The 50,869-nt window shown below is 35.4% G+C and overlaps 5 protein-coding genes and 1 non-coding gene across 16 annotated transcripts; 3 read left to right on the forward strand and 3 right to left on the reverse strand.

The window, feature by feature from the left end:
• Positions 1-5,493: 5,493 nt before the first annotated feature.
• LOC136777341 (actin maturation protease) lies at positions 5,494-9,811 on the forward strand. Of its 6 annotated transcripts, XM_066733526.1 has the most exons (5): positions 5,681-5,820; positions 5,904-6,063; positions 6,703-7,118; positions 7,183-7,515; positions 7,609-9,811. In XM_066733526.1, the coding sequence occupies exons 3-5, from the start codon at positions 6,904-6,906 to the stop codon at positions 7,808-7,810; spliced, it is 750 nt and encodes a 249-aa protein (XP_066589623.1). In that variant the 5' UTR covers positions 5,681-5,820; positions 5,904-6,063; positions 6,703-6,903; the 3' UTR covers positions 7,811-9,811. The 6 variants fall into 6 exon arrangements, with proteins under 6 accessions (XP_066589624.1, XP_066589628.1, XP_066589623.1 ...); XM_066733527.1 differs by lacking the exons at positions 5,681-5,820; positions 5,904-6,063 and adding an exon at positions 5,494-5,618; XM_066733531.1 differs by lacking the exons at positions 5,681-5,820; positions 5,904-6,063 and adding an exon at positions 5,497-5,515.
• A 991-nt stretch (positions 9,812-10,802) lies between these two features.
• On the reverse strand, positions 10,803-31,700 carry KrT95D (phosphofurin acidic cluster sorting protein KrT95D). Its single transcript, XM_066733524.1, has 11 exons — positions 31,192-31,700; positions 19,848-20,151; positions 19,436-19,723; positions 19,026-19,125; positions 18,782-18,937; positions 17,805-17,909; positions 15,749-16,017; positions 15,087-15,640; positions 14,609-15,009; positions 14,416-14,532; positions 10,803-14,289 (listed from the first exon to the last, which is right to left on the reverse strand). The coding sequence occupies exons 1-11, from the start codon at positions 31,293-31,295 to the stop codon at positions 14,156-14,158; spliced, it is 2,532 nt and encodes an 843-aa protein (XP_066589621.1). The 5' UTR covers positions 31,296-31,700; the 3' UTR covers positions 10,803-14,155.
• Positions 31,701-31,967: 267 nt separating this feature from the next.
• On the reverse strand, positions 31,968-34,141 carry Yif1 (Yip1d-interacting factor 1). The gene is made up of 4 exons (XM_066733757.1): positions 33,818-34,141; positions 33,349-33,449; positions 32,955-33,287; positions 31,968-32,866 (listed from the first exon to the last, which is right to left on the reverse strand). Exons 1-4 carry the CDS (start codon positions 33,846-33,848, stop codon positions 32,336-32,338), a joined length of 996 nt encoding a protein of 331 aa, XP_066589854.1. The 5' UTR covers positions 33,849-34,141; the 3' UTR covers positions 31,968-32,335.
• A 611-nt stretch (positions 34,142-34,752) lies between these two features.
• TRNAC-GCA (transfer RNA cysteine (anticodon GCA)) lies at positions 34,753-34,824 on the reverse strand. The gene has a single exon. It is a non-coding gene; the product is annotated as a tRNA-Cys (tRNA).
• A 404-nt stretch (positions 34,825-35,228) lies between these two features.
• LOC136777357 (uncharacterized) lies at positions 35,229-44,686 on the forward strand. 4 transcript variants are annotated; one of them, XM_066733578.1, is made up of 14 exons: positions 35,229-35,441; positions 37,810-38,126; positions 38,351-38,685; positions 39,163-39,439; positions 39,667-39,915; positions 40,219-40,643; positions 40,700-40,931; positions 40,993-41,828; positions 41,887-42,741; positions 42,844-43,613; positions 43,713-43,789; positions 43,853-44,010; positions 44,122-44,192; positions 44,281-44,686. In XM_066733578.1, exons 2-14 carry the CDS (start codon positions 37,936-37,938, stop codon positions 44,452-44,454), a joined length of 4,650 nt encoding a protein of 1,549 aa, XP_066589675.1. In that variant the 5' UTR covers positions 35,229-35,441; positions 37,810-37,935; the 3' UTR covers positions 44,455-44,686. The 4 variants fall into 4 exon arrangements, with proteins under 4 accessions (XP_066589675.1, XP_066589677.1, XP_066589678.1 ...); XM_066733580.1 differs by having other exon boundaries at positions 44,109-44,192; positions 44,281-44,421; XM_066733579.1 differs by lacking the exon at positions 35,229-35,441 and having other exon boundaries at positions 37,484-38,126.
• Positions 44,687-44,975: 289 nt separating this feature from the next.
• On the forward strand, positions 44,976-50,498 carry LOC136777405 (cyclin-dependent kinase-like 4). 3 transcript variants are annotated; one of them, XM_066733662.1, is made up of 6 exons: positions 44,976-45,146; positions 48,042-48,231; positions 49,105-49,452; positions 49,763-50,029; positions 50,126-50,284; positions 50,349-50,498. In XM_066733662.1, the coding sequence occupies exons 1-6, from the start codon at positions 45,079-45,081 to the stop codon at positions 50,496-50,498; spliced, it is 1,182 nt and encodes a 393-aa protein (XP_066589759.1). In that variant the 5' UTR covers positions 44,976-45,078. The 3 variants fall into 3 exon arrangements, with proteins under 3 accessions (XP_066589759.1, XP_066589761.1, XP_066589760.1); XM_066733664.1 differs by lacking the exon at positions 44,976-45,146 and adding an exon at positions 45,905-45,960; XM_066733663.1 differs by lacking the exon at positions 44,976-45,146 and adding an exon at positions 47,549-47,606.
• Positions 50,499-50,869: the final 371 nt, after the last annotated feature.

Raw genomic sequence — 50,869 nt, forward strand, 5'->3', positions numbered from 1 at the left:
AAGTAAGGGTAATTAGTCACTGAGGAGAGTATCTGTCATGATCTGGTTGACCTTTGTGTGAATTAACATTCACGCTCGAGAGGAGGAAGCTTTTCAATTAACCGCTGGAAAGAAGTAACAATTTCGTTAGCTTCTGTTTTCATTCACTTTTTGTAGCATGCTTTATTAATTTATATCTTTGTCTGTCTTTGAAATTCCTAATTAGAATCTGAAATGTGGGAATATTTTCCTTGAAAATCCTTCCACATTTCGGGTTGAATTCTCGTTTTTTTCCAAATTTATTCTAATTTTTTTGTTTGTTTCAGGTCGAGCGCTAGAGGACCATGGATAGTGACCCCGTATCCAATAACGACATAAACCCTATAACGAATCGACACCAATCATGCGCCATTACCATCCTGGGTTGGAGTGAGTCAAACCATCATTCGGAATCGAGCCGTCGTTGGAGGAAGACGTACAGGCAAATACATTCTTTTCTTATTTCTCATACTTGTTTAATTTATTTTATGTTTTAGGAAGGACGCTTATAGGACAAGGCTACCAAGGAGTAGGAAGTAAACACTATCCGTTTACTTAAGTCCACATTTATTTAAATAATTTCAAGGATAGATAAATTTAATCTTATTATTTTCATTCATTGTTAATTCAAGTACAGGTGTTTATTGAGAAGTGGACTCTCGAGTGTCAACTGGCTCGGGCTGATCCTCCTTCAGTGACTATCAACTCTTACTTACTTTGTCCTTGTGGACTCTCGATGTTGGCTCATTAAGTTCACCTAATAGGGGTCCATCTTTATTGATGTGTAAATCGTTTCCTCGACGTAGTAGTTCTTCGTGTGACAACTCGGATCCACACCAAGGGACAAAGAAAGTAAGGGTTATTAGTTACTGAGGAGAGTATCAGCCGTGATCTGGTCGACCTTTGTGTGAATTAACATTCACGCTCGAGAGGAGGAAGCTTCTCAACTAACCGCTGGAAAGATGTAACAATTTCGTTAGCTTCTCTGTTCATTCACTTTTTGTAGCATGCTTCATTAATTTATATCTTTGTCTGTCCTTGAAATTGCCAATTAGAATCTGAAATGTGGAAATATTTTCCTTGAAAATCCTTCCACATTTCGGGTTGAATACTCGTTTTTTCAATTTTATTTTTGTTTTCTTTCTGTTTCAGTTGGAGCGGGAGAGAGCCATGGATAGTGACCGCATTTTCCCAATATCGACATAAATCCAACACTAATCATGCGCCATTGCCATCCTGGGTTGGACCAAGTCAAACCCTCACTTGGAATCGGGACATCATCGGGAGAGGACGTACTGGCAAATAATTTATTTTTTTATTTCTCATACTTGTTTAATTTATTTTATGTTTTAGGAAGGACTCTTGTAGGACAAGGCTGTCAACGAGTAGGGCTTAATTACCAGTCCGTTTACTTAAGTCCACATTTATTTAAATAATTTCAAGGATAGATAAATTTAATCTTATTATTTTCATTCATTGTTAATTCAAGTACAGGTGTTTATTGAGAAGTGGACTCTCGAGTGTCAACTGGCTCGGGCTGATCCTCCTTCAGCGACTATCAACCCTTACTTACTTTGTCCTTGTGGACTCTCGACGTTGGCTCATTAAGTTCACCTAATAGGGGTCCATCTTTATTGATGTGTAAATCGTTTCCTCGACGTAGTAGTTCTTCGTGTGACAACTCGGATCCACACCAAGGGACAAAGAAAGTAAGGGTAATTAGTCACTGAGGAGAGTATCAGTCATGATCTGGTTGACCTTTGTGTGAATTAACATTCACGCTCGAGAGGAGGAAGCTTTTCAATTAACCGCTGGAAAGAAGTAACAATTTCGTTAGCTTCTGTTTTCATTCACTTTTTGTAGCATGCTTTATTAATTTATATCTTTGTCTGTCTTTGAAATTCCTAATTAGAATCTGAAATGTGGGAATATTTTCCTTGAAAATACTTCCACATTTCGGGTTGAATTCTCGTTTTTTTCCAAATTTATTCTAATTTTGTTGTTTGTTTCAGGTCGAGCGCTAGAGGACCATGGATAGTGACCCCGTATCCAATAACGATATAAACCCTATAACGAATCGACACCAATCATGCGCCATTGCCATCCTTGGTTGGAGTGAGTCAAACCATCATTCGGAATCGAGCCGTTGTTGGAGGAAGACGTACAGGCAAATACATTCTTTTCTTATTTCTCATACTTGTTTAATTTATTTTATGTTTTAGGAAGGACGCTTATAGGACAAGGCTACCAAGGAGTAGGAAGTAAACACTCTCCGTTTACTTAAGTCCACATTTATTTAAATAATTTCAAGGATAGATAAATTTAATCTTATTATTTTCATTCATTGTTAATTCAAGTACAGGTGTTTATTGAGAAGTGGACTCTCGAGTGTCAACTGGCTCGGGCTGATCCTCCTTCAGTGACTATCAACTCTTACTTACTTTGTCCTTGTGGACTCTCGATGTTGGCTCATTAAGTTCACCTAATAGGGGTCCATCTTTATTGATGTGTAAATCGTTTCCTCGACGTAGTAGTTCTTCGTGTGACAACTCGGATCCACACCAAGGGACAAAGAAAGTAAGGGTTATTAGTCACTGAGGAGAGTATCAGCCGTGATCTGGTCGACCTTTGTGTGAATTAACATTCACGCTCGAGAGGAGGAAGCTTCTCAACTAACCGCTGGAAAGACGTAACAATTTCGTTAGCTTCTCTGTTCATTCACTTTTTGTAGCATGCTTCATTAATTTATATCTTTGTCTGTCCTTGAAATTCCCAATTAGAATCTGAAATGTGGAAATATTTTCCTTGAAAATCCTTCCACATTTCGGGTTGAATACTCGTTTTTTCAATTTTATTTTTGTTTTCTTTCTGTTTCAGTTGGAGCGGGAGAGAACCATGGATAGTGACCGCATTTTCCCAATATCGACATAAATCCAACACTAATCATGCGCCATTGCCATCCTGGGTTGGACCAAGTCAAACCCTCACTTGGAATCGGGACATCATCGGGAGAGGACGTACTGGCAAATAATTTATTTTTTTATTTCTCATACTTGTTTAATTTATTTTATGTTTTAGGAAGGACTCTTGTAGGACAAGGCTGTCAACGAGTAGGGCTTAATTACCAGTCCGTTTACTTAAGTCCACATTTATTTAAATAATTTCAAGGATAGATAAATTTAATCTTATTATTTTCATTCATTGTTAATTCAAGTACAGGTGTTTATTGAGAAGTGGACTCTCGAGTGTCAACTGGCTCGGGCTGATCCTCCTTCAGCGACTATCAACCCTTACTTACTTTGTCCTTGTGGACTCTCGACGTTGGCTCATTAAGTTCACCTAATAGGGGTCCATCTTTATTGATGTGTAAATCGTTTCCTCGACGTAGTAGTTCTTCGTGTGACAACTCGGATCCACACCAAGGGACAAAGAATGTAAGGGTAATTAGTCACTGAGGAGAGTATCAGTCAAGATCTGGTTGACCTTTGTGTGAATTAACATTCACGCTCGAGAGGAGGAAGCTTCTCAACTAACCGCTGGAAAGAAGTAACAATTTAGTTAGTTTCTCTATTCATTCACTTTTTTTAGCATGCTTTATTAATTTATATCTTTGTCTGTCTTTGAAATTCCTAATTAGAATCTGAAATGTGGAAATATTTTCTTTGAAAATCCTTCCACATTTCGGGTTGAATACTCGTTTTTTCAAGTATATTTTTGTTTTCTTTTTGTTTCAGGTGAGGCGGCGCCGCCTCCCTCCCCGACGGTGTGCCACCTTGTCGTGGTGGGGGGGCTCACTTCTACAAGATCCCTTCCGATTAGTAAATGATTCGAATTAATTTTCTGATCTTTGGGAATCTTGTAGAAGTGCCAAGAGCACACCGCACCTTAACGGGAATCCATATACCAACATTACAGGGCGAAAACTATTTCGCATGCAGCGTCGTCATTTGTTGACGGATTGTAAAGTTATTACAGGTTTTTGGAAATGCCAGAAGCTTATCTACTAAGTTACGTTAGGAAAATTAACAAAAAATGAAAAAAATTTTTTGTTTAAATAAATATATTAACATTATTGAGAAACAACATTTAAATCGCAAAATCCCCCAACGTACTTTACTAGATAATGTTCATACGTTTCCAAAAAGTCCACAAAAATTCAAATCTGTTAAGAAAAGACGATGCTGCATGCGAAATAAATAATAGAAGAATTTCGTGTTGACTACTTCCCAAACACGAAATTCTTCTATTATTTATTTCGCATGCAGCATCGTCATTTCTTGACAGATTTGAATTTTTGTGGACTTTTTGGAAACGTATGAACATTATCTAGTAAAGTACGTTGGGGGATTTTGCGATTTAAATGTTGTTTCTCAATAATGTTAATATATTTATTTAAACAAAAATTTTTTTTCAGTTTTTGTTAATTTTCCTAACGTAACTTAGTAGATAAGCTTCTGGCATTCCCAAAAACCTGTAATAACTTTACAATCCGTCAACAAATGACGACGCTGCATGCGAAATAGTTTTCGCCCTGTAATGTCGGTATATGGATTCCCGTTAATTATACTATAGTTTTCTTTCCCGGGTTGAATTATATTATTTAATTCATTACTACACTATCTGATGCCTGAGCTACATATGATTTAATTTCCCATTGTGTATTGGGATCTGACATAGTTGAAGCGCTCCAAGCGGTAAAAAATGAAAGCAGAGGAAGCCCGGGTTTTACATTGATTCTTATGGATATTTTTCAATAAATTGCAATTTATTATTGAAAACCTTAAAACTTTTGAATTTGGGAGAAAAGTTTGTACAGATATTTTCCATCGAAATCATTATAACCCTCCTGTAATTTCAATAGACATTTAGACACTTAGGCACTTCTGCGCCATATTGAATTTTCTATATATCTATATATATTGACTCCGCCCACGTGTCAGATCCCAATATACGAGATAAGCGAGGATGAGTTATACATAGGCGCGCGTATTAGTACTACATAGTAAGAGCGCTGGTGTCTTTTTAAAGCAGTTCCTAAATGCATCGAAACATTAGAAAAAGCCATACCTGGCATTGGTTGTATCCCGCAAGGACAGAAACTGTAGCGTAGGATCCCGCAGTGAACAGAAACTATAGCGTAGGATCCCGCAGGGAACAGAAACTGTAGCGTAGTATCCTAAGGATACTAGGCTATAGGAAAATTATACTACACTTGGCAACGCTGGTCAGATCACTCAGATCCCAATACTACGGTTGGCAATGCTGCGTGATCCTTATTCCTTACTAGTCCTTAAGAAAAATTAACGATAGTCAGCGCTCAGCGCTGTTAATATGCGTACACATACACACTTGATACTGCCATGGTCTAGTATGGGTATGTGCGAGGCTTCGATGTATATGTATATGTCGATCTATACCCTACCTACCAAGTACTACCAACCACTACCAACCTACCTAAAACAGTACTCTGTAACTTTAACGAACAATTTCAGTATCGGTAAGGACCTAAAGCAATATGTAAAGATATACATTTATCATTACACATATATACGTACTGATATTTGTCGTTAACGTTGAGTTAACGATAGCGAAATTTATTGGTAAGAGTTACAGAATTGGTCTATTATCTCTACTGATACATACATAATACATAATAAAGTACACAGTACACACTGTCACAGTGGCACACGGCACATACACTCAACACTGCATACTGCAGAGAGAGAGAGAGAAGCAGCCGCACCGCAGAGCGCAGAGTGCATTGCAGCGCAATGCGTTGTCATCGTTGTCATATTCTCTGAAGTATTCAGAAAATTTAAGCAATATTAAATTAATTTAATAAATATTTTTTGTATAACGTCCAGTATCGCTATACATATTTTTAGATGATCAAGATATACACATTATTGTTCGGTAGCAATTAATTAGCTGTTCTGGAGAATTATATAATATATGTGGATGAGTCACGGGTCTGAGTGAACAAGGGGAACTTGTAAACGTCAAAAGTGTAAAACCAAAGAGAGAAGAGGATACACATTATTCAATGTACGCATATTTTCTACTGCTTCTCTTCTAGTTAATATTACTATTTCTATCGCTATTCACAGCTGTTTACTGTTCTCATACAGTGTTTTATAATCCACTTCTTTTTTATTCTATCCGATTAAACATAGTCGTGATCAGTTCTTTCAGATCTTGACATACATATATTTATAAAAGTGTGATTCGTATTTTACTTTACTTTTAACGTTGATCGTATGTGCTGTGCTGCCATTAAATAGCTCGGGTTCCAGTACGGCTACGTCTATTACATGTTCGTTCGAATTATATTAAAATTGCTAGGAGAATGGTATATTGTTTATAAATTTTTGAAGTTGCTCAAGTAATCATATATTGTCTGAATAGGACTAATTTTGTCTATAAAATATTACTCTTCTTTTTCATGGTTTTCATTTTATGTTTCTATCGAGGCTAATACGCTTATTCATAGATAGTTATCCTTCAAGGTTAAATATGCAATTTAATGTATTTAGTCATTGATATAACTTTACTCTTTTTTATAGATAATTAGTATTATCAAAAAAATAAAATTGCTTTAATGTCAAATTAAGTATATTCATATATTGATATGCATAATTTGTAATATATGCTTGTTATAATATATGTATTATTTTATTTTTTCAGCCAAGTGTATTCAAAATGAATGCAAAGTACTGCAGTTGCAAATACGTAATAATAATTGTCTGAAGTCATGGAGTTTAAAAAGGAATAAACTATGAAAGGAAATAATATTTTTTAGATTTTTTAGCATCATTTTAAGCTAATTACTGCTAACAAACTAAGTTTTTATTGAACTCTAATTTATTTAAATATAATCTGTAAGACATGCCTGCTCCACCTCCACCTCTATCCAATTTATCAGAAACACCTGTGTGTGAAAAAACAGAAGCTAATGATGCTGATTCCTTACCACCATGGGCTAAAATTACTCTTACCTCCGCTGAAGCAGAAATAGAAAAATTAATTTCTAGAAACGAATTAAAAGATGCAGAAGTAACCTATTTTTGTCAAGTAGAACCAATCCTACAAGATGGTCCACAGTAAGTTGATTTTAATGTTGAAGATGATTATGCAAAGTTCTATAATTTGTAATTCTTTTAACAGATGTGGCTTGGTAGCTCTTGCAATGGCATCGCAGGAATATACAAAACCAGTGTCTGTATCTCAATTATTGGCAGAAGCTCGTGTTAGAGGATTTACTCAGCATGGAGAAGTGTACAGCGTTGATTTTATGGGTACACTTGCAGCAGAATATTTACCTGACCACAGACCAGATATTTTAGTAGAATTACAGCAATGTCCTGATACATTGACACATGCTTTAGCCCATGGTGCAATGGTTCTAATACCGTATGACTCTGATTTTAATCATGCTCCATGCTTAAAAAGGGGTCATAAATCTCATTGGGCTCTGCTCGTAGGTTTAATATCATCCAGGTAATGATAATTATTATAAAAAGTATGTGATGCTTTATAAATTATTTGAATTATTGCTGTAACTAATTAATATTTTATATTCTCTTATTTTAGACAAGGATATCATGTTCTTGCTCGTCATGGTAAGTCTCGACTTCTTGCCTGTTGGCCCCTTCGAGATTTGATTGAAAGTAATGGTAATTTAGAGGAAGAAGGTACTGCAAAGCATGCAGGGGGATATGTTATACCAAAAGGAGGTGTTGGTGGACAAAGAGGTCTACGTGGTAGAGCTTTAGCATTACATCCATACATATAAAATTATACAAAATATATTTATATAGGAAAGAGGTATTGCAGCGATAAATGGAAATTAATTGTACAACATCGTTAGTTGCATGGCTGCCACAGAACTGATAATAACTATTCTTGAAATTGTATGCTTTAATAATATGTACTTTTGCAATAGTATTCAGTTTCTAGAATATCAATAAGGCATACAAAGCTTTTACGTTTTGCGCCAAAAGCAAACTGTAATTATTAGTCTTTCTGTTTACTTTGATCTAATTTGTAAAATGTAAATATTTGGATTGTGCTTGTCCTACACATCTAAAATCTGGTAAGAGATTTTCTTCCTTGATAAAATTAAGCTCTCACTGTGACTGTGACAAGTAATGTGTGTAAATGTATATCATTTAAATTAAAGAAACAATTTATTATCATAATGAAATCAGGGGAGATAAGTGTCCATATATAAAGTAAAATATTTAAATGTTGTAGGCAAATATCCCTATCAAAGTCATAATTAGTCACAAGAAAGATTTACCTATATTTATTTAGAAAAAAATTTTAGAATACTAACGCTATTGCTGTTGTTTTTGTTCTATTTTGGTTTAATATATATATATGTCAGTTAAATGAACAAATCTTTTTAATATCTTTATGGTGAGAATAATTTATAAATTAATTAATGAATTACATTAAGCACATTGCTTTACAATTTATATAAAAGAATATAGATTGGATCTTTTAAACTACTTCAAAAATTCAATTCTTAAATGTAATTATTGCCTAATACTCAGTATTATAATCAAATTTTTAAGCAATGTGCTTTGTTGAAAACCTTAAATAGAATATTGTTACTTATATTAATTTAATATTTATTTATTTCAATGTAAATTATATATGCTTAGTCTTTTTGATATAAAATAAAGTCTTATTGTACCAGTGGCTGACTACTTTTTTCAGTCACACATTTATCTCAAAATGTCAGAATTATTGTAAATATACAATATTATTGCAGGCAAATTCGTAAAAATAGAAATACTAAGAAATTTCATTGATATATGTTTAAATTTATTAGGTCTATTTCACTTAAAATAGGTGGACATAAGTGCCATTATGCATGAAAGTCGTCTACCTGAAAATTAGAACATAGAAATTTGTCAAGTTAGTTTGTCGTTAAATTATTTCTAAAAAAAATAAATGTGTATATGTAAGTAATATTCTTACTACAATCAAAAAATAGTAGGAAGCAAATAAACGATTATTTTTATTTAATATCAATAAATATATTAACAGAATACATATGAATATAAGCAAATAAAGTCTTCCCTCAGAATAATAACACAGCTACGAGCTGCAAAATCGATTGAATATATATCAAATCAGAGGCAGATATTTACCTTTTTATATTAACTTCCTAAAAGTTTTAATTGTTTCTTAAAATAACAAAGTTAATTCCAAACTATATATAAATAATCCCGTGTAAGCTTCTTATTATGTTTTTAAACTAGTTAGAATTAACTAAAATATTATTAAGGAAATTAAGATTTTTGTATCAGTTACAGACACATATGGGTTCGATTGGTCGTTAAATCTCAATAATTCAAAGTAATTAGTAAACCAAATTTTGTAACTAGCCTGTGTTAATAATTAGTGTTATGTAAGACCAATGGAAATGATGTGCCAATTATATATGATTATTACCGTTTTATCAACACGAAAAATCTTTAAAAGTAACTTGTTCAAAATAAAAAATTTTAAAGCTACAACTGAAATACAAATTTTCGAATAAGGACTAAATAATGTAGCAAAGTAATTAAAAATGTGTTACATTTATATTTTAAGTTTACAAACATCAACAATACATTCTCTTATCTTATTGATCAACTGTATTTCTTTTGCTGCTTGATAAATTTTTTAAATATATAGAGTTACCAGGGAGTCTCCACCATTTTCTAATAAATACTTATTAAAACAAGAATGTATCTTGAGCCTCGGAATTATTGTAAAAATAAATAAATCTAGTGAAATATCATTTTCTCCAATACCATTATTATATCTACTTTTTTATTTTAATAAACAAATTGCAAAAAATAGTTGGTACCTGTAAAAACTTTCTAGAGAGGATCGTAATAGTGAATTTTGGTAATATATAAGGATACAAGAAACATATCTATTATCAAGGCTCAAGGCACGACTGATTTAATCTTGCAGAATAATAACCGGTAACAATTTTGTGGATATCTGAATATTCAGTTTTATTGTATCACATACAAATATTAAATATTATTTAGTGTGACAAAATGGGAAAATTCAATTAGAAAAGGCTTACGTTTAGTTGTATGCATTTATTTCACTATCTTTTTTTTAATTAAAATTCGATGTTTTAATAATTCAAAGGCTCAGAAGTTGTAATCTCATGGCTCTAAAATTAATCTCACGGTGCACGTATATTATACACTTTAATTCGTAAGCACATGCTAGCATACATTCATCACAATGTCTGTTTGTTTGGATTAGAACAAAAAATGTTTCGTAAAGTTTCTCTTGAGAAATGTAGAAAGCATTTTTATGAAAATTGATTAATACACTGTACATTGTAAGAAATTATATCACGTGAAAAAAACAATTTTCGTGCAATAAACCGAAACTCCCTCGAAGACATATCCATACTTATTAATAATATTGGCATTGATAAAAAAGGCATATGTCAAGTACAATCTGCATAAATGTAATGTACATAAATATTTGCAATTATTGCACCTAATTAATGCGCAAATTAAATGTAATATATATATATATATAATTATTAAATGAAAAAAACCTTTGGTCAGAGATAACATACCTATTCTATGAATTTATTTAAACTATAGGACTCTTTGAATGAGAAGTATGTATGTATAGTCCTTTTAATTAATCTTTCTAATGTATCACTGATTAAGTAACAAATTATATTATATACACATATTAAACTATAAGTTGACGACGCGTCTCTCTTTGTAAATACTGCAATAAAGACGTCGATACTTATTAAATATAATAGCTAATACTACTCTTTCTTTTTCTTATTAAATATATTTCAAATTTGAAATTTTATTCATTTAATTATTGTAAGCTTTTTGAGCTTGAGTTTCTTTATCGATATTATAAAACATGTTATATGACAAAGCAAAATTTAACCCTTGGTTTGAAAGGTTTTCTTCGCACGTATCGCCTGTAAACCTGGATCTTTCGACTACCTTTCACATGCAAAAATAAAGTCAATAAGTTTAGAATATATTAAATGCTAATTAATGGTCCTATAATTTTCAAATAATTTACATCAACTATAAACTAATTAAAAAACTCTATTTTCACATAATATTGATGAAATACATGAAACAACCCAATATAAGAAAGCATATAGATTAGATCATTTTAGCCTCGGGAGAAAAGGTCCACATTTACAAACAAAGAATTAAAAATTATAGTAATTTTAATTACGCGCAAATTATTCATCTAAAAACATCAAACCAATGCTTACCCCTTATTTTCAAAAGATATTTAAAGATTATATTACTTAGAATACATGTTACAAAACCAAATAAAAAAATAATCGAAAAAATTATTCGCTTACTGATATTATTCAATAATTTCTTTTAACATTACTTATTTTTTCGCTTGAATAGATGTGTATCGTTTCGAATGAACAATACTACATCATTATATAAAGAGCTTTAGTATTTTTGACTAGAATCAAAGCTTCTATCGCATCTGTTTATGTAAAAATTAAATATTAAAAAACAGAAGCGGAGATAAAGGCAATTACTGTTTATATTTTTCAGTGATTACACTGTATATATAAGGAAAATTATATCGTATTATTATAATGTAAAATTTAATTCAAATATTTTTCAAAGCATCTTTTTTGTTAAAGAAAGACCAACTATCATTCCAACAAAACATAAAAAAGCAAAGAAAGTAAAAATAAAATTTATAATAATGTATTATACAGAACGTATCGTTAGGTAATCACGTGAAAAGAAAAATTGAAACACTCACTAAATGTTCCTAGGATCATTGCAACTGTTTAAATCAGTTGCATTAAATGCAACAAACTTTATCATTATATATATATATATGTATAATTAACATTTAGTGGAAAAGTGTATACAGATAGAGACGCGGCACAAAGTCAAATATCAAACGTCTTTTCTGTGTATACTGACAAATCAAATAATAAGAATATCATTTGTATGAAACATTGAAGTAGCGCATAGAAAAAAGAACAATATTGTATCCAAATTACAAAACAGTTTGATTCGTAGCAGATTCTCGGTCTTCTTGAATATTTATCATAAAATAATAAAATTATACAAACATTAAAATATGTGCCTTCATGCACGCAGACATTAAACAACACTCAATGAACTAAACTAACAGGATGCATTCGATATAAACAACTAATAATTTCGGCCATACAAATTTTGGTTTTCTCTATAAGAATAAATGTAATAATTGTAGATACCGAAAACAAGGTTACAAGATGAATCTTCATTGTTGCTACTGATGTTTCTACTTAATTATTGTACTGAATACTAAATGTATATATATATATATAGATTATTTCAATTGGAGAGAAGCCGCGCACAGGCTTATTGAATTTGGCATTAGGCAGTCAAAGCGACATCTATATCGCTGCAAAAAAAACTAATTTTTTCCTTTATACGAATTTTTTTTAAAAAGGAAGAAATAGATCAACTTAATTCTTGTTACGGTTATGATATATGTAAGCTTAGATCCATACAAATACATTTTGTAAGTCCCGCAGAAATATTCACGTGTTCGCTAAACGGAAACCTTTCTGAAGGGTTTGAAAAACGTACGTGTGTCGTCCTAAACTCAATGTCGAATGCTACTAGTTATTCATGACACGTTAATTGTCATATGATATGATTTTTATAATAAGAATAATTATGATATTGAAAGGTTCAAATAAAAATCGCACTGCGTGCATAATTTGAATCGTTCAATCATTTCACAACGCCGCATATAAACTGTCAATTCAAATTACTGACAAAATTTCTTCAAATAATATATAAGTCATTTAATTATAAGAAATTAATTTAAAATAATAAAATTCAAAAATAGAGTTTCACTCTACACATAAAGGCTCATAGTGTAGTAATGTATAAAGCTGGACACGAAAAAAGTATTAAACATTAATAAAAATGAGTATAATAAAAATAATAATAACAATAAAATATTTCTAAAGCATTCTTCGCTTAAATATTCCGCGTTTTAATTCATTAATAGCTTTGGGAGAGATTTTATATTTATCTTAAGTGTAAAGAGAAATATTTGACCTTACCATATTTATAAAATTAAAAGGTCTATTTCTACAATTAAATTAATTACAACATTCTCATAAATATTCTATGACACAGTCAAAAATTTATCTTATTGCTTTAGTCTAATCGTAGAAATAGTCTTATTTTCTACTAAAATTCCTACAGATTATAATTTATATATGTACAGCAATATTTTATAAAATTATTTTTAGTATATATTTATATATATACACGTATATATATATATAAATATACTATTCACACACAAATTCAAGGTGACCCGCGGGAAAAGCAACAAAGGTATTTTCAGCAATCAGACAATTTTGTGGAAAATATCAGTTGTCAAGCATTCCAATTAATTTTTGGAGAGAAAAAGATTTATCGACTACTGCTGATCTCGTCTCATTAACATTTGATGAGAATAAAACAATCGCTATTAAAGTTTCCCTTTCTAAATATCAGCCAATATATCAAAGCTTTTCTCTAATAAAAAAAAATTGATTCTTGAAATTTTGTTACTTTTTGGATAAGTCACGCTTTAAATGCATACACTTATATGTTCTTCCTAAAAGTAAATATGAACTATTAAAAATTCCTATAACCAACAGAGTTTGATGTTAAATGGGATATTATTTTGTATGATATGTCAGTGAGCAAACATATGAAAATTAACTTACACCCATATGATATTTACAATTTTCATTAATAAAAGTTTGTAGAAAAATATGTATAAATATAATAACTTATCACATGTGAATGAAAATAAAAAGAGATGTGAAGGAGAGAAAAAAGCAAGAAAAGTCTCACTGAATCAAATACTTGCGTTAATGATTCACCATTAAAAATATTACATTTTATTCGAATAATATATTATCTATTTAATTTAATTAAACGCAATAGTCAAAACACTATAAAAATAATTAGACTATTGCTAATGAAGTATTTATTACATGGCTTTTCTAATGGTTCTGGTTGAAGATAAATAAATATGAATTACATATTTTCATAAACATGGTTAAACCAGGAATTTTTATCGAGGAAGAAGTCACTTAAGTCATATTTGGAGCTTGTTGTTGAGGGTTATACTCCAACATAGCTATCGGAAATGTCTTGATATGAGTTTGCCATTGCGCCGAGAGTTGGAAGAATTTGACGCCGTACCACTCGGTACCATCGATGCTCACTACGTAATGCAGATAGGAAATTTTTAAATATCTAAGTAACGTACGTCACATATATACGATAACAGGAGAATCAAGCTTATATTTTCTCGTTTAAGCATTGCTACTAAAATTATTAGAGATATTACCTCTTAATGGAATGTTGTGCGTTTTTGCGGAGCAAATAAGTCGTGTCACGCCTTCGACAGTTTGACTCTTCGGTTCATTTTCTTTCTCCTTTTCCTTCTTTTTGCCCAGTCTCATTACTGAAAGAGGCAGTGAAATAATAATCAAATGCGAATACAATTTTACTTTTAATAAGTATTTACTCATTGAAATTACTTTTTTGTTTCTTTTCCTTGGTTGTATAATTCATGGAAAGATGATGTCCAGGTGATTCGCCGAATGGTGGGAGCCTTTGAACATGAAGCGCCCTGAACGCTTGCCTTAATGTACTCTTGCCCTTTTCTCCTTGCTGTATTTGCTTGCTCCAATAATCTAGCTGCAACTCGACTGGCTCCCAACCTTCCCTAGAAGGCTGGCCCACATTTGGACTGCTAGGAGGAGTTAATCTACCTGGTGGTGGAATAGATGCTCCAGGAGCTGGTAGCGAGGGTGGTGACCCGGAAGTAGCTATGTTACTTTCCTCGAGATCGACAGATGCAGACGTACTGCTCTCGGGACATCCGACTCTCACATCATTCACAAATGGTATAAATATTTGACTACTATCATCGGTTTCTCTAAAAAATTGGAGCTTTATGATTATCGATTCAATGGCCAATGAACAAGGAATAATATAAGGCAAAACACAGCTTACCTATAGGTAACCATGGCTTCAGCAATGGGTAATGGCAACATTGTAGCCGACGAGGATAAATAGTCAGAAACTCTAGCAGCGCATTCCGCTGCGCCACCACCTTCTGTCTCTAGCAATTCTCTCCATTCGTCACCGAACAGCAACGAGTACCTGGTGTCTATCGAGCAAAGGTATTTCGACAAAGTATTTGAGCCTAAAGGTATCACTAAAAATCTTAAATAATTCTGCCAATCCGGGGGCCTGAAGCTTAACAAATCCACGTAATGTCGGAGAACTGAATTGACAAAGCTATCCCCACCAGCAATAACTACTTTAATAGGGGCTGGCGGTTTTGCCGAGCTATTGCAAAATTTTTGTATCCGCGTGACTAAACAAGTAAACGTTGCCCTTATGTCAGCAGGTGAGGCTGTCGTTAGAACTCGTTGATTCCTCTCTTGAAGTCTTGCAGCTAATACAGCACCGCTTGGATCAGCCAAAGAAACTAAAGATACTGAATCTGGCAGATAGTCATCAGGCAAAACTTTGCCCAGTTGTTCCACTAATGCTTTTCTAGGCTGCAAATACATATACGCATATAACTTAAAATTTTTATATCTAACAATTATCTTACTTAAATTTACTGCGTACAGCAGAATAACAAGGGAGACAACAAAGATAATCACCTCTGAATTGATCGCATCGGAGGAGGGTTTAAGGTCAACGCTCAGACTGTGTTTCTTGGACTTGTTACTGCCTGGGGTAGTTCTGTCCCTTGCAAAGAGTTTGCTGCGCCTATCAGAATTCTCGGTCTTATTGGTCTGCTCGAATTTCGGCGGGGAGCCCGTTGGGAAGCTAGGCGGATCGTTAGCCTCGTGATCGGTCCAATTATCTTGATGAGAGTCACTATCCGCTCTTCTTGAGCTATCATCGCTCTGTCTGTCCACACCACGTTCTGCAAATCAATTTATACATTAATCCAATATACTAAAACATTTACATCTTTTTTATATTTTAATTTCTTTAGCTTGAATTCAAAGCACGCTACAGAAAGACTAGCTTCGTTAAGGAAGGGTGAAAGATCCTACGTGATTATTGTGCCAGTGTATTTTATTTATGGAGATTTTCCAGGAGATTGTATGCATTTTTAGTGCGAGCAATAATCAAAAGTTCTAATTGAAAGGCTCATGTATATTACATGGTTCTTTCGTCCTAGAGTCACACTACTTTTTTCAATTATATATTGACTAAACAAATACTCTCTCGTGATGCTCTATCACTTACACGATAGCGCATACGCTCACCCATGCTCTTCTTCCAACCTAACTCCCATTATCTAATACAGTAAAATATTGAATGGTATTCTCATGGTGCTTGTACAAAAATGTAGCTAAAGAGTTAGAAAAACTTGATAATTGAGAAATACGTACGTACATGAGTAGAGAGACAGATAGAGACCAGTGGACAAGGATGAAGTAATAAGAGCTACGCAGAGAAGGCGTAAAGAAAGAAAGAAAGAAAAATAGTAATACATGCACCTACATTTGCACACAGAAACAGGAATGCTCTACATGGATAGCACTATGAGAATGAAAAGAAAGCACTTACAATAAATCATTTCCTAACACATTCTCTGCTTTTACATTATAGTGTACCATATATGTATATTGTATACATATAAAAATACATACACTTTGCATAGAGAGAAAGAGGGAGATACGAGACATTTTGCTGATTACAGAAATTTATTCTCAACTGCAGTTTACAAAATTTGTACATCTTACTTTCATGACAGATTAAAAATGTGATTGAATAAAGAATGCGAGAACAAAGAGAGCTCAATCGATCCTTTTTACAAGCTGATGTAACAAAACACATAAATTAACAAATAGTTAATATTAACAGATTGTTGAGGAAAGTGTAGAATCTCTGTTTATTTTGAATATTTTTCAAAAAACAAGGATCAACACTTTAAAGCATATAAAAAAATTACATTTACATAATTACAAAGAATAAGAATAAAGACTTGATCGAATTACCTTGGTTGTTCTTGCATTTTGTTATAAGCCACTTTTTGTAGCATCAATGAAGTAATTGTTTTACTTACAAATGAAACGCGAATCCGAATTAAAAAGTTTCTCAGTTAATGCACGTCTAATGGTACAATTGTCAAAATCCTAAGGCATCTAATTACCAAATCTGACTGAAATACCAAAGCTTCTGTCGTTTAGTTAGGTCACTCAGTAAGCACTTGAGTTTCTTCTCCAATCTACACAAAATTTGTTTTTGCTGAATTTCTCTCTGAAATCTCTTATTTCTTCGAGAATAATCTTTAATAACCAAGAATGTATGGGGGTTTCCAAGATAGGTGTTTAAAGCATTTGATATTTAGCTTGTACAAATAAAAAGGATTAATAAAAGCAGAAATATTTGAAATATTAATCGACAGATGGCAAGAAGATTGCATCTCATCTTATAAAGATACAATATATACAATACAAATTTAAAATCTATTATAACATATATATATATATATATATATATATATATATATATATATATATATATATCTATAGTATAAAAGTACATGCAATCAAAGGTCGACGACGCAATCATGTCGTATTATAGAAAAGTTATGAAAAGATAAAGGGAGAGGGGGAGAAAAAGTAAAAAGAAAAACTGCGATACTTAATAAAGTGATAGAGTCTAATGCTTGGATTAATTGAAATGATCGATGCATACCTGGCGTAGTGTGTCCGACACGTTGTTTTTCTTTAGTAGGCTGACCTGAGGCTTGCTGACTTATACTCGTAGTTGCATTGGTCCCAGATTCCGCGCTGGTTACTACTACCGAATCGCAACATGCAACAGTGCAAAGCCAACCCACCAGTTTCTCACTTAGTTATAAAGATACGAACTCGTATCCGTGCTACGATCATCAAGTTCCTACTTTTCAAGTTTTATATATCGATTAAACAAGCTTCAAAACAAACGCTTTATTTTAGTTTTCTTTCTATTAAGTTGAATTTCCTCTCACATGGAAATACTTAACTTCGATAACGACTATCGAGCTTTTAATTGCTAAAACGACAAATAGCATTACTTAACGTGAATAAAATAGCATAAGCCAGCTGATGAAAAAAGAATGTTACTTGTCAAATCGATGATCAAAAAGGCAGATGTTTCTTAAATTTCAATTTTAACGCGTCTAGATACAATAATCTAGACGATACGATACGATATTTGTAACAAATAAATAAATTCAATATGATGAGTAACAAACTTTTTCCATAAATCAGATTTGTTTTTTTGTAATTTAAGTATCACACGAACTTGGGAAATAAGCGGGATAAGTTTTGTATAAAGTACAGCTTGAATAACAAGAACTCCTCTTGCAATAAAAAAAACATCTGCATGATAAAGGGCAAATTCTTTGCTGACTCTTAATATGCTTTAAAGACTAATTTACGTAAGAAAGAGATATAGTATATGTAAAATACACGAATACAATAATACTACAAAAATGCAATTACTGTATCTGAAAGAGCCGTTAAAAAGCTGTTTCAATTATTAAACATTGTGTGTATGTTTGAGTTTGAAGTAGTATTGTTACTGTTGTTATCACATTTGTAGTGTCACAGTAATAGTATCCACTTGATTTGAGCTATAATCATGATATGCAATAATTAGAGTCGATGCTGTCGTGTAAGTCTACTTACCGGCATTAGCTGGCGCTAGCAACGATCGGCTAGAGCTGAAAAATGGTCTTAAAGAAGGTTTTGGAGTACTGCTAACAGAAACAGTGTCTAACTCTGGTCCACTATCCGACAAGTCTTCCAATTCGTCAAATAACTCCTCGATTCCCATGTCTCCTCCTGTTTAAAAATACCACCGATCAATATACATTTATAGTCGATATTATTTTACGCGCTGTACGTATGCACTTATTCCCTTTAGAAATACCTGAAAGCTTTTGTCCAATTTCTTCCTGATCGTTTTCCAGCTCTTCCGAGACTCTAAACCGTTTGAGCAAGGCTATAAATTTTTGCTTTAAGTTCCTTTGCTAAAATTGAAGAATCCAGAGTGTTAATAAGATATTGCTAAGTTTCTAATGAATTAACATACAAGTAGCTCCCAATTCTCAATGAAACATATTTTATTTAGAAAAATGAGAAAGAATAATACGACTCTGATCCTTGGTTATTGGCAATTGGGATCGAACTATCCCATAAAATAAGTTTACTGATGTTATCTATATGCTTTTACGATTTGTCTCGACGTATACAGAGCAAATGAAGAGAAACAAGAGTGTGAAAAGTACCTTCATCAATGAAATCTAATAATATGATACGATGGTTAACGTTAAAACGAACCCTGGCATTGCTTGGATTTTTTCCTCGACTTTTACGACGATGAACTTCCAGAGTGGGTTCGCTATCGCTACCCTCTGCCTCAGCTTCCGAGCTAAATTCTTCCTCCTCGTCGCTGAACTCTGGACAGAGTCGTTCATTAGGATCGTTCATCAGTCTTTTATCGTGATCCACCGGCTGTGAGCTCAAAGCTACCACGCTCACTCGAGCCAATGCAACGGAATGACCTCCATATTTCTCTGCTTTGTCCGACACCAATTCCAACTCGAGATCCATTTGTTTTTGCAGTACCTACGACAAATTAAATTTTTATTAAAACTATTCATTAAAGTATCTTAAGGCTGCAGTTTACTAATTCAGCAATCAAATTGCTTTATTTTAAAAAATGATTAATTATAGTACTTGAAGAACTCACTTGGGCCATGTTAATAACACCTTCCGCCAGAGTCTTGTAGCCCAACATGGTACGATTTTTATATCGTTTTCTTCTTTGGAGCAGGACCAACAGTTTATTGCCATCCCTTTTGAGGAAGTGGGGGTATTGCAGAGCAAATTGTAATTCGAGCTCCGTGTCGAGTATACCTCCAGTCGGAATAGCCATCTCGTTTGAGCGTAGAGTTCGTTTGGAACTTTGCATTTTTACAGCGATACTGATGGAGGTCAAATCGGATCCTAGTGGACGTAGTATCACCAGTCGTGTCAGAGTCAACGAGCAAAGTCTGCAAATAACAAATTCACTTTAGTACACACCCAATAATTACACAGCTTCGTGTATTATTAATGTAAACATAAACAAAATGCAATTTCAATATTGGCAAACAAACAAATAGTGGTTTTGAAGAATAAAAATTCAAATCAACAAAATAAATGAATAAAACAGAATCGAATGAATCTGTTTTACTGAATATTTTTATGATTGAACTGAAAAGGAAGCAGGGAAAAGCAAATTGGTAGAGGGGAGTGGAGTAAAGAGTAATTTGATGAACAACACGACACGACACGAGTGAAAGACACGCAATGCTAAAGGTGAACTGAACGTGCTAGGGTGTTACAAGACTTGGGTCGAAGAAAGCTACAGAATTTTAATCGTGGAAAAGACTCCTACCTGGGGTAGAACATTTTACACAACTATCATTCTTGTCTACAGGGACTTATGGTACAATAATGTAAGCCCTGAATGAGAAACATGACAAATTCTACGACACAATTATAGGTTTAAAAAAAAAACGCCAACTAAAAATCGATTACTCCGAAATCACTTTTATCACGTATGATTAATTGAAAGAAAATCGAACCGTGTACAGTAATTAAAAATAGAACGAGCATCGCGTTAATTCCTTGAATTATGACGAGGGATAATTTTGTTCACACAACTACGCGTTCTTTCGTATTAAATCATGCACCGTTAGGTTGCTATAGATATTGATAGTGCAATATATATATCGCACGTGCCACGATTGCTGGCAGAATCGAAATAGCATTTGCTCGCTGGGAATTAGTCAATAGTGAAAGCTCGAAATTACAGAGCATCCACTGTAAGAATACTAATCGTACTCATGGATGTTTTAGAGGCTCTTTTATGCAAACTGAAATCTTTTCGCGAAAAATTGTCGAGATTCTTGGAAAGCTTATCTTCAAACGGCAACGGGCCGCTATGTCCACGAATACTGCGAAAGTTGTTTATCTTATGCACTTGTTAAATATAGAGCACGCTTCGACAGACCATAAGGGTACGAGGGTGTCAGTCGATGACATTGGATCAATACGCAGCGAGACTCGCTCGACTCTCTCGGAATTCTCATCGTTTTTTTTGCATCTCCGCCGTGCGTCTTCCAGCAATTTTTTTCCATGAATTCTCGCGAAGTCAATTCTTCGCCTCTTCTCACAAATGACAAACATTTATTTTCAAACGAACTTACTATATACGAGACTCGAGAGTTTTGCGTAACATTGCTACATTTTTGTAGAAAAATAATATCTGAAGAAGAAAATGAAACGAGTCGAACACGAGTGCTTAATATCGAGAAAGTTTCAAGTGATCCTTTTCATCGGTTTCTGGAACGATATAATAACAAAACGCTCGACTTCTACGAATTTTTTCCACGATTTCTCGTAAAATCGAGTCTTTGCCTCTTCTAAAATACTAAAGATTTTTTTTAAATACGTACACGTTCTACGATGAATCGTCATAATAATTTTTCAACATTTTCGCCTCGATCGTTCAGGGGGGGGGGGGGGGGGGATAGGAAGTAATACTAGAAAAATTCACGAGGGGGAAGATAATAATGGACGAATTCGAGAAGAGAAAAAACAACGAGTTGCGAACACGAGAGTTTAATATCGACAGAGTTTCAAGAAATCCTTTTGATCAGCTTCTGGAATGATTATAATAAAATGCTCGGCGTCTTCTTCTCGAGAGAAATTTATCGTATATCTATTTTTATCCAACGCGGCTTATCACCGCGTATAGATGTAGTGGTGCGTTGAATAGAAAAAAAGCAGGCCTATTCGATAAACGATTTGTGACAGTCGTATGATTAAAATTCATCGTAAACTGTCGCAATTACTGAGCGCGTTGTAACTTGCCCTCGCGTAATTGACGAGCGGTAATATCTTTCCTGGAATTTTTTTTATTTTATTATCTCCGATACTCTTTTGATTGGATTCTGCCAAACCGAAAAATTAACGAAGCTATTTTGTAATTAGCCGAGTAATTGGATTATTGATCCTAGAACGGTCTCCTTGAATCAGGATATTCTTTATTAAAAGCGTTGGTAAAAAATTGATAAACGGTAGACTGAGGTAGTTGCGTTCCGAGGATTAATCAGTGGCGAGAAGAAGAACTTGATTGTGGAGGCTCCGAGAAATCGATAAGCGTTGGTTAGACAAGGCAATAACGATTCTCTGCAACTGCATTGTACGCAGCCTTTAAAATATCAATAGTGCGAGGAGATTTATGCATTTAAATCTTAAATAGTAAAAAAAATTAGAGAAGCGGTAGATTGAAATAGTCGTATAAGGATTAATAAGTGTCGAGAGGAGACGTGGTTGTGGAAGCCCTAAAAAATCGATAAGCATTAGTTGGATAAGGCAATAAAGATGCTCTGCAACTGCATTATAAGCGGCCTTTAAAATATCAAGTGTTAAGACATAAATATATATATATATATATATTACGATCTTAAAGAGTTAAAGAAAATATATATATAAAAACTGCAGATTGAAACATTTGCGAGGATTAATAAGTGACGAGAAGAAGAGTTTGATTATGAAAATTCCGAGAAATCGATAAGAGCATTAAAAAACAAAGTGATAACGATGCACTGCAACTGCACTATAAGCAATCTTTAAAATATCAATAGTATATTAAGATATACATCTATAATGAATCTTAAAGAAAATCTAGAAACAATAGATTCAAACATTAGCGAGGATTAATTAGTGATTAATCCCGAGAAATCGATAAGAGCATTAGTTATAGACAAAGCGATAACGATGCGCTGCAACTGCATTATACGCAGCGTGTAAACTATCGTATTATAGCGTAGAGAGATTTATGTATGCGAATCTTGGGCGACACGTTCAAGGATATCTGTGTGTCGACGTATATTCGCTCTGGTGACATTGGCGCTAAGTAAAAGCTTTGCCAAAACGCCCTCGGCCGCATCCCCCCCCCCCCCCCTTGGCCATGCAGTAATTATGCATACAATAGCCAAGCTTTCTCACGGCCGAAATAAACTGTACATAAGTTGGTCGATTGCGCAATTCCCTAATTACCTCCAACGCTACTTGGAGCTCCCTCGACATTGCTCCCCGTGTTATCCCTTTTATCCCCCCCCCCCCTTGCCCTCAAACGATTAACAACTTTATGATTACTGAAACACGTGGTAAACTGTCAGAGGGTACCAAAATTGCAGTGAAGCGTCAGGAATATTCCTGACAGATGCATCTATTGTTTTATTGCGATATTTTATCAATGTTAATGCATGATTCCTGGAAGTTTGATGCTGTCAAGGCATCTCTTCGTGTGGTATCTTCTTAACACTATCACGTCTCGAGGATTTTATTATTTTTTCCACGCATTACTTTGAGCTGGCTCTTGCGCATAAGTAACTTGGCAGCTTTAGAGGCGTGTAAACATTGTATACAGAGCTTGCGATTGTGACTGTAACGTAGAATCAATAGAAAATTTAAGTACGAAAGAATGCTCGTGATCAGCAGGATGATTTTAATCGGTTTTTAGAGTTGCAGGGATTAGAATAAATTTATTTTCAGAGATATTTTGCAGCATTTATAATGCGTTATTATTATTCACTCGGGAAAACTGATGCTAATCCTGAATTTGAAAAGTTTGAAACTGTTTAAAACGTTTGATGAAAGCAGAGATATAGTTTATAAATCAATGGTAGGTAGGTGGTTATTATAGTGTAGTATAGGTATTTATGGTAAGGTGCAAATTCTATACGATTACAGTTAACAAATGAGATGCGAATGATAAACGCATCGGATAATACTAGTGTATTTAAAAAATATTGTTACAAATTTAGATACAAAATTTTGCTTTTTATTACATATTATTAATTTTAATTACTGCACACTTTTGCTTGTTGGTATTCCGTCGTTATCTTGTCAATTACTTTAATGGGTAACGGCGTTATACAATAACTTTCATTTCCGTAATTTTTGTACCGCTGATTCACTCAAATCGCGTTACTTTCTCACACTGCTGTTACTTTTAAATGAAAAAAATATAACAACGCGATTATGAAAAAGTTTTAAAGTACAATTGAGATAAAGAAAATTAGGACACGTGGTTTGTATCAATGCTTTCTTTTGTTCTTGTTTAGTATTATCGTGTATTTATTTTTGTTTTTTCTAAGAAATACCGTAAAAGGATGAAAAGCACATGGCATATACGAGTGAAATTTCGTATACATAAAGTTTAGGGTTGTCGAGGAGGTAAGAGAGTCACGAAATAATTGGTTTGTTTGGGTGTCAGTGCCCAGAGGACAGATACACATACACACGCATGTACCACTAATGTCAATCTCTTCCTGCCTTAACCTTAGCCTCAGAATCGTATATTTTCCCCCTCCCCTATTTTTCTCGCTCCTTTCAGCTGATGAGGGCTTCCTACTCCCCGTTGTCGTGTACAACGACTATGCTACACTTTGTGTGTTGCACTGTGTATGTGTGAAGAGAATCTACGCTGGAAAGAATGCGTGACTCACCATTCGACTATCTGGTTCGTCGCCCCTTTTTCCAAACCAACTTTTTTCAGTAAACACACTGAAAACTTAGAAGAACAAAGAAAGGTAACTCGTTAGTTGGTTAAAGGAACAGCTAATGGTCCAGCGAAAATTAGCTGCTGGTCTTATATATAAAATTTTATCGTTTTTCTATGATGAAATTCGAATATTTAAAAAGCGTTTTGTATAGAAAACGGCAGGAATTTGTTTTTAAATGGAATCTTTTAAAACACTTCTTTTTAATAAATCGTATATTAAATAGGGAAGACTTGGCTCGAAGAATTCTAGAAATCGTTCTTACGAGTTTTATTCTTTTGAGACTGTACAAAAAGAACAAATCATTTTTTATTTTATAATGCTTGGCCCACCGTTACCTATTCAACAGAGTTTCATTTTTTTGAAATTAAATCTGAAAAGCAACGCTCGAGCGATTTCTGAAGACCATTCAGTCCTGCAATCCTTTTACGTCACGTCCCACGGTCTTTATACTTGGATTAATTGTGCAAAAAATATTTTTCGGTTCTTTCTTGGCAAATTCAAAGTTAAACTTGGCTCGTTGCAAGATTTGCAGAAAAATAGTGGAGTATTTTTGACGAATGAGGCAATAAAAGCCTGGAGTGAAAATTTATTTGTGTACCGAGGGAGAATGTTAAAGCTGAGACAGAGAATAATAAATATCGTGGATCGAAAAACTGATAAGGAGCGAATGAAACGTGTTTTTTATGATTATATTTAAAGAGAGATTAAAATAAGTCTGGGACTGATTCATGGGAAAGGCACATTGAAGAGGGTGAGAGAAAGATAGATGGATTTAAGGTAAAAAGTGGAACGAAAAAAGAGGAGATAAGTTAAGGGTGAGAGGATGGATATTATTTTTTAAAGTCATAGAATATTCTAAAATCGCAAAGTAAAGGTAAACACAATGCGCTTATTGAAAAAAATGAAAGAGAGAAACAATGAAGGCGACTGGTCGAAAAATTAAAAAAACAAAATTTGAAAAAAAAAATTGAATGTTGAAAGTGAAAAAGAGAAAGGATATTGGTTTTTAATAATAGAAAATAATTTACAATCTAGGAACGCGCGAAGGTATACCACGAACGCATCGAGAAAGGATAAAGAAAAGACACAACGAGGATGATCGTTGAAAAGATGAAGGCCTCTAACAGGGCACAAAGGTCAAGTGGCAGCCGTCGGTGTTTGGAATTAATCGCTGCAGATGTAGAGTACACATGGATCGTTAAACAGACAATTTCGTTTGGAATGATAAATTTCTAATGGAACAAGATGGAATCGTGTTCAATGAGAATTCACAATTGTTTGTCAACTTGGAAACGAGTCCAATTACCATTTATATTATTTTCGATAGAATAATTCTGCCGAGCACTTTGAAAAGAATGAAAAGAAACAAAATTTAGGCAGTATTATACATTCGCACGTAGATTGGTCCTTTCAATGAGAGTGACGCGAAACGAAGAGTCGTGTGGATGAAGGACAAAGAAGCTGTAAATAAATTTGCGTAGCAAATTAGTTTCACGAGAAGGGAATAAAAGATACGAGAAGTTATTCGTATATACATAATTGGATATAATGGTGGCTTTGAGTTATATATAAATACTTGGCGCGAGACTCTCCGCTGAGTCTCCTGATACAAAAGACTAAAAAAATGGAATTTCCATTCGGAGAGAATCGAAGAATTAAGACGCGAATAATTATCCCGATTTATATATTTAAATAAAATTAAGAAGAGGAGGAAAAAGTAGCGAACAGAGAAGCCCAGGCTTTGTTCTGGTTTTGTGGAAGTTTACCGAGTGGTAACCGGTAAAGTTTGGTTGGTCGCGTGTGTTGAAATAAGGATCCAAAGCCACTGCGAGAAGACTCGTTCGACCTTCGAGTCATTCTTGGTACGAGGTCAGGCATGATAAAGGAGCAGGTCAATTACCAGTTTCAGCTTTGTCAGTAAACTCTCGTGATTGCTCCAATAAATATCTAAGAAATTACCGGAACGAGGAAAATCATAAAGCTGTTAAAGTTTACCCTAGTAACTATGATGGAAACTTTGCAGATACCCCCAAATTACGCCTCCTTAGTGCCGAAAACAAAACCCTATTAACTGAGAAGATTGGTTAAAGCTTTTATCTCAGCTTAAAATTTGTACTGTACAAATGAGAACTCTGGTGAAAAATCTCGATGTTTGCAATAGAACTGAACTTTAAAAATACTGAGAGTTGAAATACTTTTAATAAAGCAAATTGAAACTTTAAGGCTCTTGAAATAAAGACAGGAGAATTAATTACTATTGAATGCAAGGTCAACAAATAAAGCTGTTTTAAATTTTCAGTTGTACATAACTAGTTGAGATAAGATAATTAAGACAAATTTGATAAAACCATTATCAGTACTATTATTACTGATAAAGCAATAAAACTTTAAAGAATACACTGAATTAGTAAATATTCGGACAGAATACTGCTTCCAGTAATTAAAAATTAATTAGAAAGAAATTAAAAAACGTTTTGGATCTGTTACATAGGCAAGTTTTCAGAGAATGCTGAGAAAGAAAATTCAATGTTAAACCAAATCTATACTTGAATACAGATTGACGTTGCAGGTTGAATTTTTGACACGTGCATTGACGCCAATAATATGCTTATAGGAATTCGTGTATTTATACTATTTGCTGGCTATGAGAAATACGATAAAAGAAGTACTACGAGGATAAAAACGTTTTCAGGATTTTTAGCAAGAATTTTTTAAAGGAGAACAACTTTTGAGATCCATCAGTTGTTATCAGTATACCATTCCAGTGGTACAAACCGAGTACCCAAACCGTAATGTGTTTAAGATTAAACACGCGCATGCACATCGATGTTAATTGCCGAAAATAAGGAAGTAGAAGATCGCAAAACACACGTCCATGCCAAGGGAGGAAATAACTGGGATATGAACATTGTAAACTTGCGTTCAAATGTATATAGACCCCGCTTAAGGTTGGTAATTAGCACAGTTGGTGGTATCTGCTTTGAGGCTGATTTACATCACTGTTAAAAGTAGTCTATAGCACTTATGCACCTTTTCCATACAAGGATTTCATGAAACTCTTGGCAAACCAGTAAATTCATATACAGAGCGAATGATCTCAAGAATAAAATTCTTATACATTGTTTTATTTTGCCATTAACCAACAAAATTAGGAACCCTGAAGATTCACAAGAGGTAGGGTACATAAGGATGGTAGTTAGCACAGTTGGTGGTTCTTGCTTCTGGCTGATTTACATAAGCGTCAAAAGTAGTCTAGCGAGCCAGCGGGATACGACCCATCGTCTCTATATATCGGTTTTACACTTGACCCACTGATAATAGCTTATAAGCTTCTCTATCTCCTTCCACTCGAGTTCGATGACTACTTTTTTGCTTTAGCCGTCAAACCAATCGAATAGAGACTCAAAACATCTCGTCTAAAAATGGATGAACTTGAACGCTAATTGCTTATACACGCATAAATAGCTTTTAGCTAAGAATAACATGGTACAAACGTATTTTGGTAGTAGAGAACGACGTAAAATAGACTAGAGCGAACGGAATACAGAATTAGCCGAACGCCTACGATCAATCTGTACGATTTGCATCAGAATTCTTTATTATCCAATCATGATTATCGACTGATTCGAGTTTTCCGGGAAAAGAAGGCTGGCTACGCGCTGCTTCTCCGCATTGCAGCAGACACTTTCATTACGTCACAGCTTCACCCTTGCCAATAAACTGCATCACCTCCATTTTCTTTATTTGTCGAATTCGCACCGAATTTTCTACGCCATTGCTTTCTTTGGCAAGGCTTAATTTATTTCTTGAAAAGTAAAACTTTTTGCTCCATGTTTACACTGACTGTTACTGTTTCTCTTCCACACCTCCAGCTTAAGAAAATAAAGCCTGCTCGTTTCTCAGAAATATTCCAAACACCGTATATTCCGGGAAACTGCCATCTCGTCTCGTTCGATACACAAAACATAGCAGATTGCTACTACTGTTACTAGTAAACAAGCTGTGTACTAAGAAACTTGTCTAATAAATTGCTCTCCCTCTTAGTCGAATACCTGCAAAACAATTAAAAATATCAATGCAAAGAATCAAAAAGTTTCGTTGGTGAAATAAAGAAGTTGACGCTGATAAATACGTTTGTTCGATAAGAAAACGGTGCTAAGAGGAACGCCGCCCTGTATATAGGCCGATGGTCGTGAGCATATCTGACAAATTTCATCGATGAATAATGAGATTTTAACGCATAGCGTGAATATTCCCTCCTCGGACACTAACACAGTAGCCTTCATAGAGGTAAGAATGTATAGTAATGCATATAAGTACACATTATCAGCACCATCTATCGGTAAATTTTATCATTTTTGGGCGCCTTTTTCGTATACGTATACAGTTACACATTTCCCCTTCACTGACATTGTGTTAGTATGCAGCTGGGGGTATATACGTATATTTGTGACCGTAAGACAAATTGTATCTAGGCAAGGTGGTTTTCATTGATAAGGGAGCGTGGTGACGAATAATCGCGATAGCGTTTAACGAGTACAATGTGAAACGCTATTTCTACTATCACACATTTAATAACTCGTATAAAATTTTACACACGTGTATAGATATTAGCCAATGAAACGTGTGCGCATTGGCGTACAACTACCAAAATTTCTCACTATGAGACGAGCAAGAATTTCACACAACACACAGAGAAAGGAGTAGAAATATTATATTTAATTCTGATGCAAGCACGATAGTATTTTGTTCATTTGGATGACCGTGTAGCAGAAAAAATGAGACAGAAGGAAATGAAGGGAAAGAGGGTCGTGCAATAGATATTTCGCAGGCATGCCCCGTCGCATACGATATTATCTCCCTCTGTAAACTATCCCCCCCCCCCCCCTCTTTTCTCCATGATTTGCGATTAGTATATTCGTCCGGTTCGCAAATCCATACCGAGGTCACTTTATTAGTATACGTATACACCTACAACTCATTTCGATTGTAAAAAATTTCACTCTTTTTTCAAGATACCGCAACAAATGTTATTATGTGGTAAAATTCTTGCTGCTAATAATTTAAGCGACAAGCGCGTAATTGCTCGTTTCTTGAAGTGCTAACAATGGCGAGCATATATATTCTTAGGTTAAAACTGTTACTGGTATCGACCAACAGGTGGATATACATTATTTAAGCTCTATGTTTATGCAAATATTGGAGCATATACATATATACATACCGCTCTTTTAATTTACATAGGGTTTAATAGCCTTCGATTCTGCTTCCCGGTGGTAAGATCGCATTGATAATGGAGCGATAACGCAATAGGAACTAATTTGTTACAAATGGAATAACTACACGTATCTATTTGTACACGGTATACCGAAATTACATTAACATACCATCCGCCATTTTCTTGTTTTTACAACAATTTGCAGAATTTGTCGAGATTTGAAAATTACTTGCGACAGAATTCACTGGTCGTCATTTTTACTATCCGTCATAAAGGCTTTAAATAGTAGAAGCATTAAAAGTTTAATGCCAAACAATCTCGAGCATAGCGAAAAATAATTGTTGTATACACTTTAACAACTGTAGAATGGAATATAAATGCTACATTTACAAATGTTATGAATATGTTAAGAGCTCATTAAAAAGTAAACACAAAATGACATCTTTAACTCCGAAAATTGTGCGAGGTGATCAGGATGATTATTCGTTACATAAAGAAAATTGGTTTTAAAAATGTACTATAACCAACGCTGATCAATATTGCGGAGAAAACATTGTTATTTTTCCAAGAAACGCCCTCAAATTTCAATTAGAGTAAGCTTAGGTAAGAAAGGAGCACTATACACATTCATAAATGAGATGTTGTAATTGTTATACTGAGAGATTGAAAATAGGAAGATAATGAGGCAAGCGTCAAGCTTCGGCACGTTTTGTTTACACTCGTTCGTTGAGCATGATTAATATTACATTATTTTAGCTGTTTTTACAGGGACGAAATGCGAGGCTGAGAATGAAAGAAAAATGGTAAGATAAAGTAATCGAGAGAGAACAAATGAAGCTGGATGATATAGATGTGGATAGGTGAGAGAAACAACTGTCAGATTTAGTTGACAGCTAAGCCAAGGTGTATAGATTTGTCTATCGTTGAAATATAGTATGTATACAAATGGAGCATGATGGTAACGCAGTGTGTGGTAAGAACGATTGCCTGGGTGAAATTCGTGCTTAATATGAGAAACATGAGGAGAATTCTTCGAAACAGACCGATAAGGCATAACAGTTATTTGTTTAGGAAATAGAAAGAAAAGATTATTGTTGTGGAGTTCAGAAAAAGAGCATATAAATTTTGGCTGGGTTTGTGAGATAGCGTCCACTCTGCGCGCTGATTACCAGCGAGATCAGAGAATTTCTATGGATTATCGCTGACTTAACAATGATGGTATCTGTATTTGACATGAATTATTGGCGAATTACCTGGGTATGCAGTTGGGAGATGTACGATCGACTTCCCAGGTGGCAAAGAGCTTCATAGGGACGGGCCGGGTGGCCGGGGCTGTCGTCTTGGTCCGCTCCGCCATTTTTTGGCCTCTCGGCCCACAATGAAACTAACGCGACACACCTTCGACTATCCGCGGCGCGGCTCGCGGCTGACTGACTGGCTCAGTCGGTGCCTCACTTCACTGTCTTGTATGTCCGTCCGTCCGTTCTGTTGTGTCTGTGAGCTGTGACTCGTCATTCGTGAACCATGAGCCACCAGCCGTCTGCTCACTGCTCAGACTGCTCACTGTTTGGCTTTGACTCTGTTGCAGCTTTTTCTTTTCCTCTCTTTCCCTCCATTTCCCTCTCTCTCATTTTCTCTCTCTCTCTCTCTTCATCTCCTGTAATAATATCTGTGCCAGACACAGAAACATAGTGCTGCACCGTGCGCTTACCTACCTTTGTCTCTCCTTGTTCACCTATATACATATATCTTTACCACTCACCGCACATTACAAATCTCTCATTTTGTCTACATGCTTTCATTTCACTCTAGTGCGGTTTGCTCCATTCGTTCCAATCTCTACCCAACAATCACCATACTTCAATACCAATAGAATGCACACTTCTCGTTCATGGCGCCAATTTAGCATTTACCCTCTACCGATCGCGATTACTAGAGACATCTTTTGGGTTTTATTACAATCACTACTGTATTTTATAATTTCTTTATTTTTTAAATTATTTATAATGTAGCTTATCATGTTGACCTTTTTATTTTATTATATACAAATAATTTATACATATATAAGACTTGTTCTTCTTATCAAATTGACAATTTTCTCTCACTAACATTTTGTGTAAAAATATGTCTTGTAGTATTTTTTTACTATTTGAACATTACAGAGAAACAATTAAAACCTGAAAATCTTACTGTACTTAAATAATAACATCAGATTGCAAAGCTTGTAATCAAAATAAAATAATTTGCTTTACATTAATTTATAAGCAAGCGAATAATCAATTATGTTTTTTAAAGCTTAATTTCAAAGTCTATGAAATATTTTATTACAAAATTACATAAGTTTTGCACAATTGATACACGCTTCGTTTTTGTTATTTTATGTATAAAATGAATCATTTATATTAAATGATAGGACAGCCACCACATCAGGACTGGTTGTATACCTGCTACAAATAATATAAAGTAGATACGCCTTTTATTTCCTGTCGTTGTGTAGGAATTTTGACCTTGTGGTATGACTCTAAGCTTAAGGGTTCTCATCAAGAAAAACCCTAAGGAGATGCTGCAGAAGAGCAGAACTATATAATAGCCGAAGCCTTCAAATATTAAAGATGTCAACAGAGCTGCATTCATGCCAACATATTTATAGCCACAGTATGCTAATAAATCCAGAGTTGTTAAACTGGTATCAAGATTCATGACATACAAACTTATTAGATGAACTAGTATTTCAATAACTCCCCATGCAAGAGCAGAACTTGCCAATATACCCAATTGCTCTGGAGTGAAACGCTCATGTGTACCCAAAACTAATGCAGCCATAAGTACATATGTTAAAAATGCCATTGTGGGAATATACATATCTGGAGCATTTTTTTCATATCTTGGTTGTAATGGAACATCTTGCTCATATTTAACAGTCCAGTCCTAATATTAAAAAAATGATTACTATTATAGTTCCTTTGATTTATATATATAGAAAATGTCATGATATAATTTGATTTATAGCACCTACTTTATGTGTATATGGAAAAAACAAAAGGCCCAATTTTGTCAGAACGTAACTATTATCCACAGCAAAGTAATATTTAAGTGCCGTGATGGGTATGTATTTTTCAAGTTGTTGCTTTCCAGAGCCTACGAGTGCATTTCCATATTGCATGGCCATATTTGTAACTATTGGTTCAGCTAATAGTTGAGTGGCAAATTGTGGAGTTGGAAATGCTTCCCCAAAATTTTGTTGTGGGTATGGCATATGACCTGTATTAAATCCATAGTTTTGAGGCAGCTGTTGTTGTTGTTCTTGCATGTTAAAGCCGTAATCAGGTGCATTATCAGTTACTGGTACCTAAATAAATATGAATTTTATAAATTTACCAGTAATAGAAAAAAGAAAATTGCAAAAGTACCTGTGAGTTATATGCATATGGATTCTGTACCATGGGATATGTCGTATTTGTATCTTGGCTCGATAGACCAGCTGATGGATCTAATATCCTTTTTGGTTTTCCTATGGAAAACAAGCAAGTAAAAATTTAATTTATATTTTTATACATATTTATAATCTAAGAACTATAATGTTTGGTCAAACAGCTGTTATAATTCAATTTCTAATTCTAATTTAAACAGTATTGTGAAAAATATAACCTCAAAAATATTTTAAACACTTCATTTTTTCAATAATACTTATAGTATTTTCCTAGATAAAGTTTAAAATACTTTAATTAAAGAGTTATATAAAAAAATAAATGTATATATTAATTTTTCATCAAAAGGAAATTTTCATTAATTTAAATTTTTCTTTACATTTAAATTTATAAAACTTTGAGTGCGCTATTTTATTAAGAATAAAGAAATATATTCATTCAATTCATTTACCTCTCCGTGAACCTGACTGATTGTAATGCATATTTTAATTTTTCTAATCACTTTAAGGCCCAAGACAACCCTCCAGTTAAAGTTAACCTGTAGTTAAAATGGTATAGTTTAAGTGACAGGAACTATACCATTTTAACTACGGTGTTCTTGCTGTGTATGTCTGTATCACTGATTGACACTGATCGCTGTAAACGAATGCTTTACAACAGCTATTCCTTTTGTATTGTTAATGGAATTAAATGCTTAAAACATTTTAAATTGATTTAAAATTTACGATTCGAGGACTTTATAATTACTACAAATCATAGCTATTGCATTTCATCTCACGGCGACGGATTAAAAACAGTAGTAGCAAGTATGCAGTATGACGTGTCAAAAATAGAACCATATATGTTAATCAACACAAATTAAAAGTGAAAAAGTTTATTTAGTAGAACCATTCAAATTCCATATTTAGATGGAGAATTGTTGATCAAAATAAGCAATATTAATCCTTGTTCATTTGCATAAATTATTTACACTTTAAACCTTATTCTACAATAACAAAAATAATTAACAACATTCATCGAGCTCATGTTTTTGTGAATATGAAATCTATCTTCTAAACATAGCCCGCTTTAAACCATTCCCACTATTTCCAATGTACAGTATTCGCAATATTAATAAATTTATATATTTGACGATTAATCTTATATACCTTTTTTAATGTTTATTAAGAAAAATAAACAAATATTTGTTTATTAAAATTATTTATAAATTATAAAAATTTAGATTAAAAATGCTTGACAGTCAGTTTATTATCGTAGGCCGGTATATCGACCCAAATACAATATATTTTTGGATAAATCCAAAAGTTAACAAGTTTATTTTTATAAGAGTCATTTTAAACAAATAATTGTTCAAAAGAAAAATTAAAAAAAAAGTAAAAAAATATGAGGGGGCACCCGGGTTTGAACCGGGGACCTCTCGATCTGCAGTCGAATGCTCTACCACTGAGCTATACCCCCAATTGTTAGTACTGATGCTTAAAAACAATATCAACTCTAAGGTCTCCTCCCACGCACAAATTATATTTAATCGATTACATTGCATTTTCCATATGTAATTAGTTTCATATCATTCAAATGACGCAGTACTGTACAAGCGTGTCAAAGTTTTTAATAATTTCACTGAAAGCCGTTTTCAACCTACAGTCTGGAAAGTTATATTTTTGTAATATGAGCAGATAAGAAAAAGTAATAAAAGTAAAGTTACCAGAAGAGAATTAGGAGAAGCTAGACTGAAAGGGAGTGTTAAATTGGCAAATCAGAAAGGAAAGGGGCAGGGTGCTACGCTTGATTTATTCGGATCTCTCAGTGAAATACATTAAAAGCAATGTTGATACGTTACTGAACGCGTGGTAGCTAAGCAACCCTTGCATTAACTTCTGCTGTGCTACAGTTTAGCATCGAGGATTTCAGTTCAGGCATCAGTATAAAATCCACCCTTGTAGGGTACGTTTCACAATTTTCAAAACACAACACCTCGTGCTTCGATCATTCATCAATCAAACTATTTGTCACTAAACGCTAGCTTGAACATTGCCAGAATGTAGCAAGATTTTGATTCATTCAAGACACTCAAGGTGAGTAAATTAAAAACTAAACAAAGGTAAGTATAGAAAACACTTAATCATAACTTAACTTTTGTCTAACTTAAACAGGATTTTTTCTCTTCTATGAAAATCCGAATTAAAATAAATACGAATTGAAGAAAATCTATATCAATGAAATTGAAAAGCAATTTTAGCATAAATTCGTGATCGAATATCGATTCGACAAGCAATAAACATAGAAGTAAAGGGAAAGAGAAGAAATAGTATCCACACGTAATGCCACATTGAAACAAAGATCTTATCGTTAAATATTAACGGTGCATTATCACGTAAAGGCAGTGGCTCTTTGCGAATTATTAAAGAAGCAAGGACTTCTTAAGAATATATCAAGAAAATAACGATTGTCAGTCGTCTATGCAGTTCAGAAGCACGTGGCTAGCTTACACGTCTATACATGTAACATTATGGTATATGTACATATATGCAGATATATGTATAGTCGCGTCGTGTATCGTTGTCAGAAACAACAGCCAGCTGCCACTATAAATCAATGAAACTTATCCCTAAACGAATTTGCTAATATTGAACAAAATTTCATTAAGCTTCTGTCATCAATCTAACTGTAAACTTCTTTAAACAAATATATATGCAAAATAGTTAAAGAAACAAAATTGCAGATCTTACATGTATAGTTCTGATACATAATAATATATAGTTTTCAAACATTTTTGAAAACAATTGAATGTACAATTAAAAATTAGTAGATGTTATTTTTAAAAAAATGACCCTTATAGTCTGCAAGGGAGATAATTTTTTCTGTTTGCTTTACGATCCTTTTTAAAGTGTCCATTAAGAAGTATAACAAAATTTATGTAATATAAATAATTAAATACATATTGCAAGTGATTCCTGTTACTGGTTGACCCTTCATATCGATTGATCATATTTGTATGAAAATATAATAATAAGCGCATACACACAGATCCGAAATGGTTTTTGTTGCATGAATCATTTTCTCTTTTAGCCTATTAGAATGAAACGTTTCTAAAACATCGATTTTTGCAAAGTATAACGTGAGTTATAAACTGGCCTTAAGACTGACTGCTTCTTTGATAGCTTGACGTGTGATGGATACAATTCTGAGTTGAACGCAGACAATGTATTGTTTAACCACTTAAGTACCAAATTTAATTACAAAATTAATTAGTAGGCTGCTCAATTTCCTTAACCGGTAAGCTCGGGTTTAAAATGCTAAAGAACTATGAGCGAAAAAAGCAACGATACGCTTGCGTACAATAAAATTAAATCTTCAAGTTTTTTTCATCTTATCTTGGTGTTTGCTCCGTACAAAAGCTTCATTGTTAGATTACACGCTTTATCCGGAAAACGTTTCTTACTACTCCTTTGGTCGGCTAATAAGTAGGTCAAGCGAATAGTCTTAGCATTGCCCGTTTTAATTAGTTTTTGCGCAAAACTTAAAATAAATGGCTCGTTAATTTCAGAACACGTGGAATATTTAAAAAATATATATATTTAAAAATTAGCACGATTTTTGGATTATCCTGTAAATCTTAAAAATCGTAAAAATGAAAATCAACGCTCCATATTTGTATTCATGATGCGACAAATGCAAAACGATTTAAACAGCGTCCACAAATGCGCAATAGCAAAAATATACTAACTTTAAAATCTTAATAATTGAACAATTACTCGATGAAAATTAGAATTTCCAACGAATTACGTATTCCAGAAGTCTCGAAGTTACCAAATAAATATACTACACTGCTATAGAATTTTACAGCTTGCGAAATTGCAGTTTCGTGATTAATAAAGTATGCTTGTCCGTTATTTGAGAGAAAGGAAAGTAAAATTGGTTGGCTGACCGTCGACCTTGCCGTGAGATTTATCATTATATACGTGAGCTGCGAACAGTACGGGTCAAGAGGGGGGTGCTGTTTTGACGAGTGGTTTCTATGGTACCGAGTGACCTGGTCAATCCACCACGTGGTTGGTCTCGAGTCCTAATTTCCAGTGGATACTGGATGACATAGTACAAGAGAAAGAGAGGGGGAGGGGGAGGGAGAAAAACGATCTAAGATCGTACACAACACGTATACACCAGACAATTCCTCAAAGATTCGGGTCAACCACTCTTCACCGATAGGAGCGTTGATTTTCAGAGAGCTTTGAGGAAAATGCAAATATATAGCTGATAAGGGGAGGGTCTCGTGTTAGATCAGACGTGATTGAGCCGGAATCAAATACAGTGTGGAAGGTCTTCGCGTGTCGGGAGGAGCCGAAAGAAAAATATACCGTTGAAATTTTAGTATTAAGAAGTTGAAAGGAGAGGGCGTTGATTAATCTAGGCCAGCTGTAGAAAAAAGTGGTTGATTGGCAGGAGGAGTGAGAGCGTTTTGGGGGCAGTGGGACCGGAAGGAAGCCGGTGCCGAAATGATTTGGATGCGGCGCAAATGCGGGCAGGGATGGTTGGGCAGGGCGTAGTTCGCGTGAGAGACGGACGGGCATGGCCACGAGGACACAGGTGCTCTCTGAAAGCCAAACGGAGAAAAGGAAGAAGAAAAAACAGGAGTCCAAATCGTTCCTGCCACCATTGACCCCGCAACTCAATCAAAATCAACAACCGAGTACGCCTTGGACCCGCGATGCATCCTGCGCTGCTCGATCCAACAATCGTCAAAGAAGAAGACCATACAGGTACGGAATATCCAAACGGTTTGGATTATCCCTATCGTATATATAATCTTTAAGTTATAAAAATTGTCATTAAAATACTCTACATTGCAAATCACACGTAACGGTATTGAACAGTGAGTTTTCTTGCAAGATGAAAACTGTATAACGCGAGATCTATTAGTGTATAGATTTTTATGTGTACTGTTAAAGAGAGGAGGAAGAAACGAGAAAAGTGAAATTCGCAGAGTTCTGCATATTGGAGCGACGCCGTTGATGCACGCTTGCCAGCAGGCCGACAGAGGGCGTGTTTTGAGATTACTGAAGGATCAGGAGGACACGATTGGTTATCGTGATCGAACACTGAGAAGTGCATTGCACTATTGCATGGACGCTGCAACGAGCGGTGCTGTGGCTGCGGCAGCACCGGAACTGGTGAACGCGCAAGATGCAGAAGGCCATACTCCTTTACATTTAGCGGTGATAGCAGGAGACACTCAATTGGTAGCTGTTTTACTGGCCAATGGTGCTGACGTCAACGCGAAAGATCTCGAGGGTCACAGTGTTCTACATTGGGCGACAGGTACCTTAAAAAATTATTCAACCCACTAGCTCCTTAATAAAAAATCCTCTATCGTCTCGAATAATCGACGTGTAGGTGTACAATTAAGCAATCGATTTCAAACTACCCCTTGCTCGCTTTGGTGGCTGGGTCAACAGAAAATTGGGTCGTCTTATCTCTAACGACGCTCGCGAAACTTAAGAGCTAATATGCGACAAATTTAGGTCTACAAATTTCGTTGATTCAGATCGGACGCTTATGGTCATAGTTGGTTGTTGCGAGAATCAAATTAAGTGACGTCATACTATTGGATTTCTATCCAGAGGCACGCGAGATCGAGTAGAGATCCGTAAACAGCAAAACTCGTGCGGAAGGTTAACATAGGCGTAGCCTTCGGTTTTTTTTATTACCCTAGTCGAGGAATTTCTAGAAAATTGTGTGAAAAATTGCGGGTCGTTTTAATCATAACCGCTAATCGATCTCGCGTTATTCGTACAGTTTGTGGTGAAGCCGAGTGCGTCAGGCTGGTTTTGGCAGCGGGAGGACGACCATCGACACCAGATTTGCGTGGCGGTTCACCGCTGCATTACGCGGCGCAATGTTGTGGAGTTGCGGCGACTGCCGAGCTTGCAGTGCCGAAGAAAGTCGGTATGAAGGTTTTGCAGACGCTCCTGGAATTTGGCGCAGATGTGAATGCGAAGGATGAGGATGGTCGTCAGCCGATCTTGTGGGCAGCAAGCGCTGGTAGCGTTGAAGCCGTTCTGGCACTGGCAAGGTTAGCTCCTCGTTTTCCACTCTGAAAAATAAACACTGAATTAATTTAAATATTCATATAAATTTATCAAATAACTTTCTTTCTTATCTACTATAATTCTCTCACACTCTTACTTGAATTAAAATAAATTCTAATTAGTGACTAAAGAGTCCTTTAGATTTCGGAAATCAAAATGTAACCTTTAGGTTCAAGGGGAATCTTATAGAATTGAAAATGAAAATTTACAGAGCCGGAGGATCAGCAGCTGCAGGGGCATCCGACAAGGACGGACTTACAGCTTTGCACTGCGCGGCTTCGAGAGGCCACGCAAGATGCATCGAAGCATTAGTAAATCTTTGCGGTTCTCAACCGGATCACGTGGATGACAATGGATGTTCGGCTTTACATTATGCAGCAACATTGGGCCATGCTGACGCTACTGCGTTAATCCTCAAATTGGGCGCTGATCCAAATCGCCAAGATCGAAAGGGACGCACGTATGTCTCTCTCTTTCTCTTTGTTTTTACTCATACTACAATTATAATATCTTAGGACAATCTTATATAATCCGAGAAAAAACAATTTCATCTTAAATTAAAAACAGTCGATAAAGACTCGTAATTTCAATTCAAGAATCTCATTATTTGTATTCGGAATTACTCGATGGTTCATACAGAAGATTCAGTTAACAGCACTCGAATATAATGAGTGTTCAAAAAGAAATTGGAAATATAGCTCGACACAATATAACTAGTAGAACTATTAATTTAGCAATTGTAATGTATGAATAAAATCCACAGGCCAGCGTTATGTGCAGCTGCGAAGGGTCAATTGGAGACATTGAAGATTCTAGCTCAACATGGTGGATCGTTGCACGCGAGGACGGTGCGTGGTACGGGGGTGGCGCACGAGGCTGTAGCTTCCGGTAGATTGGAGCTTTTGAAGTGGTTGGCGAAGAAGCGTCCTGGTACGTTGGACGTTGCAACGCAGGACGGGAAAACTCCGTTACACGTGGCTGCTTTGCATGGACACTTGGACGCATGCAAGGTGCTCCTGGACCACGGTGTAAGGATCAATGCATTGCTGAGGACCAACAAGGGTAACCTGATGACTGCCTTGGATGCTGCTTTGTACAGGGGCCATCGTGACTGTGCCAAGCTCCTTCAGATGCACGGTGGTACCACGGCTCAACGATTGAACGCTCGCAATATTCGTCCTGACAAAAGTATGACGTCATCCACTTCTTCCTCTTGCAGCACCTAAAACAATAAAATCGATTAGTTTTCGCAGCCAAAGTGAGACTGACCCGCACGGATTCGAGTAGTAGCGTCGATTCCAGGGATAAACACCCCGATCATTATCACGAGGAGAGATGGATCGGCGGAGAATCAAAAAAGTCATCGAAACGATCGACTCGAAGAGGCAGCCGAAGTTACAGCGAGGAGGAAATTCGATTCTCGAAATCATCTTCGAAAAGGGACCGAGAAAGACGCGCCAAAAGCGAGTCATCTAGGTTAGGTGCAATTTGAAATTTTAGTTGGTTATATTTATATTTAAATCCCTGCAATTTTCAGATACGATGGTAAAGAGAATACGATAGGGATGTCGAGAAGGAAACCACGCAGCAAAAGACGATTTTCCAAGTGCAAACATGATTACAGCGAGACATCGAGTGGTTCTGATAGTTGCGGGCAGCCTAGGGATAGTCATTTTCCGAAAGTTTCCAATCCTGTTTCTGACGGTGAGCGGGAGTCCCTGGAGGGAGAAGGTAGACGAGAGGGCAGCACGAGCGATGACGATAACGATGCTGATTCGACCATTGTAAGCGAGGATAGTTTGGAAGAGGTGGTGGTGGTGAAGAGATCAATGGAGAAAAAAAGCGAAACTGTATTTTCTGGCAAAAGGTCAAAGACGCCTAGGGAAAGTTCCAGGGAGACCAGGATGATCAGGACGAAGCGATGTACGAAGAGAAGAACCAAAGCGTCCAGGAGTAGAAGTAAAATCGAAGCTGAACTCGCTGATGCGGAAAAACTTGACGAGATCGGCAAGGAAAACGTTGAAGGACTCGGTGCCCAGAAGTATCAGAGAGACGGCACTGATAGTACTAGTCAGGAGGGTGTTGAAAGAGTCGTAGTGACCGCTATGGTACACAAGGATCAATCACCTGATACCCCGGAACAACCAACTACTTCAAAACTCCCCAATACCTCTAAAGATCCCACTATCACTGATGACACTCGCGACAAAATGTATGATATCCTAAAGAAAGCGGATAAACTTCACAATGATCTACTGACGAAAGCCGCAGACTTGCGAAAAGACGTTGAAGACATGAAACTTCAAGTGATTCAGGAAAAATCGCAATTAACGGAAGCTGACGATCAAGAGAAACATGAAGAACTTTTGAAAGGTAAATTTGCTTGTATAATATAATTTTGATGTATTTAAATATTAAGCAAATTTTTTAGGTAAAATTGAAATGAGTCAAGTGGAAGATTCGGAAGAGAGGACGTTAAAGGAACGAGAAGATACGTTGGGAGAAGGTTCTACATTGAAATCTGAGAAATCGAGTAGTCGAGACGAGGATTTAGTCGACGAGAGTAGTGGTGTAGCTGATGGTAAAACAGATTCCGCTGGTCCAGTGACCGTTGAATCGTCCGCGACTCCATCAGAGAAAAAAAAACAAGGTAATCGAACTGAGAAAAGCACATTAACGCCTAGAACAGTTGTTGAAGATATTAACGTCGTTTCCGATAACGAAGGAAAGCGAGCGAAGCTCACGCACGATGAAATTCTTAAGTCCAAAGGTAAACCACGCACTGCCGTAGTTAAAAGCTCCGCGGGTACTGCTAAAACTAAGGTTGGAAAGCGCGCGTCTGAGAGGAGCAGCGTGGATCGTGGTGTTGGAAAAAAGAAGTTCGGGGCTACTGCGGTTAAATCGCCGGTAAAGAAGAGCGTTGCGTTGGTAAAAAAGGAACCGGAGGGATCTTCATTGCAAGTGTTGGCGGCGGAGGATGAAAAATCGGTGAGAGAATCGTTGGATGATAAGGAACAAGTGGATTCTGCTCGTGGAAAGTCTGTAGATTTGTCTACAGACTCCAGAGATTCCGCAGTTTTGGACGATGGTGAGGATGCGTCGTTTAGTTTTGGAACGCCTCGCCGTAAGTCTCTTGCAGACATTTCCAAGGCTGAGGAGGAATTAATGAATTTCGAAACGTCTGGTCGGAAGTCCTTGGATGATGCTTCTAAACTCGAGGTTGGCCATGGAGCAACGATTGATTTTGATAGGAGATCTCCAAAACTAAAGAGTAATCATGCAGAAGGTTAGCTCTGATTCAAATTTTAACTACCATAGTTCGTGTGTTTACATTTTTTGCTTTAGTCGAGATACACTGTACACATATAAAATAGTAATCTTTTTACAGAGCGTGAAACTGGCAGGTTTATCGATGAGAGTAATTATGGTAGCTCGCCCGGATCGGGAAAACCTAGGAAATTATCGAAAACATCCAGTGGGAAAGGGAAAAAAACACAGAGACCGCGTTCCTCGAGGTCAACGGGGAGTCGGAACATATTTGACAGCTCGGAGGACGGTTCTCCCAGGAGAAGTGCGATAGTTGCGGTGATCGAGAGTCCCGAATGGGACGACGACGATGAGGAAGGGGAGGAAGAGGAGATGGACAAAGAAATCAGAGACGCGATTGGTGATAATGTAGGTCCGGACACGGAACCCGAGGAAAATAATGGTTTTGGAAGTGCGGTTAGGATCGTACCTACTACCAGTGATGATGAAACTCCGAGAGTGGGGGAAATGGCTGGACCAACCACCACTGTAGATTCTTTGCCAGAAGTGACAAAAAAATCAGCGACTCGTCGTTCGTCGAGTGTGCATGCGAGTCCTGAGGGTAGACGCTCCCAATTAAATGTCAAACAAAGACGAGATAGCGGTGGTAGAGACAGTGGAATCGAACCAAGTCCAAGAGTGTCCCGCATTCCTAGAAGAACTGGTAGTACAAAATGCTGTCCGATTTCTGAAAAGCAACGAGCCCTCAACATGGAGACTATCACCAGAGACGTTCAAATCAGTATGCGTCGTTATCACTTGGAAAGAAAGATTTTTTTCCAGTTAATGGAACTGAAGAGACTTCAGATTCGTCACGGTAGAGCGAACGAGCACGTTCTTGTGAAACGACAGGTATAATAACAATAACGATACCATAAAATGCATCTCCGTGCAAAATAAACACGAGCATTCAACGTCCACGACGTCTTAACTTTTTCAAGCTTATTTTAGGTAGACGCTTTTCACAAAGCAGGCATGTATGGCCCACTGCTCGGTGTTGCCAAATACGACCAGCCTCTAACCTTTCGGTAAACAATAGCGAAAAATTCGTCGTAATCCAATGTTCTATATATCCTTGTGTTTATATTTAGGGATTTTGAGGCGTTTCTTTACGAGCAGCTTAGGCGTCTTCAGAGAAGATCGGCTGCTACTCCTGAATTTTGTACAGATGCCAAACGATGTACCAGGAAAACTCACCGCTGTCATCATGCAACAAGCGCGTATACCGCCATACCATGTTACACTTATCGTAAGTTGTGCTCGTCTCTCATTGATTTTGGAAATAAAAAAGAAACACGAACATTGATAGATTTTTGAAAGGATTCAGTTTACGTAGTTTGAGAATAGATTACAATTGCAGTTGGTGGAGAAGGCCAAGACCGACAGGATCATCTTCCGAGGATAGAGAGTCGTGGACGGGGCCAAATGACGGTATAATCATGTTTCATGATTTTCATTGGCTAATAAACTTATCTAAAATTGATTTAGTAATTATAAACACTCTTTTATACGATTGCAGGTTGAAGTAACGCATGGAGAAGAGAAGCAAGTAATAGCAGTTCCAGCTGAGAAGCTCGATCACACCAAAAGATATTTGGTTACTTTTACCCTGAAGGGCGAGGGTGAAGCGACGACAGAAAGCGAAAAGCCAAAATCACAATCCACTCTTCATAGGAACAGAAAAAGCGTTTAAAAGAAATATTCTGTTTTCACGAATCTGATTGATGTATTTAAAACTGCCATAAGTTCTCGCTTATACGTTTTTGCTTGCAACTTTCATTTATTTGTGAAAGTAAAGCATACATACGCGTATTATACAAATAAAAAATGATTGTATGCTTGCCATTGTACATAGCACGCATTGTATAAAAATTTACCGTCCATCACTGTACGTATATTTCGATGTAAAATAAAATTCCTGATATTTCCTGTCGGCTGATTGTTTACTTATACCTAATCGTTTCCTGTATTTGCTTAAGGCAATCAATAAATATTAAAGGTAAAGAGAAATTGTCAATAAAGCTATACATATTTTAGATGGCAATAAAAATATTATCATTATTATTATTAGCTGTATCGTGCGATATGCTAAGCCACTCCTACTACTACACCACCACTAATACTGATGCCAGCCTTAAGGGATTATCGATTCGTGACGTTTAGATGGATACAACGTAGGTTCTGACGGAATAACCGAAGAAGAAGCGTTTACCGTTTAGTTGTAGTGTCGCTGCCTGTCAATAATGTCACTAAATCCTTCGAAGGATGCGAAGTTTTTTTAGAATGTAGTAAGGATTTTTAGCGAAGAAGCCTTCGCATGGACAAATGGCTACAAGATAGAAAGCTCTGGCTTTTCGGCAATACTTTACCACTATTACCAAGAAGGTAAATATCACATGTATATACACCATTTAAAAATATCTTTCTCTCTCGATACTTCCATTGCTCCAATAAAAAAGTTGATCGTTTAATTTTACAAAGTGTCTCCGTACTTTGAAAATATACAAGAGTCGATACCACCACTAAATTCTATTCATTTAAACGTTGAAAATTCATTCAGTACAAAAACTACAGATTTAATTGGAGTTTACCTTTCATTACCAAAATATTTAGAACAAATATTTTTTAACAATTCTCTCTGACAATTTTAATAATTCTAGCGACTCGCTGTTGCTTACTCTACTTTGTAACGCTAATAATTTACGTACAATATTCTATAATTTATTTAATAATAATTTTAAGCCTTTTATAAAGATTCTGTAAAGGGCTTAAAAATTTTAGAGCGATTGATTTTTATTCTTATCGTTTAACGTTGTTAATTTGTGTCAAAGCACACCAGTCACCGCTTATACCTTTATTTACATAAAACAGATCGTGTAATAGTTTTTATTAGGCAATCAAAAACTGATGCGTCATATCTTTAAATATTAATTGTAAGATTAAAGCAAACTAGTCTTAACACGCACTTTTTGTAATCTATATTAAAATCAATTGCATCGTCCTTCGTGCTCTTATATCTACTGTTACAAGGATAACGTATATACACATGCATCACGAGTATATCGATTGTCAATAATCAAGGCTTTAACGACAAACGCATAAAGCAGCGTTTCAGCACATTAGTTAGTACTGTTTGGTATGTTCGAGGATAAAGATGCTTACACCAAAGTTGTACTATGAATAGTATTCTAGAATTTTTGTAGGTATCTTTACAAAAATTTCCTTTCACTTAGGCTTAAATAAACGCAACACGTGTGCTTTTCCTGCTATTTGTAACTAATCAATAGTTTCTACTCGCCTTAATATGCTATTCAACACATATTTTAATACCAATTCGACACACAATTGTATTGCATCCTGTTCAGCTCTTAATTGTATTTTTAATAATCTTTGTTCTGGCACGCTTTCCCTATTTTCTTTTCTTTTTTTTTTTTTTTTTTTTTGATGACTTTGAAACTAGCTCTATTTTAGTATTTTGAAACTCAAGTCCATTGTTAGTTCTCACACTATTTCAACCAAAATTATTACAGTAATTTACATTTTAGTACCATTATCCATTATTATCAAAAAGATAAGCAATGCAAAAATCTCATTCTAATTTACATTGTTACAATATTGCAATATTTATTACACGCTAACATCAAAATTGTTTTCTTTTTTTACGATAAGAACTAGTATTACATACCGAACAAAGTCGATGATGTGAGACGGTATAGTACTTATTTATTAATAATGCAGTGGCGCAGGCACCCTGACATTTCTCGCCAAATTTCTCGATAACTATGTTTTCTTCTTTTATTATAATTCAATCGATATTCGTGACTATAAAAATAATTGTTGACTATTGTAATAATAATAACAACAACAAGGCAACGAAATTTGCGCAACTAATGACATAATTAACAAATTAAGGTTAGATTTGAAAGTAGCTTGGCCCAATAATGAGTGATATTCAAGAGACTGAATCAATGAATGACAGCTGAGAATCTTGTTTAACCTAGTAGTGAGCGGGGTGACTGGCAGCAATGCGGTCTATCCTAAGATAAATATTAATTATTCCGCGCGCGAGCAAATCATATTCGTAAGACAAAATTTCGTGAGACAACTCGCATAAAATGCTAGCGTATTTACAACTCGATCAAAATGTTAAACGATTTGAAATTCGCGCATTTCAATCAGCAAGGGCCGGCATGGTAAGTCTAGCCTCTGATAAAAGCAGCTATATAATAAAAAAATACTACGTATATAAAAAGAATATAAAATATAAAACAAAACTAACTTTTCCCTATTTCTTATATAATAAAATAGGAGATTATACACTATATCAACACAGAATTTACAAAGTGTTCGTTATAACCCCTATATCAGTTGGTGAACTTAGAAATAAGTTTACATAAATTCATTATTGATAGAATAATAAATACAATATCAGAGTATTCATATACTTTATGCACGATTCTATCAGTGAGACATAATTTTTAGTTTTCTCAGCAGAACCTCTTGATTTTCGTTCAGAGATCTTTGATCCTCGAGACGAAATATCGATTAAGGAATCCGAAGATTGTTCGTTCGCGAAAGATCTATCGTTGAAGAGTAAGATTACATAAGAGTGTAGAATTATATCATAGGAAGAGATCTCCATTATGGGAAACGAAGCAGCTTTTTCCTGCAAGTTCCCCCATAAGGTAGAGGAGCGCTTGCGCAAAAGTTTCACCAGCCTAAGGGTAGCTTGACCCTTGGTCATCGGTGGGATGGAAACAGTTCACCGTAAAAGTTTCATCGCGAGAGAGTAATGTTTTTTACACAGCAATTCTCATCCCTGCCGTGCCTCTCTAAAAGCAAAAAGTGGGTATTGCTCGAGATTAACGTTTGGTTTTCGTTCTTCAAAAATAATATTAAGGTCTTTTAAATAGGAAGCAGCAGTATTATTTTAGTTTAGCTTGAGGGGAAGGGTCGAAGAGAGTGACATTTGTGCATGAGAAAAGAAAAGAAGGGTAAGGATAGAGATCGATGTCTTTACGTGGTAAGAGAGAGAGAGGGGGGGGGGAGAGAAAAGGAGGGACAGGCAAGGTGAATCTATTCGAAGCACTTATTCGTATACAGATCACTACTATGTTTCATCGAGCATTGCAAAAAGCACGATAAAAGAAAAACGAAAACACAAAACGCAATTTTTCGCTTGGTGTTCATTCAATCACGATGATCCTTCTTAACGATATTAACTTGTCGAATTATCGTTCTGATGTATAGTGAAGAAATGCAAATCAACTTGGGCTTCAGGTCGCGCGCTCCCAGCAGAGCGATGGAGAGGTACGAGCGTCTGGCACGACTTGGCGAAGGCAGTTACGGTGTTGTCTTCCAGTGCAGAGATCGACAAACGGGCAAACTGGTGGCGGTTAAGAAATTCCAACAGACGGAGGAGGATCCGTTGATACGAAAGATAGCACTGAGAGAGATACGCCTCCTAAAGGTAAAGAAAAATCATTTATAAATTTAATTAAAACATATAAGAAAATCAGCGAAGAGAGTGGAATTATACAAAACAGTATCAAAATTATACTAACTTTTGTTAAAGAAATTATGCACAGGTTTATAATTCTCTAAATATGTTTGTTTGGTGGTCAATGACCTCTGGGATTATATGTATTTGTGGAATAAGCAATAGTGAATAGAAATATTGGAAATGCACGTGGTAAATAGGCGCGAAATACGTGCTTTATTGGAATTGCTGTGGTACCAATATGGCGTCGTTGCATGATTCGTCCTTGAGAGTCTTCCGGAGTTGGATTGTAGGGTGGGTGGGAGTAGCTCGCACGACGCAGCTTCTTTAATGAACGACGTAGGTATAGTTACACACGAAGGTAATAGGAACTGGTGCACGCGAAGAACGGAAACTTCGTGTACATACTATAGTTTGCCAAGTCCAGCGTCATAAATTTAGCGTAGCTTTCCGGAAGACTGACCACCAGCGGTCAATACCGCACAACCGGTCAATATCTTGGCGTGTTCCACTCTTATTCGTTTAATCGTCGACTTTTTCCAAAAATAACCTTAGCACTTGCTGCTGAGTGCTGTTTCTTCAAATGTTTTCCACGAAATGCAGCCCTTTATTGGACAATAAAACTTGAAACTTGTATCAGCAATATTTAAGTTTAATCTGGGCTATGTTTATCCACGCCTCAGTGCAGAGGGAATGTAAATTCTTACTTGGAAAAGAAAAACGACAGAAACTTAACCTTAAAAAGAATTTAATGTTCTTTATGATTGTATCTTCCTAAATTTTAAATGAAGAAATTTTTTTAATTGCAACATTGTTAATAAAATTTATACCTTTTTGTTATAGAATCTTAAGCATCCCAACCTTGTGAATTTGTTGGAAGTATTTAGACGTAAGAAAAAATTGCATCTAGTATTTGAGTACTGCGAAAATACGCTATTGGCCGAGATGGAGAAATATCCAACGGGATGCCCGGAGCTCATTACAAAACAAATGACGTGGCAGATTCTTCAAGGTGTTGCGTATTGTCATCGATTAGGATGCGTACACAGGGATGTGAAACCAGAAAATATTTTGATCACGTCCGATGGTGTGGTGAAACTATGCGATTTCGGCTTTGCTCGTATGCTTAGCCCCGGGGAGAATTACACAGAGTACGTCGCTACAAGATGGTACAGGGCGCCCGAACTGTTGGTAAGTCTTATTTAAAAAAGGTGAGAAAACAGGGGCGTCCGCAAAATGTTTTCCATGAGTGTGCAGAAGTTTGTTGCATATTCAGTTTTAAATTTATATTCTTTGTATTTCCGAATCCAAGAGGGCGCAAGTGCACTAATTTGCACTCCCTCCCCTCCCTGGGCGCCTCTTGATAAGAAATAACTGATTAAACGCAAGATGATAACACTGCTGAGTTATTTCAATGTCAATTATTTTATACTCACCGAATTTTGTAATATTCATAATTCATTTTCAACTTGTTATCTTATGTATGCCAATTTTATTGGAGGTTGGAGATACTCAGTACAGTACCCCTGTGGACGTTTGGGCGATAGGCTGTGTGTTTGCTGAATTAATTCGTGGAGAAGCATTATGGCCTGGTAAATCTGACGTTGATCAGCTTTATTTAATTCGAAGGACGCTAGGCGATCTCTTACCAAGGCATATGACAATTTTTCAACAAAATGAATTCTTTTCTGGAATTACACTTCCAACACCCACAACCTTGGTACCTTTAGAAGCAACGCTTCCGCATAGAAACACTATTCCTTTGCAGGTATTTGTTAAATAGTTGTTCATAAGGTATAGATATTTATGTATATAAGATTAACTCTGTGTTATTTGTAATATCTAAAATTTCTATTGTTCACAGCTTGATTTTTTGAAGAAATGTTTAGACAAAGATCCACAGGAAAGGTGGACCTGTGATCAACTTTTGCAGCACACATATTTTGAGAATTTTCATTACAAAATACCTGAGACTGAGCTGGAAGAATTTGAAAAGCTTAGAAAGTACAGAGATCGATCTAGAGTAAGTTTATGATGTTTCAGCTTGTTTAGTATTTTATGGTAGCTTATAAAGGGTTATGTTGCAGAATACAAATTTCAGTCAAATGGTATTACCACAGCTTCCCAAGGCTGGTACAGGATTGCTTAATAGTCAAACTGATATTAGGCCAAAGAGTTCTTCAATGAATCATCAACACAATTTTGATCATCTCCCTACTATCAGAGGCTGTAACTAAATTCCTCTGAAACTGCATTATAGTTAGTTTTTGCTTTTAAAATATTTTTATTGATTTGTACAATAAGTTGTAATCACCAAGTGCTCTTTGTTGCTATTTTTATTATATATTTATTTGCATATACTTTTCATTGTTACGAAGAATCTTATTTTCATATAACATTTTCCTTATAATTATACATATTTACTTGCATATATATAAATACATATACATACAATTTATGTACATTAAAATAAAGTTTCTTATAAAACCTATATAATAACTTATCAGCATTTATTTCTACAAAACATTTATTTGACTATTATAGAATAATATGAAATGACAAAACAATAGCTTCTATGTACAACAATATATAGAACATAGAATCATAA

Source organism: Prorops nasuta, unplaced genomic scaffold (assembly GCF_024137725.1).
Source record: "Prorops nasuta isolate Cenicafe-Biocafe unplaced genomic scaffold, Cenicafe_Pnas_1.2 PNAS00011, whole genome shotgun sequence".
NCBI lineage: Eukaryota > Metazoa > Arthropoda > Insecta > Hymenoptera > Bethylidae > Prorops > Prorops nasuta.

Excerpts from the sequence above, each read along its gene's own strand:
- LOC136777341 (XM_066733527.1), top strand. The coding sequence starts at position 6,904 with ATGCCTGCTCCACCTCCACCTCTATCCAATTTATCAGAAACACCTGTG. Across the intron at positions 7,119-7,182 it reads ATCCTACAAGATGGTCCACA|ATGTGGCTTGGTAGCTCTTG; the intron begins GTAAGTTGATTT and ends TTCTTTTAACAG. Across the intron at positions 7,516-7,608 it reads GTAGGTTTAATATCATCCAG|ACAAGGATATCATGTTCTTG; the intron begins GTAATGATAATT and ends CTCTTATTTTAG.
- KrT95D (XM_066733524.1), bottom strand. The coding sequence starts at position 31,295 with ATGGCGGAGCGGACCAAGACGACAGCCCCGGCCACCCGGCCCGTCCCT. Across the intron at positions 18,938-19,025 it reads AATTGGACAAAAGCTTTCAG|GAGGAGACATGGGAATCGAG; the intron begins GTATTTCTAAAG and ends ATTTTTAAACAG. Across the intron at positions 15,010-15,086 it reads GAAGCCATGGTTACCTATAG|AGAAACCGATGATAGTAGTC; the intron begins GTAAGCTGTGTT and ends CCAATTTTTTAG.
- Yif1 (XM_066733757.1), bottom strand. The coding sequence starts at position 33,848 with ATGCATTACAATCAGTCAGGTTCACGGAGAG. Across the intron at positions 33,288-33,348 it reads CATATGCATATAACTCACAG|GTACCAGTAACTGATAATGC; the intron begins GTACTTTTGCAA and ends ATATTTATTTAG. Across the intron at positions 32,867-32,954 it reads TTTTTCCATATACACATAAA|GACTGGACTGTTAAATATGA; the intron begins GTAGGTGCTATA and ends TTTTAATATTAG.
- LOC136777357 (XM_066733578.1), top strand. The coding sequence starts at position 37,936 with ATGGCCACGAGGACACAGGTGCTCTCTGAAAGCCAAACGGAGAAAAGG. Across the intron at positions 41,829-41,886 it reads ACATGAAGAACTTTTGAAAG|GTAAAATTGAAATGAGTCAA; the intron begins GTAAATTTGCTT and ends CAAATTTTTTAG. Across the intron at positions 42,742-42,843 it reads AAAGAGTAATCATGCAGAAG|AGCGTGAAACTGGCAGGTTT; the intron begins GTTAGCTCTGAT and ends ATCTTTTTACAG.
- LOC136777405 (XM_066733662.1), top strand. The coding sequence starts at position 45,079 with ATGGACAAATGGCTACAAGATAGAAAGCTCTGGCTTTTCGGCAATACT. Across the intron at positions 49,453-49,762 it reads ACAGGGCGCCCGAACTGTTG|GTTGGAGATACTCAGTACAG; the intron begins GTAAGTCTTATT and ends ATTTTATTGGAG. Across the intron at positions 50,030-50,125 it reads GAAACACTATTCCTTTGCAG|CTTGATTTTTTGAAGAAATG; the intron begins GTATTTGTTAAA and ends TATTGTTCACAG.